This window comes from Panicum hallii, chromosome 2, assembly GCF_002211085.1.
Source record: "Panicum hallii strain FIL2 chromosome 2, PHallii_v3.1, whole genome shotgun sequence".
NCBI classification, from domain to species: Eukaryota; Viridiplantae; Streptophyta; class Magnoliopsida; order Poales; family Poaceae; genus Panicum; species Panicum hallii.
The window spans coordinates 1,626,294-1,694,218 of NC_038043.1; the positions used below are offsets into that span (position 1 = coordinate 1,626,294).

At 46.0% G+C, this 67,925-nt stretch overlaps 9 protein-coding genes, 3 non-coding genes and 1 pseudogene across 15 annotated transcripts; 8 read left to right on the top strand and 5 right to left on the bottom strand.

The window, feature by feature from the left end:
- The first annotated feature begins 1,741 nt into the window (after positions 1–1,741).
- On the top strand, positions 1,742–2,604 carry LOC112881786 (vegetative cell wall protein gp1-like). The gene has a single exon (XM_025946650.1). It carries the CDS (start codon positions 1,804–1,806, stop codon positions 2,329–2,331), a length of 528 nt encoding a protein of 175 aa, XP_025802435.1. The 5' UTR covers positions 1,742–1,803; the 3' UTR covers positions 2,332–2,604.
- A 1,878-nt stretch (positions 2,605–4,482) lies between these two features.
- LOC112881787 (protein PELPK1-like) lies at positions 4,483–5,335 on the top strand. Its single transcript, XM_025946652.1, has one exon. The coding sequence runs from the start codon at positions 4,566–4,568 to the stop codon at positions 5,058–5,060; it is 495 nt and encodes a 164-aa protein (XP_025802437.1). The 5' UTR covers positions 4,483–4,565; the 3' UTR covers positions 5,061–5,335.
- A 1,654-nt stretch (positions 5,336–6,989) lies between these two features.
- LOC112882634 (protein PELPK1-like) lies at positions 6,990–7,697 on the top strand. 2 transcript variants are annotated; one of them, XM_025947728.1, is made up of 2 exons: positions 6,990–7,495; positions 7,529–7,697. In XM_025947728.1, the coding sequence occupies exon 1, from the start codon at positions 7,055–7,057 to the stop codon at positions 7,472–7,474; it is 420 nt and encodes a 139-aa protein (XP_025803513.1). In that variant the 5' UTR covers positions 6,990–7,054; the 3' UTR covers positions 7,475–7,495; positions 7,529–7,697. The 2 variants fall into 2 exon arrangements, with proteins under 2 accessions (XP_025803513.1, XP_025803512.1); XM_025947727.1 differs by having other exon boundaries at positions 6,990–7,490; positions 7,524–7,697.
- A 1,408-nt stretch (positions 7,698–9,105) lies between these two features.
- Positions 9,106–12,606, top strand: LOC112883243 (uncharacterized oxidoreductase At1g06690, chloroplastic-like). Its single transcript, XM_025948514.1, has 10 exons — positions 9,106–9,432; positions 10,350–10,441; positions 10,532–10,569; positions 10,660–10,821; positions 10,911–10,933; positions 11,011–11,082; positions 11,186–11,353; positions 11,523–11,605; positions 11,700–11,762; positions 12,191–12,606. The coding sequence occupies exons 1-10, from the start codon at positions 9,198–9,200 to the stop codon at positions 12,374–12,376; spliced, it is 1,122 nt and encodes a 373-aa protein (XP_025804299.1). The 5' UTR covers positions 9,106–9,197; the 3' UTR covers positions 12,377–12,606.
- Positions 12,607–14,417: 1,811 nt separating this feature from the next.
- LOC112883054 (transcription factor PHYTOCHROME INTERACTING FACTOR-LIKE 13-like) lies at positions 14,418–18,624 on the top strand. Of its 2 annotated transcripts, none has more exons than XM_025948272.1 (9): positions 14,418–14,851; positions 14,956–15,042; positions 15,142–15,625; positions 15,708–15,815; positions 16,275–16,340; positions 16,437–16,502; positions 16,615–16,908; positions 16,986–17,145; positions 17,989–18,624. In XM_025948272.1, the coding sequence occupies exons 2-8, from the start codon at positions 14,996–14,998 to the stop codon at positions 17,112–17,114; spliced, it is 1,194 nt and encodes a 397-aa protein (XP_025804057.1). In that variant the 5' UTR covers positions 14,418–14,851; positions 14,956–14,995; the 3' UTR covers positions 17,115–17,145; positions 17,989–18,624. The 2 variants fall into 2 exon arrangements, with proteins under 2 accessions (XP_025804057.1, XP_025804058.1); XM_025948273.1 differs by having other exon boundaries at positions 14,421–14,851; positions 15,717–15,815.
- Positions 18,625–19,201: 577 nt separating this feature from the next.
- On the bottom strand, positions 19,202–19,275 carry TRNAV-AAC. Its single transcript has one exon. It is a non-coding gene; the product is annotated as a tRNA-Val (tRNA).
- Positions 19,276–19,441: 166 nt separating this feature from the next.
- On the top strand, positions 19,442–19,528 carry TRNAM-CAU. The gene is given in 2 exon segments: positions 19,442–19,479; positions 19,493–19,528. It is a non-coding gene; the product is annotated as a tRNA-Met (tRNA).
- An 800-nt stretch (positions 19,529–20,328) lies between these two features.
- On the top strand, positions 20,329–20,415 carry TRNAM-CAU. The gene is given in 2 exon segments: positions 20,329–20,366; positions 20,380–20,415. It is a non-coding gene; the product is annotated as a tRNA-Met (tRNA).
- A 2,811-nt stretch (positions 20,416–23,226) lies between these two features.
- LOC112880413 (sec1 family domain-containing protein MIP3) lies at positions 23,227–31,961 on the top strand. Of its 2 annotated transcripts, XM_025945024.1 has the most exons (11): positions 23,227–23,413; positions 23,837–23,956; positions 24,095–24,172; positions 25,796–25,857; positions 25,966–26,110; positions 26,575–26,718; positions 27,446–27,598; positions 28,130–28,639; positions 28,746–30,284; positions 30,376–30,444; positions 31,269–31,961. In XM_025945024.1, exons 5-11 carry the CDS (start codon positions 26,063–26,065, stop codon positions 31,383–31,385), a joined length of 2,580 nt encoding a protein of 859 aa, XP_025800809.1. In that variant the 5' UTR covers positions 23,227–23,413; positions 23,837–23,956; positions 24,095–24,172; positions 25,796–25,857; positions 25,966–26,062; the 3' UTR covers positions 31,386–31,961. The 2 variants fall into 2 exon arrangements, with proteins under 2 accessions (XP_025800809.1, XP_025800810.1); XM_025945025.1 differs by lacking the exons at positions 23,227–23,413; positions 23,837–23,956; positions 24,095–24,172 and having other exon boundaries at positions 24,446–25,857.
- Positions 31,962–32,630: 669 nt separating this feature from the next.
- LOC112882144 lies at positions 32,631–40,089 on the bottom strand (annotated as a pseudogene).
- A 5,703-nt stretch (positions 40,090–45,792) lies between these two features.
- LOC112880609 lies at positions 45,793–47,952 on the bottom strand. The gene is made up of 4 exons (XM_025945325.1): positions 47,487–47,952; positions 47,118–47,379; positions 46,433–46,686; positions 45,793–46,095 (listed from the first exon to the last, which is right to left on the bottom strand). Exons 1-3 carry the CDS (start codon positions 47,601–47,603, stop codon positions 46,454–46,456), a joined length of 612 nt encoding a protein of 203 aa, XP_025801110.1. The 5' UTR covers positions 47,604–47,952; the 3' UTR covers positions 45,793–46,095; positions 46,433–46,453.
- A 175-nt stretch (positions 47,953–48,127) lies between these two features.
- On the bottom strand, positions 48,128–52,104 carry LOC112880608 (DEAD-box ATP-dependent RNA helicase 53-like). Its single transcript, XM_025945324.1, is given in 8 exon segments — positions 48,128–48,815; positions 48,923–49,084; positions 49,226–49,450; positions 49,535–49,633; positions 49,914–50,322; positions 50,414–50,541; positions 51,770–52,072; positions 52,075–52,104. Coding segments are annotated over 8 exon segments (1,803 nt in total). The 3' UTR covers positions 48,128–48,368.
- Positions 52,105–56,852: 4,748 nt separating this feature from the next.
- Positions 56,853–58,595, bottom strand: LOC112880044 (patatin-like protein 3). The gene is made up of 3 exons (XM_025944508.1): positions 57,720–58,595; positions 57,471–57,539; positions 56,853–57,353 (listed from the first exon to the last, which is right to left on the bottom strand). Exons 1-3 carry the CDS (start codon positions 58,593–58,595, stop codon positions 56,898–56,900), a joined length of 1,401 nt encoding a protein of 466 aa, XP_025800293.1. The 3' UTR covers positions 56,853–56,897.
- Between the last annotated feature and the right edge of the window lie 9,330 nt (positions 58,596–67,925).

A 67,925-nucleotide genomic window follows, 5' to 3' on the forward strand; every position in this document is an offset into this window, starting at 1 on the left:
ATTATGATACGACCACCGAGGACATTGACGGTGAAGTTGTCATGAGGGTCGGAGGAGGTAAGAAGCATGGGCGGTACTGGATTGCCGACGGCGCAATCGACTCGTCCTCTACTCCTACTCTATCTCAGATTAGAGCAAGGAGCACCAGCGCGAGCCCAGCCATACGACCTCGGTAGGACACTTCACAGTATCGGATACAGGCACTTCAGGTTATTATTTCTTTATATGTCGTTTATTGATTATTATAAATCTTTTCTTTGCATTATTGTAACATTGGGGTGAAAATTTTGCAGGACCAGCTAGAAGAAGAGAGGAGGCTACATGTGGACTTGGAGGCGAGGATGAGGGCCGAGCGTGAGGCCGAGCGGCAGAGGATGAGGGAGATTCTTGCTTACATGGAGAGCCTTGGCGCCGCAACAGGTGTTGCTCCGCCAGCTTCGTTGTTTTCTCCACCTCGACCTCGACCTCCACCTCCTGATCCGTTTTCTACTCCTGTGAGTTTGGATAAGTTTTAGTCATGCATGATCGTCATTTTTCTTGTCTCACACATGTAATCTCTTCTACTTTGTGCAGAATCAATCGGCGGCCTCAAATGATCCTCATGTTTCTCCAAATTAGTCTAATTGGCCAACTTGATGATGGTTCTCGAAATCAGTCAAATGATCTTTTGTCGTGAACTTGTTGTAATCAGTGGTTTTGAGAACTGTTTGTGAACTTTATGAATTTGTCCGTTGAACTCTTGTAAAACTATTTTGCATTGCTTGTTAACTTCGTCGTTAAACTCTTGTAAAACTTGTGGTTGATCAGCTTGTTTGATGCATCTGTGTAGCTATTGTAAATTTGTAAAACTATTGTGTAAGGCTTCCCAACCGGGGAGGGAGAGAAAACAGGCGTTTCCAAAAAAAAATTATACCTTTGCCGAGTGCCTCTCACGCGGCACTCGGCAAATAAATCTCTTTGCCGAGTGTCACTCCACCAGCACTCGGCAAAGAGCATATGCTTTGCCGAGTGTCACTACACCAGCACTCGGCAAAGAGCATACACTTTGCCGAGTGCTGACCTAGGACACTCGACAAAGAGCATACACTTTGCTGAGTGCTTCTCTCAGGCACTCGGCAAACGTCCGTCTCCGTTTCTTCCACCATCACATCCATTTTTTTGGCCGAGAGCAGGATTAGGCATTCGGCAAAGTATTTGCCGAGTGCCCGACAAAAAATACTCGGCAAAGAGGCCTTTGCCGACCCTTTCTTTGCCGTTTTCTCTTTGCCGAGTGATGAGTTTGCCGAGTGCTTATATTGTTTTGCCGAGTGTGTCATACACTCGGCAAATGAGGCTTCTCCCGTAGTGTATAGTCTGAAGTGGCTAAGGCGGTTGAGAAAGCAAGCGTACTTATACTAAACTAATCAAAGGTATAAAGAAAACAAAGCTCTTTTCGTACATCGTTGATGTACTTGTGCAGTTGCAAATGCAAACCTGCCTGCCTCAGCTTGTCCAACAGAGGGTCAGATCACCGGAACGTAGCAGTCCAATAGCTCGCGTCAGGCAAAGTGTGGTTTCAGCTACATCAAGAAGGTGAGCTGATCAACCAAACACAGCGAAGCTAGCAGCCATGGCCGCCCATGCTTTGGAAGGCCAACAACCAATGCCACGTAGTTAGTTGCCAACTAGTGCTCTGCTCAGCCTCTGGAGCTATAAATTTCCCGGCAAGGACTCATGTCTTTGCATCGCAAGTAAACAGCTTCAGTTAGCAGTAGCTATAGTACGTAGCCGGCGAGCATACCAGCGGGAGCCAGGAGAGCATCCATGGCGTCGGCCTCAGGTCTCTTCGCCACGGCGCTCGTCGTGGCGCTCATGCTCGCGGGTAGCAGCACCAGCCGTGCCGCGCGCCACCTCGCCGACGTGACTCCGGCAGCTGCTCCTGCCGCCGTCCCAGGCATTCCTGCCGTGCCGAAGCCGCCGGTGCCAACGGTGCCAGCCGTGCCCGCGGTCGCTCTGCCACCGATGCCCGCCGTACCGACGGCGCCAACGGTCACCGTGCCGCCAGTTCCCCAAGTGCCGGCGGCGACCTTGCCACCCATGCCAGCAATTCCGGCGGTCCCCGCGGCAACCTTGCCACCCATGCCAGCCGTGCCGGCGGTCCCCGCGGCGACCCTCCCGCCGATGCCCGCGGCGCCCACTACCGTGCCGAACGCGGCGTTGCCCCCCATGCCGGCCGTGCCGAAGGTGACGCTGCCTCCCATGCCCGCCGTCCCCAAGGTTACCTTGCCGCCAATGCCCTCGATCCCCAGCGGCGTGCCGATGCCGTTCTTGGCGCCGCCTCCCTCGGCGTAATCAAGCATGCGCACTGTACGTTCATGTGTGGACACGCTGGTTGTCTGTCATCTGCCGATATCTGATTGTTGCGTCGTCGCTCGATCGAGTATTTGCTGGGAACGATGCTGTACTTTCACGAACAGATTGGCTGGAGTTTCTTTCTTGGCTTCCATTTGATTTGTGTGGATTATGTTTATGTATTAGTTGGAGAGGTCTTGGGTCTTGTCATTGATTACTCTGTACATGTACAACTTGTGCTCAGCAATCTCGTGTTTCTGTATTTTGGGTTCAGTTTGGTCGCACTGTGTTTCATTGTATAATGGAAGTACTCATATCTTCTTGGCAATTCGTAGACTGAATTCCCCCCCTGCAAAAGCAAAAATAAAAAATAAAAATCGTTCTCATCCAACATATTTCTCTCGAGAGAAGCCACATTGCTCCCTCTTAACGAAAAGCATGCTCACTCATGATCACGGAAAAAAAACTATTTTAGCGGTCTTAGCTTTCAACGTCGATAGCAGAGCTCGTAAACAAAATTAAGGAGATCGATGGGGCACCATACATCTGGAATGTGTTTTACGCTATTTTCCTTGTCTTTTTTCTTTTTGGTTCGCTATTCCCGCGGAGCGCTATTGCAGGAAATGGGTGCAATCACATGCCGATTTGTTAAAAAAAAATACCAAAATAATATGCTCCTATGATTTACAATTAAAACTGGGCGCTAGATCTGAAGAGCTGCCAATTTAATATAGTTGGTACATATAATCTGAGAGAACTTAATTAATTTGACTATATTATCCAATATCCAGGAACCAAAAAAAATGTCTTGTGCACCCTGATTTATAAGAAATGATACTTTTTTGATGCTGAAAATGTCTTGTAGTGTTCAAATGTTTTCCTGCAAATATAGTGGGCATCATGCCATTGACATCACAGGTGATGGCATTGGCCGCTCTAACAGTTTCCTCGCAAGAGAACACCATTATTTCCAACAGTGCAACCAGTCAGCTTCAAAAAAGAAAAAGAAAAAGAATCTCAAGCAGTTAGAAAATCATCGCAAAATGGTCACATTGCCTATGCTGAAAAATGTGCGAAAATGTGAAATAAAGGGAGCATGGAAGCCCCACTCAAGGTTTAAAATTTCAGAGAAATTTCATGAACTTCATGATTCTCGCCAGTGAGCGAAATAAATAATTGAGTAAAATAATTTTGTTAACTTGAAATTTATTTGTGTTATATACCTTAGGTACTGCAGATTGTAGCACAATATGGGTTGGAATCTCCTTCCTCGTGTGAGAGAGGTGCCAGAGACCTCTTTCTTGAGAATAAACAGCAAACAATTGAGCTGTAGGCCATGTTGTTAATACTAATTCTATAGCTTTCCTAATAAGCTATTAAATCATCAAAAACATTATGTTTTGTGACTGAAATAGAAATGAATTCTGCCGATTTCCCTGATGACGGAAAAAAAGTTGGAAATCGAAAATGAAAACCTTGTTGCCACCGTGCTACAGAATTCACACATATATGAGTTCGTAGGAACTTTGCGATAAGAAACCTTTGTAAGACTCCTTTACAGCCATACTGAAATACATAAAATTCAGTTATATAACTCCTCTGCAGCCAGAAGATTAAATGGCTTAGATCAGTGATCCTTGCTTACTAGTTACCAACAAAAGAGATCAATCAAATCACCTGGCTATGATGGTCTAATGGAGTTTTGTAAACCAATTGTATGTAGAGCATTTCCCCTTTTAACTAGTCAATTCAAACACATAAAGTTGTGGTGGGCAGGGGAGAGCACAACGAACTGTCTAGCCTCAACCTGATCGATGCCTCTTTTTTCCATAACTAACCTGAAGCCTCCTGAGAAAATGTTGCTGACTGTTGTTGTACCTAACGGTTGAGGAGAGGACTCTGTTACCGTATCAAGTTCTGCTGCTGACGTGATCATAGTTCAGAAACCAACCGGATGTGCAGAAGGTGAGCTAACCAGGGAAGAAGGAGGTAACCGGCCGGTACACCACCTGGATCGCCACACCTCCCCCTCACCAAACTCTCGTCTTGGAAGGTAACCAAAAGCTCATTGGTGTCAACCAATTTGGAAAAGATGTGGCCTATAAATTGGCATGCATCACCATGTCTCTGCATCACCAGTAAGCAAAAAGCTTCAGTTCGTAACTAGTTATTGATCTTGCAGCAGCCTTTCTAGGAGCTAGTAACCTGCTGCAGCGAGCACATTAAGATCAGCCATGGCTTCCGGCTCACCTCTCTTCGCCACGGCGCTCGTCATGGCGCTCGTGCTCGCGGGCAGCAGCACGAGCCACGCCGCGCGCCGCCTCGCGGACACGGCACCGGCAGCTTCTCCCGCGGCCGTCCCGGGCATCCCTGCCGTGCCGAAGCCACCAGTGCCAACGGTGCCAACCGTGCCCGCGGTCGCTCTGCCACCGATGCCCGCCATGCCGACGGTGCCAGCGGTTCCCCAAGTTCCTGCCATCCCCGCTGCGACCCTGCCACCCATGCCAGCAGTGCCGGCGATCCCCGCGGTGCCCACCACCGTGCCGAACGCGGCGTTGCCCCCCATGCCGGCCGTTCCCGCCGTGCCGAAGGTGACGCTGCCTCCGATGCCCGCCGTTCCTAAGGTCACCCTGCCACCGATGCCCACCGTCCCCAAGGTGACGCTGCCGCCGATGCCCTCTGTCCCCGGCGTGCCCATGCCATTCTTGGCGCCTCCTCCTTCGGCATAGTCAGAGCATGCGCCCAGTGTGCATCTGTAAAGTGTCTGCCATTTGCTGATGTCTGATTGTTGAGTCGCTGGGTCGAGTATTCAATTTCCTTTCCGTTTGATGTGGTGTGGTTGTGTATTATCCATGTACTATTCGCTAGTTGGAGAGTTCCCAGGTTTTGTCATTCATTACAACTTTGTTTATGTACTCGGGCGGTTATGTATGTATATGGGTTCCATCTGGTCATTTGTGTTTCAGTGTGTTTAATAATATGATTGAAGCTTAGTTTCGTGTTCTTTTGTCATGTTGCTTTGGTTACCTGTTTGGACTTGTCACTTGTGTGGTTTCTTCGAAGTGCTACTTGGTTTGTTTCGTTTAGCTGCATGCACTGACCGAGATTGGAACGTTTTTCCTTTATCGAATTTTTTTTGTGTCACTGTATAATGGAAGTACTCAACTATCAACTGAATTTTCGCCGCAAAAGTAAATAAAAAATTCTCTCTCATTAAACATACTACTCCCCGTCCTGAAGTATAAGATTAAAATTTGTATCCAAATATAAGATTAAAATTTGTATCCAAATATAAGGCATCCTAGAGTATATATTTTGGAAACTAATTATTCTCAGCCGGCTATGAAATCAGCAAAATGATAGCCAAACAAAGCATTAAGTAGAGGTACATAGGCTATTTTCTTATCTTCTTAATCTGTAATGAAAATGGTAAGCTGCTCTGTATTATAGGATGGAGGGAGAAAGTTTTAGTCCACACTCCACACGCACAAAAGAACATACTTAGTTTTAGAAGGCATATGTAGCATGTTTTTTCTGGAAAAAACTATATTGGAAAAAAAGGGGGTGAGCAGCTGTGACTCGTGGCCATCATAATTCATAATAACGAAGAAAAGTATTTGATCCGCCGACCATGCAGTCCGAGAAAATTAAAAGCATACATACAAACGTAAAAAAAGAGATCGTATTTTTTAAACTAAACGTCCAAATCAATGTCCCATTTACACAATTATGCACATTTGAATATAGATGGTTTTCTAACCGGAACATTTGGATTGTGAAGATGGAATAATTTGATTGTAAAGCTTGAGTAACTATTTCAGCTCGCATAAAAAATATTCCAGCCCCACAAAGAAATATTCTAGCTTGTTTCATCAAAAACTCAAAACATAGTCAGATTTGGTCTGGCTATGAGGATTCTGTCATAAAAAACACAAAGGAGCAAGCAGAATTTAATTTAGACGCTTGGTTTGTGAATTCTAGGTTTTTTATATCCTTTTTTGTTTGCACGCAAACCCATGTCAGCAGCCTTTTTCCGTCTGCGACATCAGATTATGTTCTCGTAAGTCGTAACCGAGGGTGGTCTTTGACTCTTTGTAGTGTCCGAGCTAACAAGAGAAGAAGCATACAACCTCTTAGTATACACCCCCATCGTCACCCCACAGTAACCACCAATTTGCACTGGTTACTGCTTACGCATTTCCTTCTTTTTTTTATCTTGTCATAAGCAGGCATGCAGGGAGGGGAGAGGACAAGTGCCTAGCCTCAACCTGATGCCCTTTTTAACTGAACAACTTCTTGTTGACTGTTGTTCTACCTAACGTTAACAATAGGACCCATGTGGCCGTATAAAATTCTTCTGCTGATGTGATCAGAGCTCAGAATCCAACCAGCTATCTGTGCAGATCAGCAGATGCACAGCTTCAGCGTCCTGCGTGTTGAGCTTAGCGTCACGCAGGAGAGGTGAGCTAACCAGAGAAATGTGTAACCGGCCGGTATCCACCTCGGTCGCCGCATCTCCCATTTCACCAACACCAACCAACCGTCGTGACATGGATCGGAAGGTAACCAGAAGCTCATCGGTGACGACCGATTTGCACGAGCCGTGGCCTATAAATTGGCATGGATTAGCCCATGCCTTTGCATCCCCAGCAAACAGCTTCAGATTTTCTAGCTACTTCCTGCAGCTAGTGACCTGCCGTGAGCACATCAAGTTCGTTCACCCATGGCCTCCGCCTCGGGTCTCTTCGCCACGGCGCTCGTCATGGCGCTCATGCTCAGCAGCTCCAGCCACGCCGCGCGCCGCCTCGCGGACGACACGACTCCGGCGGCTGCGCCCGCCGCCGTGCCGAAGCCGCCTTTGCCCACCGTGCCCGCGGCCGCCTTGCCACCCATGCCAGCAGTAGTGCCAGCGGCGACCTTGCCACCCATGCCAGCCGTGCCGACGGTCCCGTCGACGACCCTCCCGCCGATGCCCGCGGTGCCTACCGTGCCGAACGCGGCGATGCCACCCATGCCGGCCGTTCCCGCCGTGCCGAAGGTGACGCTGCCACCGATGCCCTCCGTCCCCAAGGTGACCCTGCCGCCGATGCCCTCCATCCCCGGCGTGCCGATGCCATTCTTGGCGCCGCCTCCTTCGGCATAATCGAAATCAAGAATGCTTGAGCGCAGTGCATCTGTGGAGTGTCTGATTGTTGAGTCGCTCCATCGAGTATCTGTATTGTATTTCATTAGCTTCTTTTTTATGTGTCTAGCGGTTGGAGATGTATTGGGTTACGCCATTGATTGCTTTGTATATGTACAGAGTGCTCCGCGCTATATATGGGTATGTTAATAAAATCCCTTCTCATCCAACATGCTTAGTTTTAGTTCCCGCAAAAGAAAAAACCATTCTTTTAGAAGTAATGTGCAGCCTGTCTTCTCTGAAAATATATAAATGCCTAAATAATATACTCCTACGGCTTACAAGAGATGTTAATGTAATACAGTTGATAAGTATATAGTATATATGGACTCAGAGGGAACTCATTAGTTTAACTGCATTATCAAGAAATAGGGGGGGGGGGGGAAGGTCAGTGCCCGTCGATTTATTAATTTCTAAGAAATGATCATTTCTTGATGCTGAAATGGCCGTGAATCCTCCAAAGACTAGATCGACACGGTTGAGAATCGATTGTGCAGAATGTAAAGTAGGCACACAATGACAAGATGGAAAGATTGCTGTATTGATCTCATGTGGTTGTGTTACATGACACGCATGTCCAACAAGAGGTATTAGGCAATCGGACCTAGGAAAATACCAAGCACCACAGACTATCAGTGCATCTACATTCGAGTGCAGCAAAACAAGCATGACCGATTGATCTCGATAAGTATGATCACTGGTATGGCACCGTGCCCTGCTACGACGCCCTGGCTAAGCCTGCTCTGTCGACCAGTTGACTTCTCTGCCAATCCTTCTTCTGGTCTGATTCTGTTGGCGGCTAAGTGAGCAAAGCAACTCGCGGTGTTTGGCACAACCTTCAGTTCTGTGATGTGCATGTAACCCCCTTTTTTTTGACGGTTCACAATGCGTGTAGACATGTGATTGCAAATACTCAGTCTGGCCTTGCCATTCTAATTTCTTCGTTATTGTGGTGACTCGCCAACAAAAATTCCATCTCATGGCATTCGAATGGTCGTAACAAATTCATGGTGCATTAGTATGCGATATTAGATGCGTTTGGGGATTGGGGTCCAGGTTGGACTCTCCTTAAATTTTTACCACAATCGGTACACACTCGTTCTACTATTCTCGTAACGAGTAAACGCGCATGCACGTGTGCACTCAGTCACGTTCTCGTAACCCCTCTATAGTCTACATTAGCTTGCATGCACAGGGCGATACGATCTCGATTTCCCCAAATTACCGTCAATTTACTAAATAATTAATCAGTAATAGTTCGCCGGTTACTGAATTATACAAAATTATGCTCAGTTTAGCTATCGGTGTAGAATAGCACATGGATGTATACCTAATGAACGACGACTGAGTATTGACGAATTTATAGTCTTGGCATCTCCCGGATAAAAACGGGCGTTGTGGTCTCACGGCAATTTTCCTCATCTTGGACCCAAAAATTCCCATACTCGCGTGCGTGGGCATCCGACCGAGCCACACGGGCACGAACGACCCACGGGCAGCCGCGCACGCAAGCGGCCACCTGCGGCTCCACGAGTCCACGCCCGCCACCGACCCCCATCTCCTGGCCAAACAAATCCCGCGCCTCCCCGCCACCACTCGCCACCACCACAGCAGCACAGCACGGCCCCGCGCCAGGAAGCCCAGAGGGATCCACGGCGAGCCCGCGCAGCGAGCTGCTCCGACGATGATGGCCCTGCAGGTCGCCGGCTGCGCCCTGCCGCCCCTCCTCGCCCGGCGGCGGTGCCGGCGCCGGGCGTTCCGCTCGCCCCGCGCGGTGGCGTCGGACGCCGCGCCGGCGGCGGCGAGGGAGGAGGACGGGAAGGTCGCGCTGGGCGGGTCCGGCGTCGCGGTGACCAAGCTCGGCATCGGGGCATGGTCCTGGGGCGACACCACCTACTGGAACGAGTTCCAGTGGGACGGTACGTGCTCCTCCTCGCCAATTCTTGATTATTCAGGATTCTGCAGCCCCATTCACTTCAGATTGCAAGCCGTTTCTGCTTTGTTCCACTTTGTTATAAGATTCTAAGGCGAGGATAACACTTGGACCAAGCAGTAGATCAATGTTTTCAGTTGGTTTATGCCGTCGCCAGGTGCAAATGGCATCATCGCTATTCGTCAAAGCTTGGCATTGTAATTCTTACATCAGCACCACCAAGAACTTCATGAATCCTTGCCTCTGGCCCAACGAGTCTTGCAGGATGATGGGGAAAACAAACCTCATTTGTTGTGCCATGGTTCCTACTGCCGTGAAATTCGCTAAAGATTACTATGACAGCTTCAGAAGAAAAATAAACGAAGTGTGTTGATACGAATTGATGTTAGGATACTGACCAAGAGTTCATCACTCGGAGGACAAGAAGTGTGATCCAGGATCCTGTACTTGAATTCCTGATTTCTAGCATCTGGTCGCCGTTGGTTGCCCTGAAATTATGGCCATACTTTTTACATGCACATGAGGTGCCTGTTACTTTGACCATTAGAAACCGTATATAGGCGTGTATCGGATTTTAGCTCTGCAATGAGTCCTATCCAGTATATGCTCTGGGAGACTTTATCTCCACCATCATATATTTGGCCCGGTGCATTTGCTCTCTGGAACTAACTCTCATATATTTTGTCTCCAACTGTAACCAACCTATATAAAATAGCTGACTGAATCTGAAATGGTTAATGAAATTGACTAACCTTCAACTGTCAGCAAACCTATTACATTCTGATTTTTCTAATTCCATAGAATTGTTGCACCTCTCGTTGTAAAACATGGGAATTGTTGTCCTTGGACTTTTTTTTAACGACAAACTGCAACATGATGATCAAAGTCCCTGAAAAATGGCAGATAGGAAACTGAAGGCAGCGAAAGGAGCATTTGATGCGAGCATCGATTGTGGAATAACTTTCTTTGATACTGCTGAAGTATACGGAGCTGGGGTAAGAACCAAAATGGTCCATGTTTTGTCATCCATCCTCTATCACATTTCAAGCCACGTTTGACATTAATTTTAAATATGTGTTATTTAGATATCAGGAGCCATAAATTCAGAAAGTTTACTCGGAAGGTATGTCCTATACTGCTGTTTCCCAACCAGGATATACCCTAAATTTAAATTTTAAACTACATCTGTTCTGAAATCATCTCTTTCCATCAGATTCATTAAGGAAAGGCAACGAAAGGAACAAGTCGAAGTGGCCATCGCAACAAAGTTTGCAGCTCTTCCATGGAGGTTTGGCCGTGGAAGTGTCATCTGTGCACTGAAGGCCTCATTGGATCGCCTTGGCGTCTCTTCAGTTGAGCTCTACCAACTTCATTGGTTGGCTCATCATCCTTTCAATCGACTTTGTTTTTCTCCCCTGTTGACTCCATTGCTTAACTTAGCTGCTCTTCGCATTTCCTTTTCAGGCCAGGGATATGGGGCAATGAAGGTATCAACAATGAGACTTACCAGAGAAATATTTAATCCTCCTTAGGATATCAATTTCACTGTTCTTACATGGTTTAGGTTACCTGGATGGCCTTGGAGATGCTGTTGAGCAAGGTCTTGTGAAAGCTGTTGGAGTCTCAAACTACAGCGGTTGTTGTCTGACTTCGGTATTTTTATGATATGATTTGTTAGGATAGTTACTTCTTTTTCTGTAAAACTAACTCGGATCACGTTTTCCATGACTGTGTTCCAGAAAAACGCCTCCGAGATGCTTATGCGCGGCTTAAGAAGAGGGGAATTCCACTCGCTTCAAATCAAGTAAATTACAGTCTGATATACAGGAACCCGGAGGAAAATGGGGTGAAGGCAGCTTGCGATGAGCTCGGAATTACTTTGATTGCGTATTCCCCAATCGCCCAAGGTAGACCATCTTTTATTCTGTACACATTGTTTTTATTGCTCTACTACTACTCAAGCAGGCTCACTGTTTCAGAACTAATTGGCATACTTAGTGGATGCTAATTTCACCTTCAGCTGTAGTTCTATCTAGTATGAAATCATGCCCTGATGTATCTATTTCCTTGATTCAGGTGCTCTGACGGGGAAATACACTCCGGACAATCCGCCGAAAGGGCCACGAGGACGGATATACACTCCTGAGTTCCTGACAAAGGTTACATTTCCGACCACTATTTCGATTACTTTTGGGCCTCGTTCCTTGATAGGCTCTGCCCAGCACTGAAGGTCTCTTCCATGATGCCATGCAGCTCCAACCGCTTATTAACCGGATCAAGGAGATTGGAGGAAACTACGGGAGGACCCCAACCCAGGTGCTCTGTCTCTCTCTCTCTCTCTCTCTCTCTCTCTCTCTCTCTCCATCAGAGCTCGATTGCTTAATGTCTGTCCTTGCAAAGTACAAGCATCAACGGGAGGCAGGATTGAGCCCAAGGGGGGCTCTCCTGTTCTTCTTCCTCCTCCCGCTTCCCCTTCCCTCCTTCTTCCTCCTCAAATTTGTAGGGGGCTTAGGGGGGGCTCGGCGGTAGGAGGGGCTCGAGCCCCCTCCCCCCCTCCCCCGACCCACCGCTGGATCCGCCAGTCACATCTTCGGAGTTCAGACACGCGGTGCAAAAACGCCACGTTGCTTCTGAGAAGTTGAATCATCTTTCTGGCTGTGCATTCTGCTGGAGTAGTGGTAGAATGTTGCTCCTCAAGACTACTGATAGGGTTGCTGCTGCCTGTGCGTGTTTGCCCTGCTCAGGTGGTGCTCAACTGGCTGGTGTGCCAGGGCAACGTGGTGCCGATCCCGGGGGCGAAGAACGCGGAGCAGGCGCGGGAGTTCGCGGGCGCGCTGGGGTGGAGCCTGTCGGGCGACGAGGTGGAGGAGCTGCGATCCATGGCGCGCCAGGTCAAGCCCGTCATCGGCTTCCCGGTCGAGAAGCTGTGACGACCCGCTCGGCCGACCCCGCTGCCTGCAGCTGGGGTGGAGGAATTTTGCTGGGAACCACCGCGAAAGACAAAAACCTGATGACAACCAAGCAGTACAGTACAGTGTAGTATAGATAGATTGACAAGCATACCATCTCGAACTGAAACCAAATGAAATGAAAGAAAATACGCGTTGGAAAAACAGCAGATTACTGCAGTAGCTCTAGTGTTGACCTCTCTTCTCTTTCAGTCTTTTGTGCATGGCCAGGCCAGACGTACGGAGAACACTACTTCTACTTGTACTGTATTTATCCGTAGCTCTGTACTGTACCTGTACGCGTGATGTGATGGTGACCTCCTGCAAAACAGAAGGGAGACGAGCCCTGCTCTGCTCGCCGTGTCGATGCCTCTGCCTGAGCCTGCTGACGCATGCATTGCAGCGACAGCGAGACCAGCAGCAGGCACCAACAGAGCCGGCCATCGGCGAAGGAAAAGATCTCCTCCATGTGCGCTTCAGCTTCAACCGAGCGTCGTGTTGATCTGCTGCAGCAGAGAAGCCAGCGAGCAGGTCTTGGATTTGTCAGGGTCACACGACCGTATCGGTCGCTTGCTCATGTCATGTGTCCGGCACTCCGGCCACGTAGCTAGCGCCCGACGGAACCATGGACGGTCCAGATAAACCATGGCCAAACTGCTAGGTAAAGCCTTACTCAAAAAGTAAACCAAACATCTAACTAACATCCCATTTGGATTCGTTAGCTGATTAGCTTAGATTGAACCAGCTAATTGGATTGTTGCTATTTAGCTTATCATCGGTCCGCAGAAACTATGAAAAAGAGATGGTTGTGGGTGAAGTACTCTTGTGCACCTACGTCACTCGGCTCTCGCGCAACCCTGTTCTAGCTAAAATTAAAATTAGCTATCTGCCCAGTTTGCTGGTGGATCCAGGCTGACCTTTAGCATTTATGACGAGTCCAAAGTTCGGCGTGACAATTTTAAGCTACCAGCTAGACATGCATATACACTATATTCTTTCCTCCTCATTCAAAACTGCAAGGAACGGAAGCTGCATGAAATTAGGCGGATCCAATCCAATTTGTATGCTAATAAAAACAGAATTCCTACGGAGTACTTTGGAACAAGAGTAGATGCTCTCAGAATTTTAGTCTCCATCTTGGGCACCAATTAGTATTATTAAATATAGATTAATTATAAAACCAATTGCACAGATGGAGGGTAATTCAACAGACGAATCCATCAAGCCTCATTAATTCATGATTTGATCATATTCTGCTACAGAAAATATATGCTGATAATGAATTAACTAGGTTTGATAGATTGGTCCCGTGAATTAGTCTCCATTTATTTAATTAATTTTTATTTAATATTTTAATTGGTGCTCAAACGTCCATATAAGATTAAACTTTAGTCGGAAGGTTAAATGGCAGTGGCGGCAGCAAGGAGCCAAGGACTTTGTTGTTGGCCTCTCGATCGCTGCGGCAGCGGGGCCATCGGTGATGTGATCTCACGAGGGGCAGAAGGGCAGGTGGCATCAGCGCGCACGACCACCGTGTCTGGACTGGACCCACCGGGCCTTTGACCCTCCCCGTCCCCGGCGACTCATCGGCCGGCTCCAAGGACGAAGGCTTCGGTGCTGCTGCACATCCTGCAACCGGCAGCCGGGGTTGGTGAGGGTGACGCAGTTCAAAAGTTTAATTTCTCCAATTCAACCATTATTCAAATCCTAATTTTAAGTTGGGCCACGATCCGAACGATACCGTCGCAACCAGATGTTTCCATGGCCCATCACGCGCCGCACGGGCCATCCGGGTGTCCCCTGGGGCCCACACGTGTCCAGTTGCACCGGGTACTCGTAGTCGGTAGATGCAGATCACGAACGCCGCATTAAAATATCGAAGTCCCAAGTTGTGTTCAGGATTCAGACTTTCAGAGCACACGCTGCTGATTCAGAGTAGGGAGTTCCTGTTCTTCCAACTTGTTCAGAACTGACAGGGGCTCCATCAAGCCTCATCCAGAAATCCACAAGAAAAACACACTTGCTCCTGTACCATCAGCAGCCAGAGCAACTGGCGACTGGGCTGGTCTCTGCCGTGCTGTGCCTCGGTGCTCCTGCCGCGGCGCCGCAGTTGCGCAGGAGTAGGGTGAAATCCTTTTCCTTCCCCGTCCAAGTTGCCGATTCCGAGGGGAGCTGACAGTGACGCGTCCCGGCCCAAAGATCTCCGACAGCGATGTCAACTCCTCCTCCTCTCCATACAAATGCCGGACGCCTCCTGCTACGGTAACTCTCTCTCTCTCTCTCTCTCTCTCTCTCAAACCGATGCAGCCCACGGGTACTTGCGTTCTCTGAACCTGGTGGGAAGGAGAGAGCAAACCCGGATTCAGTTTGCGGCGGCGCGGCGCACGCGCCTCTGGTCGGAGCATCGCTGGTATTGCCGCGCTGCGACACACAAGTTGCGGAGCTCTACAAGAAGAGGTCAGAACTCAGGGCTCAGCTCGTCGATCATTTGTTCTCTCTTCTTTTGCTGTTTCTGCTCTAGTGCCTAGCATCTTGTGGTTGAAATCGGGTATGGGCGTTAGGTACCTCGGCGCGCCCGGGTCCAAGAAGTGGATACTCGCCATGGACGGCGGCGAGAGGCCGGCGGCGACCCAGAAGAGACCCTTCCCGTAACCAAAGCTTCTTCCCCGGCTCCATTGGTTTCTTGCTGTGTGTTTTGGTGTTCTTGACCCGTTCAAGCTTGCTCCTTTCCACTCGGCGTGGTGCAGCCCGGAGGGCGAGCTCGTGGAGCTGATGTGGCAGGACGGCGCCGTCGTGGCGCACTCGCAGGCGCAGCGGGCCTTCGCCGGCGCCGGCAACACGGGCGCGAGCGGCGTCACCGGGGAGGCGCCGGCGGCGTGGCTCCCGGGCGCCGGCGGCGCGCTGGGCGGGGACGTGTACTCGCAGCTCTGGCAGAGCATCGCGCAGGCCGACGGGCGCGTGGGCGCGGACGCCCGGGCCCGCCCGCCCGCCAGGAGCGGGAACAGCGCCGCCGGGTCGAGCCGGACGGCCGGAGAGGTCGGGTCCAGCTTCTGCGGCAGCAACCTCGTGGCGGCGGCGCTGCACCTGGACGACGACATCGACGACGTCGCGGCGCCGCCGCCGCCGCCGCCGGACGAGCCGTGCGCGTGCGGGGGCGCGTCCATGTCCAGCGGCTGGAACAGCAATGGGCTGCTCAAGAGAAGCAGGGACGAGTTCGATGGCCGCAGCGAGGTTGCCTTCTTGATTCTCTGTTGGTGGCAGTGCGTTCAGATTGCGTAAATTCAGTTCAAATTGGTGAGAGAGAAAAGAAAAGCATTTGCAGGACGCCGACTTCGACACCGTCGACGAGACACCGCCGTCGAGGCGGCCGGCGTCCAAGCGCAGGACGCGCGCCGCCGAGGTCCACAACATGTCGGAGAGGGTAAGTCTGGAGAGCTTTAGCTGTTGGTGCCATTTGCAGCTACCATGGTGTGTGCTTGATTTGGTTTGATGGAACAGAACCCCCGAGAAACTTTTTTACATTTCGGAGAATATAGAGAGGAGGGAGATAAATGTATATTTTGTATCGTTTCTTCGATACCTCGCTTACGTTTAACTTCCCTTCACCAACCTCAGAGGGTACTACGGGCTTAGACTCTCTAAGATATCCATCACTAAACTAAAGAAAGCAGAAGTTTTTACCGGTTCCCCAGGAAAGTATGTTGGTCTTGCAGAAACAATTAGGGGATTTCAACTAATCCTTTCCGGAGAATTAGACGGCCTACCCGAACAGGCTTTTTATTTGGTGGGGAACATCGATGAAGCTAGCACGAAAGCTATAAACTTAGAAGAGGAGAGCAAATTGACGAAATGAAATTAAATCTTTTGTCCCCTGCTGCAGAGGAGAAGGGACCGGATCAACGAAAAGATGCGAGCTTTGCAAGAACTGGTGCCCCACTGCAACAAGGTGCGCAAACAGTCTCTTGGAAACTACTACGTTCGACTTGTTGTCCAATTTGATATCCTTTCTGACAGTAGTGTTGATATTCCAACGATTGTTCAGACCGACAAAGCATCGATACTAGATGAGGCAATTGAGTACTTGAAGTCCCTCCAAATGCAAGTTCAGGTCTGAAATGGCTTCCCAATTGATCTGCATATGTGCAACATTGTATCCTTCGATCATAGCTTCAGTAGTTTCGCCGTCTCGGCGTGTAACTGATCTGTTTCCTGTTGCTCAGATCATGTGGATGAGTTCTGGGATGGCGCCGATGATGCTCCCAGGTGCTCACCAACTCATGCCTCCAATGAGCATGGGCTTGAATTCAGCCTGTATGCCACCGGCGGCGCAATTCCTCAGTCAGATTCAAAGAGTACCACCCTTCCTCAGCAACCCGTTGCCGAATCAGATTCCTCAGATCTCACCTGCAGCTACCAGTGCACCCAATGTAACAAACCAAGTTCAAAGCAACCGCATGGCCCAGCCGAGAAATCCATTTCTTCATCCTAATGATGCATTGACATCAACACCTCAGGTTACTGTCAGGATTTCACCCCTCGTTTATATTCAGAACTTCACACCAAGCTTACCTCAGGTCCCAATTCTTTGCAGTTGCCTAGTTTATTTGGCTATGGACCACAGATGGCACAAGAGAACGAGATTCAAGAGTTACTGGCTTGCACTGCTGCTCCAGCTTTGGGTGCCGACCCACAGTCTTCCTCTGATGGAACAGGAACGTAACACCACCACAGTCCAGTAATATGGGGTACAGGTCAGTGCTCAGTTTTCGTTATGGGTAAATTGAAATGCAAATGGATGTGTACAGAAGTGATAACTTAATTGCATCACACGGTATCATCCCTGTTAGCAGTTTAGCTTAACTTATTATCGCATCCTATGTTTGAGCATATCTAATTGTCGTCACTTGGTCTTTTAGAGGAAACATTGTTGTCAATGATCTGATACCAGCATCGGATGGATCAGTTTTGACATTTAGTTCTTCTTTGGCAATTTGCAGTCCTATTGTCTCAATAGATGCCTAGATGAACTAGGCTGTGGCAGTTGTACATCCATTTCACTCAGTCGCTGTTACATTCAATGGACTGTTCTGTCAAATTAGCGGAAACAAGTGGACTAGTTTACAAACAAATGGGTTCAGCATTTACTTTCTTGACACCGACAGGATAAGGAGAGCAACAAGGACTTGCATCAGGGCAGCACATACTAGCATCATGAGTTAGAACCTTTATTCCGCTTTGCATGTATCAACAACCAACATCCGCTTAGCGTTATCTCTGAAAGAATTCATAAAGTAGATTTGCGCATTTAGCTGATATCAAACAAGGCTTGATCATATGATATTTGAGATCTGATAACATTCCATGTTCTATATATTGTTTTTCCAGATTGACCATGCAAACATAATAATATCAGATGTTAGGGGAAAACTAACACGTCTGCCACATCCTAGCACGTCTGGAAATAGAATATCTCTCAGCATATAAAATGGCTCGCATTCCCTAGAACTATATGCAACGTATAGAATATTAGTGACAAAACAATGTTTTGCTGTTTCCTTTTCTGATCATCTTTGACACGTTTGCTATGCATGCAGTGATCAACAGGCAAGCAGCTAGGGGGTATGAACAGAAGAAGTCAGAACAAGTGGTCCTACAAGATTGGATACTAACATGCAGTGTGCTGTAAGGCCATGGGCAGATCATGCAACCTTGAGATTCTTTTGGGAACCTCTGAGCAGCCAACATGTTTGCGGCGGCACTGTGCCAACACGATACGATTCTTATCTGAAGAATAGTCTTGGAGACTTGAACATCACCTTTCTGTTTCTGGAACGATTTCGTCTACAGGAGACGAACTTGGCAAGGCCATCAGGAGATGTGCTCCTGCTGATGCTTTGGACATGGAGGTGACATGCTGGATTAGGAGCATCTCAGAAGCACAAGGATACAAGGAGTCGTGGTTTCCCTCCACTTTTTGCTGATGTTACACCACTGTTACATTATCCCAGATGAACTCTGCATCTGGTGAGTTGAGTTCTTGTGGGTCTCTTCCAGCTTTACTTCAGCTACCGATTCTTCAACTGGACGGCCTCAAGGAACATGATAATGTTTGCACGGTAAGAATTATCCTTTGCTGTTAAGGCACATGGCTGTAATTAGTAAGAAGCTACTAGATTTTTATGCTCAGCCGTATGAAATCAATATATGAATCTGAGCAGAATTTTCTGAAATTGGATAAATTTTATTCAAGTCAAAATCTGTTCCAGTTCTCTCTTGCTGGTGCGGCTTTCTCCTTGGGGAGGGGGAGGGGGGGGACACTTGTTGAGATTGAAACAAAAACAGCATCATGCTGGGTTCGTACATGAAGCACGTCATCAACATTATTGGCATTTGGACATGCGCAAATATCGCACGGATTCTGCGCATGAACCGATGTGCGCCACATCTATGTGGATCTCGCGGCACTACTCGCAGTTGCTTTCGCCCTACCTTACATGTAATGATACGCGTTTCTTTGTCCTAAGTTAATAGGACAGTGACGGATCAGTCCATCTGGTTTGCATATCGTCTGTGGTAATGTGCGTCCATCACAGTCACTGTCGGTTGAGATTGGAACTTGGCTTTTGGCACTTACAGGCTGGGATTTGGTTCTCATGCTCAATTCGGTTGCGTATTCTCTTCTTTATATTTGGGAAGACGTTTCTTACCAAATGTTTGAAAGCGCATCTCATCAAAAGAAAAGGAAAAGGTTGGAAGCAAGATGCCAAGAAAGAAAAGAAAAAACAGAAAAGGAGAAAAATAAAAAGATGGCTTCGCCCGGGTTTGAACCGGAGACCTTCAGTGTGTTAGACTGACGTGATAACCAACTACACCACGAAACCTCGCTGGTTCAAGTGTAAGCGTTAACTTGACAAGCTCGCCGGTTTTGAAATCTCCACGAGCGCTGACAGTGCTTGTTGGTACGCACGCGCTGTCGTCGTCTTTCTCCTATTAGTGTTTTGGTGTTCTTTCCAAGAATTAGGTAGACACTGAACAGGCTAGCACGAAGGGGTGGTGGCGCAGTTGGCTAGCGCGTAGGTCTCATAGCTAAAGCGAGTGATCCTGAGGTCGAGAGTTCGAGCCTCTCTCACCCCAATTTTTTTAGTTTCAATATATATGTTCTCTGTCTTTTTTTTTCTACTTTCACGTTTTACCAAAAAGGAGGGGCTTGTTTCATTGCCCTTTTCAGAGGAAAGAAACAATGAGCACGCAGTCTCGATTAGGATCCACATGTACCTACCTCTGCTCAGAGTGGAGATGCCAATGACTTGTTCACGTAACGGACGCCAACACCCATCCACGCATGGCAGATCTCTTTTAGGCTCCAGAAGCATCTGATTACGGTGGATCAAAGCAAGGATTTGTTGCATCTGGCTCACTACAAACATTGCATCCATCCCAGTACCTCCTGCCCCTCTCCGCATGCTACTGCAGCTAATCTGTCTGTCAGAGCCCCCACTCTTGCGTAGTAGCTCCTTCATCAGGCTAGCTACTCCCTGTTACTCTGGTACTTGAGGAGCCGCGCGGTAGAAGGGAAAGACGGGATACGAATCAACTACTAGCCACTGTTAGCAGATAGTGCAAATTTTGGCCTTCCTCTCCTGGGCCCAACGGAGCTAAAACTAAAAGGCACACGGTTTGGGCAGGACGGTCAGCATCAGATCAGATAAGGTCGATCAATGCCTCCAGTTGGTGGCATTGCGTTGGTGATCAAAGTAGACATTCAGCGCTCTTGCTGCGTGATTCGGGGACGGATGGACAGTCATTTGTGCTTTTGTAGTGGCATCGTAATACCTACTTGCTTGCTCAGTTTTAGTTCTATATTCAGCCTAGCCGTGTCAAACAGTTTTCGGAATCTTGATTTATGTGGAACCGTTTATTTTGTCAGCATCAACGGGGTGGTGGCGCAGTTGGCTAGCGCGTAGGTCTCATAGCTAAGTTGAGTGATCCTGAGGTCGAGAGTTCGAGCCTCTCTCACCCCATACTTGTTTTTTCCTTTTCCGTTTGTTTGATACTTTGGTTAGCTTGTGTTTTCACCAAACTCATACAAAATGGTTGTTTCGAAAAATGCACCGAATCAAATTTCCTTTATTTGGGAAAGGAAACATGAACGAAGAATATTTTTTTGAACAGAAGCAAATGTTTGTTTCCATCCTTAGTTTAGACCAAGAATACACGACAAATCTCCCACCCCAAATTTCAGGCCCTTCATCCATCAGTATTTTAGCTTCATGTTTTTGCAAAACAACAACGAGAAAGCTTCTTCGTAATGCAAGAACCCTAGGTTCGAGCAGCAGTGCAGAACCACGCTCAATACTAAAATACACCACTGCAGATGTCGATCATGCAAGGATTATTTATCGCAGCCTAAGATCCCAGTAACATGTATTCCCCCGTTTTCTTATAGCTGAATCCACTGGGATTCAGTGTCCTAAAATGGATATCACATCTGCAACAACAAAAGTATAGAAATACTCCTCAGATATTCCTTCATTACAAACAGACCTTTGGAATGCACATTAGCCATTTAGAGATTTGTAGATGGTTAATGGGAACCGCTTTCACATTAGTTTCACCATTTACGACTTACGAGTACTTTGAGCAGCACAGCAAAGTCCACCTCCAGAGTAACCCATCCACGCGATATACCCAACACACCACAAAAGGCAACCTGCTACGGCATTCCAAACTATAGAGTTCAGTTTACTGCTTTGCACCTGCATCTCTTCACTACATTCAGTTGCCATTGCCACAACTTGTCCGTGACAATCTTGTCTGTAATCGTCGGGTCATATAACTTGAACGTTGAGGTAGATGGAATCTCACGGGGCAAGTGTGTCAAAGCCACCACCCCTCGCGTAATCGCACCTCGTGGCATCTTCAGACTTCTCCCTCCTCCATTTGCAGCCTTTGTACTTGCGTGGATGTGTGTCAATAGCCAGTTTCTTCAGCACAGGTGACCTCTTTAGCAGGAAGGACAAGAGCCGCATCAATTCCGGTTGCCCGCTAAACCCTCCGATACAGATACTGTGGAGCCTTCTAGGGGTACATTTATTGGGCCATATAACTTTCAGCTTACTCGGTGGTTGCAAATTTCCATAAACCTGCAAATAAATAAACCGGCGTAAGATAGTAAAATGCTGACAAAAAACGACCACACAGGTAGCTTGAAAAAGCTTCAGTAACTATGATGTGCTGTTTACAAGCTATGGCATATTTGCGAGAAACTAGCAGGATACGAACATTTTCAGGGCCTGGCTCTGCTCTTTGCCCATAACTCTAGAGACCACCTAATTTTTTACGAAAGATATGCTGTTTAAAGGTAAAATTTGACCCAAAAAAAAACAAGAAATGAGTAACTTCCAGATAATATAAACCGTCATGGGACTCAGAATTTTATTTTTCCAAATCTGGCACTTTTGACCCTGTCAATTAGCAAGCGCAACTTATATACCTGAAGAACAAGTATTTCAACTAGGGGGGCAGCTTTAAGGAGAGAAGCCACCAAACAGATGCTCGTTTTCCAAGATGTCAAGCACAGCACGATCTTCTTCCAACCAGCAAATATTTTACTGTGTTGCAGTACACAAGATACCTGAAGGTAGCACCAAAAAAACGAGAAAAATAGAAAGGAAAGGACGAATTCAGCAACAATACAAATTCTAGAGATGTCACAGACAGAATTCTTACATACCTGTAAACATGTGGGAAACTGTAAGGTCAGTGATCTGAGCTTAGCGAGAGCACCCAAGAAGTCTAAAGGGCATTCATTATTCTTCACAAAAAAACATGAAGTCTGTGAAGAATTGGTGCACATTCATACTCGATATCTAGTTTATGACCCTTGTATGAGAAACACTCCAGCCTTTCAGCATGAATGCTAATACTAATTAAGCTCTTACAATTACGAACTTCCAGATACACCAATTCTGCATGAGAGGTTTTCATACTAATCAACTGATGGCATCATTGCAGGCTAGAGTGGCAGAGAGCATGGCAACTGGACAAAATATTTAGAACAACTGAATCAACCACTGATACACGGTGAAGGGAAAGGCAATCCAGATAAGAAAAGCCACTGAGTTTTGCAGACACTGATTCTAAACTGCACATGGATAGAAGCAATTGGCGCAACTGGCAGCCTCTCAAATCGACAAAATGCTTCAAAAGGAAGCTGTATTGCTCTGTATGCGGTGTGGCAATCATGCCATGATAGCCAGAAAGGATAAGGTTGAGTGTTCTTGAACCAGATGCAGCTGCGAATGCAACCAAGCGATCAAGGTCCGAAGCATGAGACGAGGATAATGGGAAGTTGACTTCCACTTCCTTGATTCCATTACCACTATGATGGCGCAAAACTTCATTTACTTTAGTCACAAACTTTGTAGCTTCTTGATTCCAGAAATCAGGATTTTCGTTATAATTTGAATTTTCTGGCATTTGCATCCCAAAAGTATGCATGTCAAGGATGAGACAGTCCAGTGGCGGAGGGCCCGGTATTACCCGGGCAATACCTCGGCTCGGCCCAGCCCAATAAAAAAAAACCAACCCTAGTCTGCTCGACCGCTCCCCACCGTGACTCTGCTCCCTGCCTCCCCACGAGTCCACGACGGCACGACCCCACCGTCCGCCGCCCGCCCGCCGCCGCCCGCCCGCCCGCCGCCCGCCGCCCGCCCGCCGCGGCGCCGCCCGCGGCCCGCGCGCCGCCCGGCTGCCGCCCGCAGCCCCGGCGCCCCGCACGCCGCCCGCAGCCCCGCCCGCCGCGGCGCCGCCCGCAGCCCCGCCCCCGCCCGCCCGCAGCCCCGCCCTACCGCCCGCAGCGGCGCAGCCCCGCCCGCCGCCCGCTCGCCCGCCGCCGCCCGCCTGACTGCCTTCTGCGCCTCTGCGGTCTGCGCTCGGAGGCTTCTGGTGCGGTGGTGCGGTGGTGCCTCTGCCTTCTGCGCCTCTGCGCTCTGAGGCAGTGAGGCTTCTGGAGTTCTGGTGAATGCTTTGTTGATTTGTTCGATTCCCTAAGGCCTAATCCAGTAATCCCTATGTGCTTTGTGAAATGTGAATTGTGAAGACGTATTTTGATTCCCTACATTTCAATTTATGCAGTGATTAGTGGATAGTACTCCAATCCCACGTCTTTGCTAACTGATCTAGCCTTTTAGTCAGTTTTATGAATTCATGCTGTCAGTATCTAACTTCGCATGTTATGTAATATGTATATTGAAATTCATTCACAGGTTATAGTTATTGCTAGATTAGCCATATGTTTGATGCATTAATAATATGCTGCACAATTGATCTAAAGGCGAGATACTTATAGTTCATTCTGTCTATTACTCAAACTTGTGTGTGTAGTAAAACTCATAGCTTCTTCCATCTACTTTTCATGTACTAATATCCGTGTATGTGCAGATTGGCGCCGCTCCGGCCGCCGTCCTTGCCATCTTGCTGAGTGCCAGCGCCCCGCCGCCATCCTAAGTTCATAACCATGGTTGGAAATAGCAAGGGGAAGAAAAAAAATTAACCAAAACGGTATATTTTTACTCATTGTCCAGTTCCTCTAGCAATGTCTAGTAATTTATAGGTATATCTTGAGGTATACTTATTCCTCTTTTTAAACATTCTTCACTTAAATATATCATTATTAACTCATTTTTATCTTTTTTGCAGATTTTTAATTGCTATATTGTAATTGATATTTGGCTATTATTTAACATGATCGCGTCATCACGATGACCTCTTGATAAGGTATTTCTTCGCTCTCATTTCAGTCTCATTTTACATTTGCTTGTTGTGAAAAACGTTTAAATTACGGCATGCATTTTTTTAGCTGTTGTCTCGGCAACACCTTGATTTTTTTGCGTCCTCCGCCACTGAGACAGTCAACGTTTTCCCAGAGGTGTCTCCATCTGGTGGACAGATAGCAGTCACTGCAGCCTCCATTACTGTCATTAGCGAAAGAATTTTGATCAAAATGTCATCCGGTAGTGTGCTGATCCTGTCATGATTCTGCAGAAGAAACAGCAATTAACATATGTAAAGCATTTCAGAAATTGCATATTCCATTTTTTTAAAAAAGGAGGCACTTAACTTTTAAAATAAGTATTGAGTGCAATGCCTAGATGGATAACAAAAGAAAATCTTCCTTGAACAAATACACATGGGGGATTGGTAAACTTTTCTTCAGTTTGCATAATACTTCAAGATTGATCTTAAAATGAATCAGCAAGTGAAAGCAAAACGTCAGGAAAATCTTTTCATCTCCTACTACCATTAGATTGCTGTTATTTAGATCAGGGTTTTTTGGTTCATGCCTCATTACAAACCCGGACACTGTATAACAAAATCTGGCATCCATGAGCTTCGAACCAAACAACCTCTAATGCAATTGGAAACCTTTACAAATTGAAATTACTATCACCTTTATGGTACTATGCTTCTATGCCAGCGAATCTGTTAAGATTAATATGAATGCACAATTCATGTGAGAAGGAAAATGATGCATTGACGCTACATTCTTGAAACAATTATCCGTGATCGATTCGAATCTAATAAGAAAAATGACTATGTGTATTCATATTTGTAGTTATCCTACCGTATTTGATTCGTGTACATCAAAAAGTAAAGTCCACACAAGTAGGAAAACACACACTTATAAAATTATAATAATATATATACACATGGCATTGTTTGTGTGAAGAGCAAGTTGCACGTACAAACACAGTTATATTGTAAAGCACCTCATAAGTTATTATCTATGGAGTTTTAGATTACGTTGTTTTCAAGAATGCTACATTATCTTTACATATTTAAATTGATAAATGAAGCAAACTTTTATAATAAAGAGTTTCATTTTACAAATTTATAGGCTAGGGAAGACATTTAACAGCAACATGATGTTGAGAAATTATATAATCACTCACCCCCTTTGTTCTATAAAGAGTAAAATTCTAATTTTAGATAGATTAGTGTTATTGGCAAATGACCATACTATCCTCAGTACTTGTCTCAATCCCATTGAATTTAGGTATGGAAAATGTTCAATTTCCATAGAATTAGTTACAACATGCAACTAATTAAATTCTAAAAAATATATTTAAAAGGATAGGACAGACAGTTGTGATAAGATTGTACTTTTTATGAAACTTTTAACCTTAAATTGCTCTTTATGGGACGAGGGAGTAGTAATGGGCTGGATTAAAGTTTTGGGCTATTTTTTTCTCCCATTAAAACGCACCGCCGATAGAAAAAAAAATTGAGCCCGGCGCTCCTTTCCGGCCCAGGACGGCCCCGAGCGCGCGTTCCTTTTTTTTTTTCCTTTTTCTCCGCTTCTTTCCTTTTTCCGCTCAGCTCTCGGCCTTTCTTCCCCAGCGGCGACGACAGGGCGAGCGGCCACCGGCGCTAGGTCTTCACCGGCGACGAGCATCCGACAGGTATGACCGCCTATTCCTTTCCCTTCCTGCTGTGCGAAATCGAACACCCAAAATCCTGATGTATGCTATCTGTATTTACCTGCTAAACCTCGTTTCTTTTTTTGCCAGTTCTATACTGGGTCCGCCCCTGCCTCCTCGCCCTCCCATCCTCGTTCCGATCCTTCTTAGGGTGCCGCTTACTCATCCCCCCTCCTAGGAGGGCGCGATGGGGTCCGTGGATCTGATTGCCTCCTGCCGCGACTCCATATGCCAGGTCGGATCTCTTCCCACTTTGTCCTTATTCCGGGTCTATGCTTGTTTGCCCCAATTTCTTTCGTACGACACAGCACCAAGTTTCAGCTACTATCGCGTGGAATCCGTGTGGTTTCCATGACTTTGCTTTGGCACCTAGTCATGCGAATTCGCGCTGTGCAGCGATTATCTGATAAATGTGCCTGATTGGAGCAATTAACCTGTTAAAAGAACCACCTTTTTTTACTTCCTGGACTGAAACGTGGATTATTTTTGTTGTCAAGGTTTATGTTACCATACCCAGTACATTTCACCTGTCCAGCTTATTACCATCTTTTGAGCTTCTGGACCTAAAATTTGTCTTCTGTAATAACCAGCTCAATTTGTGGATAATTTGCCAATAATAGCTTGTGATGAGTTCTGAATGGAAAACTATCATCTTTTCGGCTTTGAAGAGTTAAATGCATTTACTTACTGTGGTCGCAGATTGGAGATGAGATTGCGGATGCAATAGTGTATGTTGATGCGGGCACTCTGGAGGCCTTTCAGTTCATAGGAGCGTTTCCTCTGCTTCTTGAGCTTGGTGCTCGTGCTGTGTGCAGCTTGGAGAATGCGTCACCTCTTGATGCTGTGAGATTCCTTTACTACCTTGCTACCAGTCATAACTTGCAGTCAGTGAGATATGCTTAAATGCGAGTGCAGAACTGAGTGAAACATGTTTGGTCCATCCAAGCTCAAACAAGTAAATGCATGTCTACAATACAAATGAATGATAAAGATCAGGACACATTCATAATTAGATTACAGATTCTTCTAATCATGGCAAACTTGATCCTGAGTAGGGATGCAGTATCACGTTAATTTCTATCATCAGGAGCTGTGACTTGCACACTTTAGGATTATAGAGAGAGGGGGGTGAGTATGACAGTGATGCAATACTCTCCGCTGGTAGCATGACAGGATTGGTTTTATGATGATTTTGTGTATTCTATTGCTCTGTGCCTATTTTCTCGATGTTATTTATGCAGAGCAGATTTTTTTTAGAAGAACATGTTTTTTAACGAAACTGTTGTTGAAATACTTTCTCAATATCGAGTTGGTAGACAATGATGCACAATAAGTAAATGGTGTTTTGTTCTAGCTTGATGGACTTCGAGTTTCTCCTTTCATAATGTATGTTCTTGTTAAATACTGCCTATTGCTATTGGTTTTACAGCACCTTGAGTTTTTGTATAATTAATATATCTGTTTTGTTCAGTACTTATGATGGATTGGAAGTGCCAGGCCTAATAACCTTCATGAATGTTCTGTTCTTCTACTCTTTACCTGATTGTGCGGTGTATCTTGTGCTTTGCAGGTTGCTGACTGGCACTCAACATTTTCTCATCCAGTAAGGAAGATTGTAGTGCTTACATCCCGTCTTCTTAGTGATGCACATCGATATATTCTGCGATGCCTGGGCAACCATGGGACTGTTTCACATTGTATGGTGCTGACAGCTATTTCCGAGGTGCTTCCCCACTGCAAGACTATGTTCCTTGTGATTTATTGATTGCCTTTAAGCGCTCAAGAATCCTGCTTGCTAATGTTTTTCCTTCCACTAAAACTCTCTTGATAGAAAATTACCTAAAATACCTTTGGTTGGCACTGAATTCCTACTTATTTATTTTTAAATACAACAAAATCCACAGTAAAACCATTTACAATGTTTGATTTCCCCCCTAATATACGTAATCTGTATCAATTTGCATGTACGCTACTGTAGTATATATCTTACTTATTATTTAATTATATTGTATTAGTTAGCCTGAGGTCCTCGTGTTTTTGTATAGCTGATGAGTACTGATAGAGCGTCTTTAGCTGATGGTGTTTCCTCTGAATTCCACAGTAACTTCTGCATTACTTAGAAAAAAATTGTGTAAATTTATATGTTGCTACTGTTATTCATCTTGCTTTCTTAGAGCACTTCGAAGCAATATCAATAGTACCCTAAATTTGTCCAAGCGGACCTTTTGAATCTTTTTGCGAAAACTTATTGCAGATTGGTCATTCAGCATATGTTGATTCTCCACTTGGGCCAGATGCTTTCCAGGAGTACGAGACATTACTCGTTCAGGACCATGAGGAGCTTTTCAAAAAGTGTGAGAAATCAAATAAACATAAAGATAGTATTAGTTACACAGGGAGTGATTTCACCTTAGATGTTGATAAGGATTCTGAATGGGGTTCTGGGGTCCATTATGGATCGAATTCTGAATCTAGCCCAACGAAAAGGAATTTATTTGATGGTGACTTAGGCCAGTTAGAAGCGAGCAGAAAGAGGTTGTCTGTAACTGTGTCTCACTTCCCAATGATTTTCTCTCCTATTTCCTCAAGGGCCTTTGTCTTGCCTTCTGAGGGCATAATTGCTGACTCATGCTTGTCGAATGAGCATGGAGATTCCCTTGGTCCTGGTCTACCCTCCATATCTACTGGTAAACCTTTCGACAGTGATGAGGTGCCTCCAGGAGTGACATTGACTGCTCAGTTCCTGTATCATTTGGCCAATAAGGTAACCATTTATCTCATAGGACATGCCGCTTGCTGGTGACATTTTTCTATTTTTTAAGGATTTGAGCCTTTGTTGATTGCCACTCTTCATTACAAAATGTCTGCAGATGGATCTAAAGCTCGATATATTTTCACTCGGTGATACATCAAAGATCATTGGGAAGCTGATGATGGATATGTCAAGTTTATATGATGTTGGTCGTAATAAGAGATCTGCCGGTCTATTAATCGTAGATCGCACACTTGATCTCCTAACTCCTTGCTTCCATGGTGACTCATTTCTTGATAGGATGCTGTCCTCGTTGCCACACAAGGAAAGGATGTCATCACCATATTCTGTAGCGAAAAATCCACAGACTCCAAGCAAGCATTCTCACGCTGCTGTTAGACGTGTCCCACTGGATATAAAGGTTCCTTTTGAGACAGTTTTTAAGAAGGAAGAACCTAAGAGTAGGACCAGTATGGTGTCTGAAGGTATCATGTCATTTATGTCTGGATGGAACTCTGCTGAAGTTGACACTGAAGTTACCTGGCTACCTGATTATTCTGACAAAGCACACGATGACAGACTTGGCAGTGAACTTGGCACTCTAAGTGGTTCACTCCTATCGAATTATGCTGGAGTACGCTACTTAGAAGCATTATTAGACAGAGGAGCAAAAGATGGGTTAATGCTGATTAAGAAATGGCTTATCGAAGCTCTTCAGCATGAGAAACTATCCTCTGCATCTAAAGGTCGACAAGGAGCCTCATCTGTTTCAGAGATTCATTCTATGGTGCAAATACTCTCACGAGACCAGATGTCACTGTTAAGAAACCGAGGAGTTATCCAGTTAGCTCTGGCTGCTGAAATGACTCTCCTGGAGCCTCAAAGTTCTCACTGGGATGCTTTTACTAGTGCTGAGAGAATATTAAGTGTAACATCTGCAGAGACGACTCAAAGTCTTGCCAGTGAGCTTCGTGATTTCATCAACACTAGCACTTCAGTGGACTCTCACAAACAAGCTACTACAATGGAGTCTTCACAGGGATTACTTAGTTTTCAGGATGTATTACTTCTAACAATTATTGGGTATATCTTGGCTGGTGAGAATTTTCCTACATCAATAGCTGGTGGTCCCTTTTCTTGGGAAGATGAGCGGTCTCTTAAAGATGTCGTGGTAGACTCTATCCTTGAGCGACCATCATCGGTGAAGCTACGATTCCTTCATGGCCTGGATAATGAACTTGAAGCTAAAGCAAGATCCAAAGATGTTGAGAGAAATAATAAGGATTCTACTGAGCCAGCATCCAATACTGATGATTTTGATGATGAGTGGGGTAACTGGGATGACAATGATAATGCCGATGACCAAAAGGAGGAAGCTTATGGGGACATGCAACTTAAGTTGGAAGTCCGAGATAGGGTTGATCAACTTTTCAAATTCTTTCACAAATTGTCCAGTATGAGGTTAAGAAACCATGCTCTTGGAGAAGGCCTAGCAGCATTAAGTAGATTTGAAACTGATAGCTACTCAAAGAAAGGCTTGCTTTATAAATTGCTATTAGCTCTGTTGTCAAGGTACGATATACCTGGCCTCGAATACCATTCATCAGCTGTTGGTCGTTTATTCAAGAGTGGATTAGGGAGATTTGGGCTTGGACAGGTGAGTTTCTTAGTTACTTTTTATTTTGCTTGTGGCTGTCTCTTTGTTTATCTCTTTATTTTCCTTTTTCTAACTAGTGTTCCATTTGCAGTCCAAACCAAGTTTTGGTGATCAAAGTGTGCTTATCATTTTTGTTGTGGGGGGTATTAATACTCTGGAGGTATGGATCCATTTTCTTTGGTTTCCATTATTTGATCCTGTCATGATCATGATTTAAGTCCTATGTTTTCTCCCAGGCTGTTTGGTGTTTACATGAATATTTAGTCTCTATTGCAAACTGTATGAACCCATCACTAGTTTTTAAATAGAAGTATGGAATCGGATATCTTTATCATTGTCATTTGTGATTCTATGAAAAATCATACTTTAGTTAATTCATCAGATGTGATAGCATAATGTACTTTTTCTTGGTATAGTGAGTTTATCTTAGTATGAAGGAAGCACACCTTACTTACCCTCTGATTCAAAATACATATTTTGTTTCAGGAATCTTTTCATTCAAACTTTTTAACTTTGATTTGAGTGTTTGGCCATCAATATATAACAAACTGCATAGATTGACAACGTAAGATGCTACTATATCCTCCATGAAAAGTGCTTTCAAAACTTTAACTTCCTTTCTTTGAAATGACATTTTTATAGAAATTTCTGTTCAAAGTTTCACCTTGTAGATCGTGTCAATATCCTAAATGACATATATTTTGAATCTGAGCAAGTATTATTTATTGCCATTCTTTTTACCTTGATATTTTTTTTTCTTTTTCACTGTACAAAATCTGGTTCTTTAATAGTAAGTTTTAATTACTGCAGTTTGAAAAGCACATGCTAGGTTAGTTTTTCATTTTTCAACATACAATCTCCAAAACCCCAACACTTGTACAATCTTCTGAAATGTAGAATGTGGTGTGTCATACAGTAATAACATTATATCAAACAAGATGGTAATCAGTGCCTTACCAAATCAAATGACCTCTTTTATGCAAGGTGCGGGAAGTTATGAAGGCAATCTCAGAGAGCAGCAGACCAGATGTGGAGCTTGTTCTTGGCGGTACCACCCTTCTCACTCCAGATGACATGTTTGAGTTGATGTTGGGCTCATAAGTTCAACCTTCATGCTTGAGGCTTAATGCTATTGGGTTCTGACATCACGGGGTGGTGTACAAGGCATCTGAAGAAGGGTCCCAAATAACCCAGATTATTGACCCAGTCCATTTTTCAGAAATTCTAATGTCTGGTGGTGCAGAATGTTCAGACTATGAAGAGCGTGTTGTTAATACTACCAGAAGCAATGCAAGCAGTTGGCAATGTCTGGTGGACCCTTTGTCATAAGCTGCAAGACATACTGTTCTTCATAGGTTTGCAGCACCGGCAATAGTGGCCTTTGCAGTAATCTTCTGAAAATGCACACATTGCTGGAAGCTATACAAAAGTATATACATCCTATGGAGTCAATGGCCAGCATGCTTCTATCTTAGAACGTCAACAGATGGCAAACATTAGATAAGTCTGAATTAACCTGCTAACTATACACTCAAAATTAGCATGGACATCAGGACGTGTTAATTCTTATGAGAAGTTGTTTTGCTTCCAAAGATATGCTTACTAGTACAGTAAGCAGCATGTAAAATCAGTGTACATTGTATGGTTGTGATAAGGAAGTTTTGGAGATTTACTGCAGTGGAGAAGTCTAAAACATTCCTATATTGAAAATTTATCTAAAATATCTTTTCTATACGCCTCTCATCTGGGTATAGCTACAGTTTGTATTCATATACAAACATACACAAACTCTGCACACGCATCCAATTCACACCTCATGCACTCAATCAGATCTTAAGTTCACCGGAACCATCCATGACTCCGTAGGCCGCGGGCGCATTGCATTCCTAATTATTTGAGGGTTTGGCCTGTCATCCGAGGTAGCGCTTAGTGGCCAACCACCCAAGCCGCTGGCTCGTTCTCAATATCCTTTTTGATTCACTGGATTTTATTCTGAATCTTTTGATCCTTCAAGTCATCTCAGGCCTTGGAAAGAAGTCTGTGATTTGTATGACATATTAATGGACACTTCTGAAAATTAGACAAGAATTTAGGACTAGAAGATGACAGATTGCGGAGTACGTGAAATATGTATCCTACCACAGACCATACACAAAAGCATGTGTGCTTTGTATTTCACTAGCTCAGTGCCTTGATACACTATCGCCACAAAAGAGCACTGTGTGAGTGCCCATTAGCGTATGAACAGTACAAACCAGTACGCAGAAGAAAGAGCCACACTTTATCGCGTATGCGTAGTAGCTGCACACAGGGGAACATTTCCCACATTAGTCTCACCAAGAAACACTTCAGCGCAACAGTAATCCATCCACGAAGAGAGATCCACATCACAAATTAAAGGAAACTAACGGCTACAGGATCCGAAACTACAGAGTTCAGTTTACTACTATGATATTTCTTCACTAATTGCAGCTAGTACCAAAGTCATTGCAATCTGGTTTCTCACATGTCATAACATGCTCAAAATGCCCTACTTCATTGATAATTGGTAACGACCGTGACATTCTTATCGATAGCACGACAGCCACATAATAGTGAGCTTCACGGTAGATGGAACATTAGGGGCCAAGTGAGTTGACACCACCTCCCTTGCATAATTACACCTTTTATCATCTTCAGACTCCTCCCTCGTCCGTTTGCTGTAGCCGACGCAGTTGCGTGGATGTGTGTCAACTGTTAGGGTCTTCAACAAAGGTGACCAACTTAACAGAAAGAACACAAGTTGCACCATTTCAGATTCCCCACTAAACCCTCCAATCCTAATAGTGTGGAGCCTTGTAGGTGTAAAATTCTTGGGCCATCTAATCTTCAGCTTTTTTGGTGGACGCAGCCTACCATGGACCTGTAAATAAGTAAAGCAATATGAGATAGTACAAGGCTAACAAATAACGACTACACTGCGTGCTTGAAAACACATCCACTGTAGAATATGATATATTGTTTATTAGTTGTGATAAAAGGTAAATAAGGGCAATGTATCTCTGTGTAGCACCTAGCAGGGTTCTTTCCCCTTACTGCACCTTTTATATTGGTTGTTTCGGTATGATTCGAGGAAGACCAGATATTTTTTAAAGCTCAAATTTGTAGATAATAATCCAAAGTAAACTTGGGTAAAAAAAAATCAAATATAAACAGTAACCATTCAGTTAGTGGGAGGAACTGTCAGGGACCAGGAAAATCCCTAAATCTGGTACTTTTAACCCTGAAGACTAGCATGCACAAATTATATACCTCAAGCTCCAGTCTTTCTACTAAACGGGCAGCTTTAAGGAGATAAGTGACAAAACGGATGCTCTTTTTCCAAGATGTCAAGATATACAACATAATTTCCTTCAAACCGGTGAATCTTCCACTGAGCTGTAGTATACGAGATACCTAAATATAGCCCGAAAAGGAAACACATAGAAAATGGGGATAAGTTCAGCAACAACTTCTAAAAACGTTACATCACTAAGTGATGGTTTGTTACATACCTGCAAACGAGAGGGGAACTGCAACCTCAGCGTTTTGAGTTTAGGGAATACACCTATGCAGTCTAAAGGGGACTCAGTCAACTCACCACCACGCCGAAAAAGAACATTAAGTTCACAAAGAACTGGTGCGCATTCATACTCAATATTGATGACCTTATTACCCATGTATGAGAAACGCTTGAGCTTTTCAGCATGAATACTGATACTTAATAATCTCCAGCAGTTATGAACTCCTAAGGCCAACAATTCCGCATGAGAAGTTCTCAGATTGATCAACTTATCACATCCTCCGAGATGTAACCGACGGACAGCACGACAGCTGGATATAATACTCTGAAGAACTTCATCAACCACTTGCACATAGCCGAGTCGCAGGGAAACCAGATGAGAGAATCCAATGAGGTTTGCTGGTACTGTTTCTAAACTGCATGTGGATAGAAACATATAGCGCAATTGGCAGCCTCTCAAATCAACATAATGCTCCAAAGGGAACAAGTATCGCTCTGCATGCTGTGTGTCCACCCGCACCATGCCACTATAGTCAGAAAGGATAAAGTTAACAATTTCTGAACCGGATGTAGCTGCAAATGTAACCCAGCGATCTAGCTCTGAAGCATGGACTGAGGATAGTGGGAACCTAACTTCGAATTTCTTGATTCTATTACATTTATGGTGTCTCAGAACCCCATTTACTTTATTCACAAACTTTGTAGCCTCTGAATTCAAGAAATCAGGATTTCCATGATAATCTGAATTTGCTGGCACTTGCATCCCAAAAGTATCCATGTGAAGGATGAGATGGTCGACGTTTTCCCAGAGGTGTCCATCTTGGGGAAAGAACATCAGTCCTTGCAGCCTCCCTTACTGTCATTAGCGAAAGTATTTTGATCAAAATATCATCTGGGAGTGCGCTGATCCTATCAGAATTCTGTAGAAAAAATAGAATCAGAGGTATTAAGTCATTTTAGCAAATGAATGTTTCTCCTTTTATTTTCTTTGCAGAAGAAAGCACATGTTTCTTAACATGTGCATTAACTAGAATGTCTATTTGGACACGAAATAAATTTTTTCTTCCTTGGAAAATTTCTAGGTCTGGCCTGTAAGCTTATATGGAGAAGAAGAAAGTTCCTGAAGATATAGACTAAGTATACTTTCCTAAAACTTGCATAATTCTTCAAGACTACCCTTCAATCAATTCAGCAAGCGAAAGCAATAGTTCAGGCAAGAAAGACATTCCAAACAGTTGATTGCATCTCCTACTAGAAACTACCATTATGTTGCTGTTATCTACATCATGGTTGTTTGGTTCAACTGCTTGAACAGCTCAAGCCACATTCAAACCTGGCCACAGTAAACAGAATTTGGCATCCGTGGGTGTCAAACCAAACAGCCTAATGCCACTGGTAACCTTTGTATGTTGAAACTACCATCACCTTTGTTGTACTATGCTTCTATTGCATCAAATTTGTTGCGATTAATATCAATGCACAGTTTTATTGATGAAAATTACACTCATATTCAAGTATTAAATTTTCCGATAGAGCAATAATTTTTTTTACCTATTGTAACATCCTTTGAAGAATCTGATCAGCCTAACAGTTGAATTTTCCAACCTCACCACATCCTACTAACATCATCGACTCTAGGATTATTTCTACATAAAGCCTGAGATGAAACTGAACTACAAATATGATTTAAAGCATCACTTTCAACCAAAAATTAGCACGGCGGTTGAATTTTCTAATCCTCAACATATCCTACTAAGATCCTCAACTCGAGGATTGCTTGTACATAAAGCCTGAGTTGAAACTGAACTACAAATATGATTTAAAGCATCACTTTCAACCGCAAATTAGCACAATTGTTCTTTCCATGGTAGCAAAAGGACCATAAAGGAATTCCTTCTTCAAGATATAAATACTGCAGTATAGAAAAAGGTTATCCAAAAGATATAATTGTTTCTATTCAATAATAGTAAAAAGAAATGTGCTTTTCGTTGGAATGATCAAAATGCACTTGTTTTAGCTATGCCGAAAAATGAAAAGAAAAAAAAGAGAGAATTACCTGTGCATGTTTCTTGACATTACGCCATGTCCTCTTCTCTAGTGGAATGCAGTCATCTGGAGAAAAGTAAAAAAATACAAATGCTGAGCTGCACAGTTAGGTGACTCAGTTGTGTTCTAGCTGTTCATGTTAAGGTTCGTGATAGGAGGAAAAAAACTGCAATTAAGGTGTTTCCCCTCTAGTTTTCTACCCGCAAAATATAAACAAGAGTTCATTGTTTTTATGTTGAACCACTGACGCAAAGTACTAGGAATGCACGCTGCTTCTTCTGAGAAGGAGCTGCCGAACTTCACTAAATTTGGGAATGGAAATGGAAATCGATCCTTCACAGATTCTTATACGCGCCTACCTTAGTTCCTTCTGTTAAGTTCAACCCCCACAAAAATGGCATTGTGATTTTTTTTTGAATGAAATGGCATTATGATTTATGAGACATTCTATCAGCAGCTTATTGAATAAGTTCCATCCCCATATAAATGTTATCTCAAAGCTCAACTGGAACCCTCTACAGTTCCTGAACAAGAAAATTTTAATGCATATGAACTAGATTGCGATTCGAAATATGGCTTCTGGCTACTGAAAACGGACTTTTTTTTATAAAAAAAAGAACTTGTCTACTGCGCGTCCTATCTCTACCCCCAATATGTTGCTTCAATAGAAGTAAAATCAACACCACCACCCCCCCACCCCCCCCCCCGGCCCCCGGCATCCCTCTTCAATTACCGAGCATTGCCCTGTTTAGATTAGACCAATCTTCTGGCTCGCTTAAACTATCGGCAGAGACCCTAAGTCCTAGGGCACCTCTCCTTCCATTTAGTGAAACCGTACTCCTATGATGCACATCTGCAAACAATGGAGGATGCGGGAAAGATCACGTGCGGATTCCGGCTGCGACGGGTGCCCGGGCGGCGAACTGGAGCCCATCTCGGGCGGCCTGTTCGCCGGCGCGGCCGAGAGAGAGCGCGACAGCGAGCGAGAGAGAGAGAGCAGTCAGGCTTTTGTTCTTATCGGCTTGGGGCTCTATGGTCATTTCAGAGAAGCGGGTCTGGCACTCTAGCTGGCTTCGTTTCCGTCTGAACTTCATTTTGTCGAAGCAGGAGCTCTGCCTTTCCATTACACTGGAAAGCAAGTACATCTTGCTAATTATTCAAAAATATTACAGTAATCCGCACTGTTGCCATCCCATCGAGAAAATTGCGTATTTAGAACTCTAAACGTTGCGCTTTGCAGTTTTGTCGTTCCTAACGTTGACTTTGCAAAAATGACCGGCACTTGATTTTGTTGCCATTTTTATGTATTTTTTTCTCGTTTCTAGTATTTGTCCAACATGTGTTTGGCACATGTTTGGACCATTTTACCCTTCTATTTTTTTAAGGCCCGTGGTGGAAAAAAAAGGTAAAATGGTAAAAAAATATGCCAAATAATACATGGACAAATACTAGAAAAGAGAGAAAATAAGGGGAGGTGTGCACTGGGTATGTATTTTGGTAACTGTTTGAGACACGCGCGGGATTACTATTGGTACCAAAACGACATGATCTTTTTTTTCAGCATTGGGTACACTCGCTAGTCCTACAAATTGCAATGCCTTGCGGCGCAACGAACGCCGGCACGCACATCTGCCTCTCGACGACCCAGGCAAGCCGCGGGCGCGCGGATTATCGCAGCCAGCAGTTAGCAGGTGAGAGATTGACGATCCATTATTTCTACAGACGTGCACAGCCGTAAGAAACAACTGGGCTGGCTTATTGAACATCAAAGCTAAAACAAAGAAACGAGCTCAGGATTACAGGTAACAAATTCCTCCTGCCTGCCTCCTCCTCGAGTAGCGAACGAAGCAAGTTGAGCCCAATGCAACCAAAGTTCTTGGTTCGCTTTGTCATGGTGGCATGTGCATTATCAGCCGAAGAACAGGTTTTATTTCCGCCGTACGGCCAAGACGGCGGGAATGTAAGCAGCCCAGCAGATGGCCAACGTGCGTCTTTGTTCTGTGCCACACTGCAAACCTGCACCACATTTGGGTTGGATTGCCATCGTGCGACCTCTCTAGCTCTGTGGCTGTAAGCTCTCTCTCTCTCTCTCATGCGAAGGAAGTTCGTCAAAAGATCGATCCACCGTATGAACAATCGGGAGATGATGCATTGCATTTGCATCTAGGAGCGAGGTTTGTCCAAAATACACAGCTTGCTTATTGCTCAGCAAATGAAATATCAGCCCTATCTATAAGCACACCACACGTACGCCTCAATGGTACCCACACTACACTGGCACACTCTCACCGCTCAAGACAAAGCATATGCACGTACAGGTGTTGTTCTCAGCTACAAAGAAGCAGGTACGTTTGAAGAAAACTAGCAGCATTGTGATACGAGTCCAAAAACTCGTGATTAATAATATTTTTACTTATTAAGGGAAAAGAGAGCTAAATTTATTTATCACTTGAACACAACTACGTACATCGTCACATTATTTCTTAGACACTGCATAAATACATTATTTTTTATTGTGGAAGACTCAAACTCAGGGATACATATATATATATATATATGTATATATATATGTAGCTGCATACTCATGTACGTACATCATCAGTAGATATTTAGACATCGCTAGCTATGACAGCTTTACAATATATACAATACTACATGTGTATGTGACTTTTATATATAGCAAACTTCTTATACGCCTCTTCGAGCAAATATACGCTTACAAAAGGGGAAAAGCACGCAGGTCTATGATTACAGCTGGGACACGAGAATCATGAACTAGGGATTATATAGGAAAAAAAACACCGCATGTAGGTTAATACTAAATAGGTACTCCCTCTAGAGTTTTGGCTTTTCCAAATATATAGTTTTGTTATACATCTATATATATAGGGTATATCTAGGTGCATAGCAAGAACCATGTATCTAGAAAAGCCAAAACGAGCTATAATTTAGAACGGAGGAAGTACAATATTTTTTGTTCTAGAATGCATATATATACAAGACAACAACTATTGTGAACTTCAGGGCTCAAATAAAGCACTTGAATGATAGCTGACAGGAGTACGTAAGAAATTGGATAAATGAAAGTAAGTTGTTCAGTAATAGTATATGTCGTAGGTCAAAATTGTATATGATCAATATCAAATTCAAATAATTTTGTATATACCATGAATACCTCATACGATGATAAAAGATAGTCATATCAACATAATACCCACAAAAAAGATTGGTGCGCTATGTTAGAGAAAACTATGAAACCCCAATGGCTTTGAGCCCACCATGAACGGAATACAATTCTATGACCTAAAATACAAAAAGAAGTGCTTAAATTGAGCTTGAATGCATTGCTAAAAAAAAAACATGTGCAAGTCTAGCTAGCATGTGCGAATGCACGGGTCAACGACTACCTGAATAGGGTGAGCGAAGATAAATGTTTTTTTCGAAAGACGAAGAGAAATGTTAGAGAGAGAGAGAGAGATGAGGGCCATGCTTGGCACCTCGCACGCCAGCCGCAGCGGCCACCGATCGATCAATCTCCGACGATCCAGGTGGTAGCCGTGCGAGTGGCATACAGGGAGCCAGGCATATTCCCTAGTTTTCACCTCCTCCTCTCCTGCCGCGCGCCATTACTGGCTCAGCTAGCTCCATCGGCGCATGCCCTGCCAAGACAAGCTCTCATCTCCATTCACGCCTGCGTGCAAGATAGAAGATCCTCTCCATTACCCTATAGCTAGCTGCTTCTCGATCAACAGCTCACATTATTCTTCCTCTCTCTCTCGCGCGCACACACACACATCTGAACAATGATAGGGAACGGGAGGAAGAAGATGGGGTGAGGTTGAAGGTGCTTGGCAAGAACAAATATATAGGCCTCCGGACCCCATGGTGATAGATGAGGTCAGGTCCTTGACGAATGTGCCCTAATCCCTCACACACTCGCTTTGCGGCTGATGCACAAAGCATGGCCACACACACTAGCGGCCACCTCCTCACCACTCAGCTCGCACCAAACCCTAGCTGGATCGAGCTGCTACCTTCTCCATCCATCCGCATTATTACAAGAGATATGCCGCGAGCAGAGACAAGCACAAAGCTGCACGCAGATGCGGAAACCCTAGAGGCTGCCGGGGCGCTAGTCGCCGGCCGGCGACATGACACTCTGTCAGGAGGCCTTTCCCTTCGTCCTTGCTGCTCATATAGCTAGCTGCAGCTCCGATCCATGCGGCGTGGGGGTGCGAAATCTTGTGCTTGTTCGCATCTGCGCGATGGCCTGCGCGCATCCACGACGCATCGCGGGAATTAAATTAAATGCAAGTGTACACTTAATGGGCACCTACCAAGAACAAGCCCTCGAGCTTTTTGTGTGGACGCTTGCGTGCAACCTCTCTCCCCCGGTCCCTTTGCAACGCAGTGCTGTCCTCCCTGGACTGGGCTTTGTCTCCCAGTGCTTGGCTTTGGCAGCAAGTAGGATTCCCCTGTGGATGGGGTGTGGACCAAACTGTGGTGGGTCAAGGCACCGGTATGATGATTCACCTGTCTTTTTTACTGACATGCATGCGTGGTTAGGGAATCATGCCCAGCATGCGCAGTCCTAAACCATGATCCATAAAGGAAACCTAAACCCTAGACACGTACCAACGGAAAGGTCACTAGTTATGACAACGATAAGCACTGTGTAACAAGCCTTTTCTCTTGGAGTGTACTAATGGTAAAACTAACCAATGTTACTGTAATGGTGAGAGATCGTGCATGCCACACAGGGCATGGCCTTTTTCTAGCTAGCTACAGTTTCCTCGTTTGTTTAAAAATGATAGCTAAAGCGATTGATGAGAATCTTGTCTTGTTCCTTACCATTTTGTACTTGGCACGTAGGAAACTCGGTTTTGACTTGCACGATTTTCCACAGCAATAATGTAAGAGTGAAGTACAAAGATAGGTGACAGTTGGTATATGTACAGTCATTTTTCAATGTTTAACACCTGGTATATGTACAGTATACACACTAGAGCAACTTAAGTGGCTCCACTAGTGAGATCTGCCCCCCTCAATGTCCTTCTTTGAGCTTACATCATACTCTACCAACATGCAATCATCATATGCTCCTCCAGTTCTCTCTTGATAGTCCTATTTCATCTTGTTACAATGATAAGAAGAAGTACCTTACTTATCATCTCATCAGTTATGACTTCTCAGTTTCAATGTTATCATATACAACACCAATCTTTTTTCTAGAGAAGTTAGTTTGCACGAGAATCAAAGGGCCCTCCATACTATGGTCCCAAGATGTCAACCCAAATAGCACTATATATCAAAAGAGAATAATTTAATTTTAAAAATAGAACTATCAAAAGAGAATAGTTTAATTTTAGAAATAGGACTATCAAAAGAGAATGGAGGAAGTATACATCACTAGGTCCTATATATTAACGTTTTCGCAAAGTTTTAGTGAATCTTCAAATAGTTGACCGCCACAAAATACTCATCGACACGTAAGAGCAAAATGTCGAATATATGGATCCTGCGAAAACAACCATGCGATGTAGCCACCAAAACTAATTCATTCATTGGCTCCCTCGTTCCTATTAAAGCTGGGACAAGCCGACAAGTGCTGAATCCTTAATACTTATTAACTGACACAAAAGACCTCATCGACATTAATTATTGATTACATATGTTACCTCTATAAGAGCAAATGTCAAATACGGAATGTCTGGTTTAGAGATTTTAGGGTTTTCTCTAGTAAGTTCAAACCTAGACCCTCCTGCACCATATAGAACAGAATCTTTGAGTAGTTAGCTCCGCCACAACAACCCATGTCTGCACGTGCAGACGTACATCGATCACGTCCTGTATGTGTGCATCATGAGGGGCTGTTGTGCTGTGCACGGTGGAGATCGATCGATCGATAGACCCGGCGCCCGGCCGTTGATGCGCAGCTAGCCGCGAGAAGATTCGCCATGGCCGCCGCTACCGAACAAGGCGGGCACCAAAGCAAGTGCTGCGGCCGCTGGCGCTGCCGCTGGAAGCCAATTGACTGCGGCCACGCGGAGTGGGTGATCGATCGGCGCGGGTGGAGCACGTACGCCGCGGCGGCTTGCGCTTGTCCTGCTCCGCTCGCCGTCTTCCGCTGCGCTGCGCGCCCTGCCGCCGCCTGCAGGCTGCAGCGCTGCCGGTGGGTGGGGGCCGGCCGGCCGGATCCACGTTCCTGGCCGGCGCCGCCCGGCTGCATGCATGGCCGCTGCATCGCCTCTGCGGCAAGCTGCTGCTCGAGCATCATGCTCTTAAATAGTTGACGCTGCCACGGCCGCGACCCGGCAGGCGGCGAGCAGGATGATTATTCAGGTCCCGCCTCCGGCCTCCCCCTGGCACTGTTCATTTGCATTGCATGCATGCACGTTCAGGTCTCTGCCGGGCCGTACATTTAATTTATTGATGAATTTCTCGCTCACACAGAAATGGTGCAAAGATCTCTAGAGCTAGAGATGTAGTGCATCGGCGGCCATCGATCTGAATATATCTATCGTTCTTCAGTGCATTGCTAATGGAAAAAAAATCACAAGCTAGAATAATTCTTTTGTGCTATATATGTTGACTCTGCCTCCACGCTGGCTCCATTCGATACAAAACGTGTGGTCGTTGATATGGCCTCTGAAACACAATTTGGATCACTGTAATATACTGGTAAAACAGTGCAAAACTTTATTGCAGTACGTGTGATACGAGCATTCACGTCTCAAGTGTCCAATTTCAACCAATCTGTGCATACGGAGGCTACTCCTTTAGTTTGTTGAGTGTATACCTAAGCGGTGTATTCTTTCAAATGAAGTTTGGACCTCAGTACACTAGAACAGAAATGGTTTCTGCTGGCCCAAATCATCTTTGTGATGGTGGGCAGAGTGTCCGCCAGGAACTCTCTGTCAGCACAAATATCATCAATTTGTGCTGGCTATGGTGGCGCCTGCTGAAACGCCAACATAAATGCATCAATACCCGCCAGCACAAATACATCACTGACCATCATCATCCATTGTTACCTAATCATCAGTGTAGCTTTCGAATCCTCTATTGGGATCCAAATTTACTCCATCATCACTTGGTTTAAACACCATATCAGTTTTGCTTATTATGGAAGTACCAGCCCTCCCTCGCCATGATGGGTCCAAATCTCATAATCCTTCATAAAATCTCAATGGACCAAGTGTCTCTTCAGCACATCCAAAGACTTCCATACTTTCTTAGTCTGGCAGTCACGACATGGACAACGGATTTGATTTGTCATCTTACTAGCAGCATACTTCACTGCCGTGACAACAGACCCCTAACTCGCTCGATGAAAGATGCTCCCCGTTTCTGGTACATCCATGACATATCCATCTCTAACTTCTTTCCTATATATATATATATATATATATATATATATATATATATATATATATATATATTATATATTATATATATATATATATATTGAAACAATGAGTTATATTGAATAACTATAACTAAGCTACTTGTAAAGTAATAAAACAGAATATTCATATATATGAATGATTTACCTATTTATATATTCAACCATTTATATAAATTAATGATTTACCAATATATGTAATCAACATTTTTATAGATAAATGATACACCAATTTATATAATTAAAATTTCCTATAAAAAATTAGTAGATATGTATATGCATATATAATGAATAAAAATATTTATATCTTGCAATGCTTTATCAATTTAATTGACTACAAAAACTAGAACATTGTTGCACACTCTCTCTCTCTCTCTCTCCATCCCTCTCTCTGCTAGTATGGAAATATATCCATGAACCATTCCCTAGAAAATTGAGTCAAAAGACTAGAAATTGATGCTAGATAATAAGGTGGACGCTAGCCACTACTCCATTAAAGAGATAATCAGCGCTAAATTGAACTACATTTATATAAAATGGGGAAAACCACCATGGGAGCTCTCTCGTGAACCACACCCTAATTTTGCTTATGTTCAAAGTGAGAAGCTTACAAAATAGTGTACAAATGGTATAAACTCACCTAATAGAGTCACCTTCTCCAAGAAAATCAAGAAGAAAATCTTCCCTCTTGTATTTCTCTTTTTTCCACCTAGCCACGAGCTCCTCTCAGGCAAGAAGGGAAGACGGGCTGGAGGAGGAAAAAGGCACGATCGGCTTTGTACTGAGCCTATTTATGCTGGCGAGCCACTTAAGCAACCGCCAGCGCAAATGGACCAGCACTGGCTGTCCGTAAGCGGCCGGCCACCTGCCCATTTGCGCTGGCGGTGAGTAAAACCAACCGCCAACGCTGTAAATGGAAGGCGCCAGCCCAAACCGTTTCCGTAGGGGTGGTAAGAAAATAGCATCAATGGCAAAGTCTAGACAAAACTAGACTACACTAACCATGCGATTGATGCAACGGTAATGGCATCACTTTTATTTGTTGCCAGGGGAGATAATTTGTTTTCCTTTCATCCAAGACAGGAGGGCATAACCATTAATTACCGAAAGCTGAGATACATAATGGTATTGTTGCCTATCTGAAAAACATCTCTGTAAGAGGAAATTATTAGGGCAGTGGCTGCATGTATATCCTTGCATTCGCTGCTAAGCATTGCAGGCAGAGGCGAGCCTGGAGGATGCTGAGCGCCATGAATGAATGCATGGGCACTGGGGCCCTGCTGCATGCAAGCCGGCTGATATGGGCCAGAGCACAGGCACCTGCTGATTTGCTGGGCCTGGGCTGCACGCCCCCACATGTCTCCAACGACTATCACGAAACTGTTCGCAGTCGCATGTGCACTCGTACATGCTGACATGCATGCCGGTACACCGTGCATTGCATGACAATCATGTGAACAGCCATAACCACAGGCCGCGATTTATTTTTGAGGCCTCTTCTCTGGGTGCAGCTATAGGCTGTCTGCTCATGCACGCACGTACTCTCTCTGTTTCAAACCATAGGTTACGCAATAAAAACTATGTATTTAAAAAAACTAAAACGAACACGAGTGAGTAGGATACTACACAACCAATGACAACACACCTACACAGCCATCTATTATACTCAGAGTGTCTTTTTTGAAAAATCATTATTCTTCCGAGACTCCGTAGACGACGGATGTTTCGCAGTCCCTCTCTGGCTCAACGCGTCGAGAGGCAGCACCGAATTTTTTTTTAGGGTAAGTCTATAGTGTGAGTAGGGAGCCGAACTCTTAACTGGTAGGAGTAGCTCGCTCACATGAGCGGCCTACCTACCGTTGGACTACAACTGTGTTCGCATCCATGGACAATTTAATATTGCCCTCCATCGCAAATATGAGTATTTTTTTAGACTTATCCTAAAATAAACTCTTTTAGCTTTGATCATCTGGAACTAGAAATATATATAGCTTTGTAACAAAATGTTGATGCTATTAGCTTCATCATCAAAATGAAATTAATTCCATAATATCTAATTCTTTATTTAAAATTTTATAGCTTAATAGAAATTAATGCTCGAAGTCCACGTCGATGTCCTAAGCTGCTTATATTTGTGATCCATAGAGATCAACGGCGTTTTTGCGTGATGATGGTTGATCGAATCGAAGACCACCGTCGTGCAGGATCAGGGCACGTATAACCGACCGATGATGGACGTACTCTGGAGAGGTTCACTTCAGACGCTTGTAGTTGAAGTAAAACTATTCATGCAGAACACTTGCAGCGTGATGGATCGGAGGGGCTCACAGCTGCATCCTAGTACATGTTTGATGAGGAGATGCTACCAAACACGGAATAATGGCCAGCCAGCTGGCAGGACGGACAGAAGCATTTCCGAGGAACAAGGTGTTTTCAGCAAGCGGACATATGAGCATTCCTGAGCAACAGGACTTGTCCAAGAATCTAAAAGGCTCAGAGCAAAAAACAAGCAGAGCTAAGTACAAACCATGGTTATTGTGGTTTTCAAGTATCTCACAGTGTCAGTCAGTCTGGTGCAGCATTATATTTGAATCACTACTACCTACTAGCTATAGCCCCCCATTCACATGCTCCAGCTCCAGGTCTTCAGAATATTTCAGACAGCTACAGCTTATGTATCTAGTGCAAAAGCGTACAGGTTCCTTCAGATAACGCCTACCTCATTGCTGGCCTCAGGTTCAAGCTGTTGAAAGGCCCCAGATGTACACTAAATTCATGCTTCAACAATGCACTTTCAGATTTACACGGTATCCATAAACCTACATTGTGTTCAGAAGGAATTACTCAATTTGACATTGCACTATCACAAATGTAGGTTACAATTGTGGGTATACAATATAAGTGGAAACTTAATTCGCATTACATCACTGATGCGCAATGCACAGCACTTGAACAAAAAGCAAACGAGTGTCATCATATTTACACATGCGCGCATCTACATAATCAATAGCTAGATCGAATACTACATTTTCATTAACCTGGACTAGTTTCCCCTTCCATAAGTCAGGGAAGAAACTCATACCAAAACAAATAGAAATTGGTATATTGCCATTTTTGAAGTTTGCCATGGTGGTAACCAATAACTTATAACCACACCTTTGATTTTGTATGAGTCTTTTAAGAAGGCCAATGCTCATCTTTGAAGGACTTGATGCTGCTTGACACGCCTTTCCCCAGCTTGGGCAGATTAACTACTCCTGAAACAGGAGGGTTGTCCTGGAACCTCAGAAGCTTCTGCCGAGATTCTTTCCTCATTGCCGCTGCATAGTTGATGGCATCCCAGACCAAACCTTTGATGATAGTTACAGCATAATACCTTGCTGAATCAAGTGGCACATTGCTTGCAAAACCTACAGATCAAATTCAGAAGGCAAATCTGTCATTTATGCGTTGTATATTTGTATATTAATGCTGGTAATAGCACCCGAAAATTGGGTATACAAAGCCACAAATCAATCATGTATTAGTATAAAGCATACTGTCAGCTTGCTAAGTCCTGTGCACCACCAACCACGTTTACTGCCAGATTGCAGGGTATCCTATATATAATAAGGACAAACGAAGCATTGTTGACTGAAGGTCCACTACAGTGCAAGGCAAGCATGATACTGTGAAAATGCAAAAACATTTTACGCCAATTACTTGCTAATTGACCATATTTTTCATTGTGTTTTCCAAGGAAGAAATAATCGTGGTACGCTAACTGAAGCTTCAAGTTAAAAGACAGTTTGTTGAAGTGAACACAAGAAAAGAGCATCGCAATCGCTGCACAGCAGCTTACCACTGTCCTCGTGGTTCCTGATGAGGCCGTGCTGCGGCAGGCCGATGCCGACGCCGGCGAGCGTGAAGCCGACGCTGAATCCCACGCCGCACCCGGCGCCGACGTACCCAATCACCTCGGGCCCGAATCCCGGCCCCCAGCCGACGCCGCAGCCGAGGCCGAGCCCGACGCCCCAGAAGGTGCCGGCCGTCGGGTGCACGGGGTTCCAGCGCTCGTACCGCCCGAGCACGCCCTTGATGATCATCCTCGGCTTCACCGGAATCTCAACAAGAGAACGGAACAGCAAAGTCAGTAACCTCACAAAGATTAGATTTTTCCGTACAAAAGGAGACGGAAAGAAGGGGAAAATGGTGGGCGGCATTGAAGTACCAGGTTGGGCTGGGCATTTGCTGCCGCTGACTCGGCTGGAGTTGTTCTGGCCGACGGCGGTGGTGGCGGAGCGGGTGGGGGAGGCGGCGGGTGCTGGAGCTGGGGGGAGTCGGGCATCAGCTGCCGCTGCTGTGAAGAAGCCTCTGGGTTGGTCGTGACGCCGCCTGTTGAAGCCGTGGCGCCGCCTTGCTGGAGCCTCTTCCTCTTGGCTCTTGCCGCCGTCCGTGCGGTGCGGTGTCCCAGCTACAGAGCTTTTGGCAAAATCTTATCGCCGTCTCGTCGTCGTCGTCGTCGCTCGTTCAGTCGTTCCGGTGACCTGTCCCAACCCAATCCAAAGCGTCGCCGTGGATTGGGCCGGAAAACGGAAGTCCGTGCACTTTTGCTTTTGGGGCCGTGGACGAATTTTCTTTTCGAAGAACCGGGCCGTGGACGATTGTGCCCACCTTCTGCGTGTTTGCAGTAGAATTTCGGGCCGTCAGGTTAATCGGGCCTCTGGTAAGATTCAACCTGAAACAGAGGAATTCCATGTTAGCTTGAGAACAAAATAATTCTTAGAGAGATCATTTAATCCCTGAAGTCATAGTTCTGTAATAAAGTTTAGATCAAGCAACACCATACATAGATTAACAGAGAAAAATGGATTAACAGAGAAAAATGTTATCTTTCATAATATTAGTAAAGAAACGGAATCAAAACATACAGCAGGCAATAGGCACATACACAAATTACAGATACATCATTTGTTCTGGAACAAACCCTACACAACCAAACTACTCGTGATTAGGCGACAAGCGCAACAAAGCGGTGTCTTGTTCTCTCAGGCATGGAAGGAACAACAGGAGTTAGAAAAGGTTCAGAACTGTACAAGAAAAACACTACCACTCATCGCTTGGAATCCTTGAAGCTGCCGAAATCTGAAGTGCCAAAGCCACCGGATTGTCTCCCATAACGTGAGGAGCCTGAATCATCAGAGCTCCGGGAACGGCCAAAGTCAGGGCTGCCACGCCTGCTGAAATCCCCTTGTCCAAAGTCGCCAAATCTATCAGAATGACTGAAACTAGACCTGCCAAACTCATTGGAAGGTCGTCTGAAACCTCCAGAACCACCACGGTTTCTCGAACCAGAGTCACGGAACCCACCACCGCGATCAAAGGAACCACCAATACTGTCAAAATCACCAGACCCACTGGAGCGGCGATCTCCAAAGCCACCAAAACTTTCACGGCCAAAAGACCCACCCGTTCTTCTGCTTCCAACTGATCTAGAGCGAGTATCTCTCATGACATTAAACATGTCTGCAGCCTCATCTGCAACTGGCATCTTTGGAAGCTGCACGCGGTAAATGCAAATAAAGTGAATTGAGTTTCCATATCTCATCTCAGATACCAAAATAGCTTCATCAGGATTCAAGATGTATGGTTCCTAAAGTACTTTACCTCTGTGAACCTGCATCCTATATCTTGCTCAATGACCCTTACAGCTCTAGTTTGTTCATATGTGTATATCAAAATTGCACTGCCTTTCTTCCCCGCCCGTGCAGTTCTCCCAGATCTGTGAACAAACAACTCTGAGGTATTTGGAATCTCATAATGTACCACCTGAATAGATAGGGGGGGACAACAGTTCTTAGTCAAAAACTCAAAACTATGTAAATAAAACGAGTCAGCAGACATACTTTCTGGGAATTGAAAAGGTATGTGTGGTAAACATCTGCATATAATATGCCCCAGGTTACTTACCAGATCAACATTGGGAATGTCTAATCCACGAGCTGCAACATCAGTTGCCACAAGGATATTGAAGCGGCCATCACGAAATCCTGAGAGTGTCCTCTCTCTTTGATTCTGTGAAATATCCCCATGTAGCGCCTGACATGGATAACTCCTGCCCATAACATATGCCAATCTATCCGCTTCTCGTTTAGTTTGAGTAAACACAATGCATTTTCCACCATTAGCATGCTCCTGATGATGTGAGAGGGGAACATGATTATTTTTTTTTTCAACAGGCAAACCATGAAACACATATGCACACAGGAGAATACTCACTTTAATCAATGGACCAAGAATTGATGGCTTCCCAAAGTTGTCAGAGGCAATGGAATAGAGAGAGATTCCTTCTGGCAATTTCTGGTCTGAGTCACCAACCTGAGGAAGAAGAGAAGTAAATGTCTGGGAAAGAATGTATCATATGCTGTACCGAGAAGAAATCCAGATAATAAAGTTCAAGTGCTGATTTGGTGTTCTTTTTCTATGAAGGAAAATTTTGATGCTCATCTGATGCATCAAATAATGTCTCTAGTCTCAGGAAGATCTATCCAAGGCAGGACTTCATATATACTTGTATACAACAGGACGCATGATTTTCATGAGAAGCTAGGAAAAGTAAGATATAAGTAACAAGCAAATAAGATAAGAAGTCACTCACAAGGTCAATTATAACTGGATCCTTTAAGTACTTGTTTGAAATTTTTCTTATCCAACTAGGAATTGTTGCAGAGAACAGCATACTCTGACGGTTCTGTGGCAACTGCTCCATGATCACCTCAACATCTTCATCAAAACCCACAGCCAGCATCTGATCAGCTTCATCTAGAACCACAAACTGGATCTCTGAAAGGTTTAAAACACCTCTTCTCAAAAGATCAATAATTCGACCTGGAGTTCCAACCACTATGTCAACACCATAGTTAAGAACTCTCATTTGCTGATTGATAGGAACACCTCCATAGACACAGAGAGTGTCCAATGGAGCAGATTCTCTAAATTCCTTCTCAACCTGTCGAGCAAGTTCTCTTGTTGGCGCCAAGACTATGGCTAAAGGATTCCTACTGCTTCTGCACACATCACACTATGCAATTATTACAATAAATTCTATCTCTCTGGTATATAAATTGAAAGAATTCCAAATGTGAAAGAGAAACTAACCCATTCTTCTCATTGTAGCTAATAATCCTGTCCATAATAGGAATACCAAAAGCCAAGGTCTTTCCAGTTCCTGTTCGAGCACGGCCAATCATGTCTTTTCCTTGCATTGCTGGCTCAAGAACAGCCCTCTGGAAAACAAGTAGCATGAACCGGATCAGATTGTAAAACCAACATATTTACATGTATAGCATCCTTTCAAATGGCAGCATAAAATAGGTTCAGGCACTTGGTGCCCGTTGTTCTGAACTTCTGATCACCTAAGATGCTTAATAACTACATGAGTGGTCTCTCACAAATATATTGCACATAGAAATTAGTTACAAAATATATAGGTCACAGCATATGGAGCCAGCATATAGACTTAAGCAAAAAAGGCATCTTATACCTAGTTTAGGCTCAAAGGAAGCATACAGCAGGACGGCACAGAGTCTGCATTATAATCTACTGATTCCAGTTTAACAGTTCCAAGCAATACTACAGCTTACAGGTCTAAACCAAAATCGCTGCAAAACCATCAATAGGGTGCAGAATACAAATTCAGGAGCTCGCATTACATCATACAGATTACTATACATCCCTGATGCTAAAAAGTATGAAATGCCTTTTGTCCCTTCCATAAAACAACTATATCGAATTCGATGAAAGCTACCATTTCAGTAATCCTCTGCTCATATGCATCAACGAGTCATATTGTAAACCTAACTATTTACATATATAGCGTCTTTTCAATGAAGATGGCAGCTGGAAACAGGTGCAGATGCACGGCACTTGTTCTGATCTTGCGAGTTTCTTAGTAACTATGAGGGTGGTTTTTAGTGCACAAAGAAATTAGTTGCGAAACAAGGATAGGACACACATACAGAGCAATCATACTGACTTAGCATTTTAGCAAAAAGGCAGGTTATGCCTAGTCTAGGTTCACAGGATGGATACAGCAGGATGACAAAGGGCTCTGTTATAATATACTGATTCTAACTATTGGTTGCAACACATCTTACAGGTTTGAACCAAAATCATGCTGACGTCAAACTTTCAAATTTGCAAACGCACCAGCACTCAGCACGTTGCAGTTGCAGATTAAAGGTATTAGGAGCTCAGTTATTTAAATTATATCATTGCCGTGTACAGTCCTGATGTTACAAAATTAAGAAATACATTTTCCTCCGTTCAACGAAACAATTCCATGGGACTCAGTTAAAGCTAGCATTTCGGTAGCGCTTAATTTGTTTCACATCCCACAATTCGAACAATCCAGAAGCTCAAAAGGACGCGAGTACCATTTTCCATTCAAAATCAGACCAAATTGAGAAAAGCCTGACAGACTGCAACCTCCGATCAGAACGCGACAGGAGGCACCTGGATGGGGAAGAGCCTGGTGATGCCCCGCGCGGCGAGCTTCTCCACGATCCGCCCGGAGATCCCCAGCTTCGCGATTTCCAGCCCGCCGTCCTCCCCCGCCGCCACGCCCGCGTCCAGTCCAGACCCAGCCCACGAGGCAGGCGTAGCCCTGAACCCCAGGGGGCTCGGCGTGCCGTGGAACGCCCGCCTCGGCGGCTCGAGCGCCGGCGCGCGGCGTACGGGGCCGGGAGGGGCCGCCGGCGGGGAGAGGAGCGCCGCGAGGAGGGTCCTCTGCCACCGCGCGGCGGCCGGCGGCGGGGTGGGGCGAGGGCGCGGCGGAGCAGGGAGATCATCGGCGCGGCGGTGGAGGGGAGTGGCAGCTCGTGGCGGAACTAAAACCTCGGGCTCGTGCTGGGGAGGAAGGAATCGAGGGATATGACGAGATTTTTTTTTCCCCTCCTCCTCCATTTTCTCGCGGGCTCGTTGGGTGGGCTGGGCTGTGCAGAGTACAGAGGCGCCGGGAGAAATCGGCCCAGCATGTGTTTCATTTCTTTTCCTTTTTTGTCTTTGTTTTATTCAGTGTTCATGGTTAATCGAAAAATATTCAGCCTTTGAATAAAAAGACATATTCTCTCATTCTTTTTCCAACACTACCATTTGTTAAAAAGATCAGTATAATATTATTCGGGCCATGCACTCGATGAGTTGCAGATCTGCATACGACAAAGATCGAGCTGCCGGGTACTGACATGCATGGATGCATTGATGTCTCTCCCTGAGACGGCATCACGCCAACAAGCATCTTGCTATGCTGTGTTCATGTCAACTCGGATCAACTGGGCAGCTAGCACATGATCCAAGAAGAGACAAGCAAGGGGCAAAAAATAATTTTAAAAAAAAAGAAGGAATAAAACGCCAAAATGCAAGCAGCCAATCTGTCTGTCGTATGCATGCATGCATGCATGCAACTGGGGCTAAGAGCAAGTTCCGATGCATGCCCCTGTTTGCTGGTGCCTTTTTGTACCCAGCTGGCTTGACAAGGTTGATATGATCTGACTAGCATCCTCATCATCCCCTCCTTGACAAAGTAAGCTCTTTCGATCGACGGTATCATTAAAATTAGGAAAAATAATATATTTTTAATCCCTCAAGTATTGCAAAAAATGTGATATTCATCCCTCATATTTCTTTTGGTACAAATCAACCCTTTAACTAATTAAATTGGTGCATTTATCATCGCATCTTAGCTCAACAATAGTTTAGTGTCATATAATATTGGTTTGGATCACGTAATCATCTAACTAATCATTGCTTTGCCATGTCTAATGTTAAGTCAATCGCTATAATCGTTCCGTGTGAATCGGATCTGTTATTTTTTATAACATTTTTATGGGTAGCTAATTTAGAGAATTTATGAAGTTTTTATAGACTTTATATCTTCAAGTTAGCACATTACATTGCCAAGCAGGGATTAGTTAGATGATTGCATGGTATAAATCACCATTAGAACACTAAATCATTGTTAAACTAAGATGGAGATGATTAATACGCCAATTTAGTTAGTTGATATGTACCAAATAAAATGTGAGGGTGAATGTCACGCTTTTGTAATACTTAAAGGATGAAAAATATACTTTTTCCTTAATATTATTATAACTAGAGGTAGAAAATATGTTGTTTCCCGTGTATACCAAACCTCAATACCTCCTTATTAACCATTTACTTTTAGGCTCCGGCATATTTCCTGTGTTAGTTCCCAAAGACCGTCAAAATAGCATTTCCTTTTTTTTCTAGCGGAGTAGGAAACTGGATTTAGGGCTTAATTCCTTGTAATCCGAAAGGGTGTATGCAGCCAGCTGAAATTGACAATATGATATCGCCTTAGCAATTGGCACCAACAAAGGGGAGTTTCGGCACTTAATCTCGCGAGCCACAAATTATTGATCAAAGAAGAAATATTTGGATGGGCTAAAATTGAGTGTTAAATTTTAGCACATATTAGCACTTATGCGCACATTCTAATATTTTTAAATCTTGACTAAGATTTAGCTCACTCCATTAGTACTTTTATTTGGATGAGCTAGTGGTAAAGTTTAACACTTTTATCCACCCATTAGCATTTGGATTAAACATGACCTTAGGGTGGGTCAAAATTCTGATTAGAGCATCAATCGTACGGTTGAAGTTCAAGAAAGAACTACAACGACGGCGCGTAGATTAAATAGACGCAGCATATACAGATAAATTATCTACGAAAAGATCTATAATCGCGTCGTGGTTAGTACGATGTCAGCACGCGCGCAACCGTGCGAGCATTTTGCTCGATCAGCTGGTTGGTTCCATCCCGTCAGCAAATTAAAGCCAGCCACATCGCTGCCATCCTAGTTATTTGTTGCGGTTGTGCCTTAGGCCATATTTGGTTGCAGGAATAAATCTCCATCACATCAGATATTTGGTACTAATTAGAAGTATTAAATATAGACTAATTATAAAATTAATTGTATAAATGGAGGCTAATTCTCGCAGGCTAATTCGCGAGACGAATCTATTAAGCCTAATTAGTCCATGATTTGACAATGCTGTGTTACAGTAAACATGTGCTAATGATAGATTGAATTAATGTTCATTCATTTATGTAATTAGTTTTATAGTTAGATTATATCAGCATTTAAACGTACGGATTAAAAATAAGTACACCCCCTTAGCCTTACCATTGGATCGGATTCCGTGCCATGTACGTACCTAGTACTAGACCCTCATTATTTGTTGTGCGCTTGCCGTACCACCATTGGGATGAGGATCTCGGATCCCGTGCCATGCATGCAGGTGGGCATGCAAATAAACAATGGCGCACAGCAAGGAGCAGATGATCCATCAGGCATGCAAATGACACAAAGCAAGAAAGAATCACGGCCAAGACGCAACCATCCAAACTACTGCACTGAAGGTAGCAAAGGGTTTCACTGCCGAAACACAGCGAGAGATGTTCGTCGTCGTCCATGCATGCTGGTAGACTGGACACGCGACGCTGGTAGCATTTTGTTTGCTGCCTCGCTGTTGCGCTTTAAGCATATTCGGCTGCTTGACAAGACCGACTCATCATCACCGTCGATCAGGGGAATCGAAATAAACGCACAGCTAGCAATGCTAGCTCGCTCGCTGCACGCGGATACTCCTTGGTAGATCCCTGCCACAGTCCTTCCTTGTTACTGACCCGGTGTGTTGGCTCTATATGCAGCGTGGATCCATATATCATAGGCGCAAACGTGTAAGATTATTCCGTTTCATGTGAGTGTAACTACATGCAGCAGGTACGTTGTCGCAGATCATAGTTAGTATGTATGCATGTATGTATGTAACCTGTATGTGTGTATCTCTCTCTCTCTCTCTCTCTCTCTCTCTCTCTCTTCATGAGCACGCATCCATCACCATTCACCAGATCACCTGGCCGGTTGGCTGGTTGTACCACGTACCAATTAGGGTTTTTAACTCAGCTACCGAGCTGTGCTGCCCGGCCTTTTTGTCTGGTGAACCTTGGACGTCTAGCCCATTCGCCACGTCACGCTAATAAATCCCCAGACACATTTTCCGCTCCATCTAGATGAGTTTCATTAATGGTGTCCGCTTTCGCCCAAATTTCCACCCTCTCGCGCGGAAGGACGGTTCTACCCTTGGGTTTCCGGTCTTGTTTGTCGGCGTACTCGTCCCGATGGATCCCTGCCCTACTCCCAGCTGGATCCTGGGCCTGATCGCAGCAGAAGAATCAGCTCGGCCGACACGCATCTGCTTTGCGTGCAGCGCAGGACTATTGTTTGTCGCTCCGAGTTGTATGTGGATGATGACGTGTGCACGGGACAAAGGCCGGCGGCGTGCGTACGGGCAGGGGAAACGGAGGGGAGCACGCAGCACGCGACCGCCGGCCAAGACGTGTGCACCTACAACTAGATTGATGGGGGTCGGTCGTTGCTTTAGGTTCCTCGGCACTTGCTTTTCAATTTGCCACTGAATAACATCTAACAAAACCATGCATTTCATCTCAGAAACATCTAATTAACAGATCACAACCTTTTTTCCTACTACATTATAATCTTCTTTCTACTCATCACCCGGACAAACCTCAACTAACCATAACATATTTTCCCGACATTATAGCCTTTCTTCTTCCTGCTCGCCGCAACATCAACTAATCATAATATCTTTTTTTTCTACATTATAATACTTCTTCTTCCTGCCTGGTGCAAGCTCAACGAGTCGTGGAAACCCTCGCCCCCGCCCTCGTCCTCTCGAGCCCATTGGCTATATGACGCTCTCTCGCACACACCTTCCCCACAACAACTTACCACCCAACCCAACAACCCAACCCGTGACACAGATCTTTTCGTAGATAGCTGCTCCTCCGAAACCCAACCGGGTACTTATTATGTTTATAAGTTCGTTTGGTTTATTTACGTAATCGTCTACTGTAACTCCATATTTAACTTAAATGATATGGCAGTGCTCCTACTTTCTTTCGTAAAAAAAAATAAATTCTAGACACGTTGGAGTCTCAGATGGGTTAAAAAGAGAAAAGGAAAAATCCACTCAGCCAGACCAAGCTGCGGTGAAAATCGAGCGACGGAAGGAGGTGAATAATCACACTCTGGACATCAGCAACAACTTTTTTCGTAAAGAAAAGTTACCCTCGCTCGCTAACCCAATTGTTACTTGCATTGCTAGCAACAAGTGAGCGAAAGCATTAACGCGCTGTAGTTTCTCATCAACCATGGCCCGGGCGCCGACCCAACCGTGACAGAGCCAGTAAATTCCGGCCCGTGCATCACGTACGCGCAGTACCAGCGAACCGTACGTGCAGGCCGGCCAGCAGGCGCGGCGCACCCAACCCGACGCGACAACCGGGGGCCGGCATTTCGACCGGGATGAGACACGCGTACGCACACGCCTGCAGCTCGCACCGTACGCGTACGGGGCTCGCACAGATTCGCGTGCAGTGCCGACCACCGAATCCACCCCACAGCTTGGCAGCTTGCGCGCAACTTGCCAGTGGACACTGCGACGACGAGATGAGCACACTCGCGCCCGTACGAACAAGCACGTCGGGAAAATTCATTTGGAACTCTGCAAGAGCAGCAGCAAGATCGATCGTCGATCAATCGAGTACAGACTTAGCGATGCGTGGCCGGCGCCGCCGCGGCGGGGGCGGAGCTTCGGATGGCGCGGCTGCCTCCGTCGAACCGGCGGCGCTGGCGGACGACGACGACGACGACGCGGTTATTGCTTTGTGCGGCGGCGTCGGCGTCTGTTTGGGCGCGGCTGGAGTGACGACGACGGCCGGCGGGGGGACGTCGTCGTCGGTGCTCGCCTGTTCGATGGCCTGCTGCTGGTGCTTCCGCCGGGCGTGTTCCTTGGCCAGCTCGCGCGCGAAGCGCTCCAGCTTCTCGGCGTTGGTCTCGCCGGCCACCTTCCTGCCCTGGAAGAGCACCGACTCCACGCTCCTCTGCAGCAGCATCGCCTCCGCCTTCCACACCGCCTGCTCCCCCGTCTCGCCGCCGCACGCCCGGGGCGCCCGCCCGCCGCCGCCGCCGCCGCGACGGCTCCCCGTGCCCTGCACACAGTACTCAAGCCGCAGTTAGTTAGCTGCCAATCGTCTTCTACCACTCAAAATAACTTGACAATCATGCCAATTACTCCTAGCTAGTAGAAAACGATTGATTACTGCTACTGTTACCTGGATGCGGATGTAATTGGTCGTCCTGCTGTGTCCGAACGCCATGGCGACAGCTTGATCCACCTAAACCACCAACAACAAGGCCAGATCGGATCACGCGCCGTACGGCATGGCATTCATAACTCGCTCTCGCGCGTACGTACGTACAATGAAACCGCAGCGCGCGCGCGCGAGAATTTATTGCGTTCGAGGTGGGGGGCGAATTGAAAGGACGCGGGATCGATCGAGCAGCAATGGCCGTACCATGTCGGACACGCCCTCGGCGGCGATCCGGGCGACCTCCCCGCGCCCGGCGGCCTCCCCCGTGCCGATGGACATGACGAGGAGGTTGTCGACGGTGGCCGCGGCGGGGAACTCGCGCCGGTTGTTGAGCACGTGCGTGATCGCGGCCGCCGTGGGGTTGCCCAGCGCGGCGCCGCCGCCCACGGCGCGGATCCGGGTGCCGCCATCCACGGACAAGACCTCTACCGCCGCGGCACCCGCGCACGTCGCGGCGCAGACGTCCCGGAGCCGGAAGTCGTGCGCGGGGGACTCCGCGGCGTCGGCGCGGGAGAAGAGGAACGGCGCCCGCGTGCCGAGGTCGTAGCACGGGACCAGCACGGGGCGCACCGTGTCCCGGAGCGTGAGCTCCCCGAGCGCCCGCCCGAAGGCGGACCCCGCGCCGCCGCGGCGGACGAGACCGGCGGGCCAGCTCCTCCCGCGCCGGACGCGGCGGAGCAGGAACGCGAGCGCGTCCTCGGCGGCGTACAGGGGCCGCCCGCGCGGGCCGCGCGCGAACAGCAGGGCCGCGAGGACGCCCCCCGCGCCGGACCCCGCCGCGACGTCGAAGAAATCGGGCAGCCGCGCGGCAGGGCTCCCCGCGCGCCGCCGCAGCGCGGCCTCGAGCCGCACGAGCGCGGCGCCGGCGAGGAGCCCGTCGGACGCGCGCGCGCCGCCGTCGATGGAGAGGACGCACACCTTGCCCGGCGCGCGCGGGGGGCCGGCGGCGGCGACGTCGGCGCGGCCGAAGAGGAACTTGGCCTCGAGGAGGGAGAAGATCTCGTAGGTGAGCCTGCCCGCCGCGTCGTCTCCCTTGGCGCCCTCCTCCGCCCCCGCCGCGAGATCCGCGGCGGCCTCCATGGCTAGGCTCGGCTCCGCGTCCGTCCGGTGGTCGCCGTGGCGCGCGCGGTCCCTGGCCGGCAGAGCCCGGGTTTTATAGTGGGGGAGAAGGCGGGAGAGACGGCGCAGCGTGGCAGCGTACGTGCGTGTACTGTGCACGTACAGCGGTTGCCTCTACGTATACTCTTTCACCGTATAAGAATTGATGCCGTGTGTACGTATACGTTATGGGCGCCGTACTGGAACGAGCACTAATGATTTTTAGTATTTTGCCGTCTAGTGAACGTACGTAAGTTACGATGTCTGAGCTGATATTAGCACCTAACCGCAATGGATCGATGCAGTTTTTCCATCAGAAATTTAATTCTAATTACTATCGCCGTCTTTAGTAATCTAGCATAAAGGACTTTTCGGGCTTAATTTTCCAAATCGATTCGCTGTATCGACCTGTCCATGGAGGGATTTTTTGGGTCCTTTTTAAATATCGATGAATGATAAATTTTGTCGAGGTTTTCAATTGTTGATCTAATGACAAACTTTTAAAATTTTATCTAGGTTTTCAGTTGTCGGATCTGTATCAGGTTTACTTTTCTTTTTCTCTTATGCACACCATCTTACACCTCTTGATATAATTCTCGTTCACATATCATAGCCACTTTTCTTCCCACATTCCTCTCATCTCTCAGCCTTACCATCGTTTGCAACGTACATCGATGACATTGGGTCCAGTATTGATGCTCATTCCTTCTTTGCTCTTTATCTGCGCACTTATGCTAGCAATGCACTATAAGCTCTCTCACTGCTGCCACCAACCTTAACCACCGTACCTAAGGTGCACGATCTCGCTAGCAACCATCATTTGCGCCCCCCTCCCCCCCACATTATTACTCCATTCTAAATTACTAGTCGTTTTGATTTGATTTTTTAGGTGTATAATTTTTACTATACATCTAGATATATATTATATCTACATGTATAGAAAAATCTACCAAAATGACTAATAATTTAGAACGAAAGAAGCAATTAATAGCGCTAATATCACTTCGTCATCCTACCCACCACTCACCACCACCATCAGGTGGGCTATCCTTGTGCACGTACGACTCCCTACGTCCAAAAAATCTCTCGGACCCCTAATATAACAACAAACCCTAACTTAGACTATATCAAAGATAAAGAAAAGTTGGCACGTTTAATTGGCCTCGTTAAATTAAATGGCAGATATTCAACATGAGTCATCACTCAATCTTGTCAAAGACAGAGACGCAAGGTGCACGTTAGTCGTCAACCGGCGTGAACCTCTAGCGACGCACAGACGCACAGTGCACCGACCACGCGATTGGTACGGAGCCAGCCGACGGAGCCACCGATATCAGCTCTATGGGATACCGTGTCACGTGTCAGCTCCTTAGGCCGTGTCCAACAGTTGAGCCGGCTCGCTAGCTCTTAGCATGATGTGGCGATTCTATACCCATCAGTCTAACGCTTGCACATGTCTTGAGGTTTCATGGAACTCATATGTAAGCATTTTTTTACTCGTTCAATCACTACTCCTCAGTACCGGATCATTTTTACGGCGGTAGTTTTGATATGGATGGAAATGTAGTATCAGATCGTGTTACCGTCCGGTACTAAAACATTCTCCATAGATTATTTTAAAAGAAAAATATGTTCCATTCAATCACAATTGCTGTATAGGTAAGATAGTAAAGGAGGTACACGCGAGGTAAGAGGTTGCGGATTTGAATCTGGCACTGTATACCTGCGATGTGCGTGACCTCTGCCTGATTTAATATAATTTTTTAATAAAAATACTTTAGTGAAGACTGTAATTTTTAATTTCGATCTCACAGTACCGCTTCTGTAACCAATGCCTAATACCCTTATCACCTAGTACTCGGTACTCGCCCGCAGCGCGAGCCCATTTGCCCGCCGCCGAGCATCGCGGGGCTTCAACTCGGGAGACGTGATTAAGCTAGTCTCTTGTCCCCACGCTAACGCGAAGCTTTTCTTCCTTTCTCTCTCTTCGACGGCAGCAGCAATCCAACGTGGTCAGCTATGAGCTAGCTGACCTTAGCTGAATAGTATAGAACAGTAGTTTTTTTTATTGATTTTGCAGCGACTCATTGTTGCCGCGCGAGCGCCGTCAGCTCCGGCCGGATCGAAGCCGGCAAGCCGCGGGGGCCAGCGATCGTGCTGGCTGTGCCTAACAGCAGGTAGCAGCTGCTTCCCCTGCATGTGTACATTGCGCGGCGTGGTCCCCGGCCGGCCGGCCAGTCGCCATGGATCCGGGGGTGGTCGAGCTGCTTGTATGCGGCAGGTGAGGCGGAGGCCCGCGATCGGCGCGGGAGCAATAAGCGCGGCCGCGGCGCGTACCGACGGCGTATACGTACGGTTGGATCGGAGAAGATAATTGGGATCGGCAGCCAGCGTACGCATCGGAATCGCCGGATCTGCCGGCCGGTCGCAAGGTTAATGCGCGACGGCCCCACGCGTCGTCGTCGTCGTCCTCGCGCGATCTCTCTCCCCCTGCCTGGGCTGGGCCACGGGTATCCTAGGCCATGATCCTCTTCAACATCGGATTCCGTTCCGTCCATGCCCCGCTGCTATTTCCCATACTACATCATTGCCACTGTTAAGCTCCGAGGCGTCACGGAAATTAGCCAACCACCGTGCATTAAGCATTGTTACTCTCGTCTCGCATCGCCTGCCGCTGAAAGAACATTAGCAAGGTCGGTTCTTGATTGAACGACTTTTCTACTGCTTGCTATCCTGCTTTGTATAGCAGGTGATGATGCAATGAAGTAAACAGATATGCTTGTATCGTACGATCTTGAATTCTTGATCAAGGATGCCACGCCACCTATGAGAAACTTTCTTGATGGCCTTGCTCCTAGCAAATTTTGATGACACGATTCACACGTGTTCAGTTGGTAATAATTTTCCAACTTGTCATAAAACACTGAGATGGATGCTTTATTTCGCTGCTCCAAACTCCAAAGAGGCTCGTTCATGAATCACGCTCCGCTTTGTTCGTGCATGTGTGTTGCTATACGTGTACGGACTCGTCACGTACGCGCTTAGCCAGTAGTGTGCCGGTGACTATTTATACCGGGAGTGGTGGAGTAGAGTGGCGGCGCTTGGTTTATTTTGGTGTGGCCGGACGTGTTGTTGTCCTAGTCCAAAAATTATTTGTTCGAGTTTGTTAACGGGCCTGTGAGAACTCAGATGTAACGGGCCAACATCGGTCCAACTCATACGTAGTGCTCAATGGGCTATATCAGGCTCATTTATGGGCTTGTAACGCACGCATGATGTATGCGTGATGGGCCGTTCCAAAACCATCAACCCAAGTAGTAGTATTTGTACTTGGATCAAGCGGCGATCTTAGTGCATGTCTTCTGTCAACATGTAAAACCTTTTTACCAGCTTGGGGAGGCATGCCTCATGTCGAGAATGGGGCTGCCTCTGGTTCAGTAGAAATGTTCTCCTAACGCAAGTTTGCACTGGTCGAGGTGAAGATTGCAGCTAGTTCCTGTGTTTGAGATCAACAGCTATTTTGGCTTCTATTGTTTTTGCATCAATGTATCGTTCACTTAATCTTGTATTTGGGCTATTCCGATCCATGCAAACATCTGTCACTTTATCCCTAGATTTAGGGTCTCGCATTTTGTGCGCAAATCTCCAACATTGCAAGTGCCTGAAATCTAGTGTTGTTCATGAACATGTTGAAAATAACAAATTTTCATTTGCACGCACATGATGAAACCTTGTATGCTTATCGTAACTGCTGGTAGATTCGATTGGTGTTCTCTCTCGTATTTACCTATCATGTTACCAGAACCTACTGCAGGAATTAGAGATGCAAGTTATATATATTTTGAATCATTGGATGGATCAAAAAATTGATAAAATAAATTAGAATGGTATTTTGCGTAAATAGCTTGAGATAAAAAATGAACTAGAGCAGCGTACCATCGTAATTAATTAGCTGATCCAAAAAATACTATTGGGTACCAACTTGCATCCTTAGCAGGAACGTCTAATCACTACTGCAGATTGGGTCATTGCAAACACCTCCATCACTGCTGATTTGAACGAAACCGACAATAACAGTCTATCACAATCGAATCATGATAGATTCAACGAGCATCCCCGCTATCTTTCCCCTCTCTCCCCCTGCCCCCTCCCTCGCTGCCACCTCCCTTTCCCTCTTTCACCTTCCCTCTCTCACCTGGCGGACAGGCCCGGGCACATGGGAATGCGGCCCGTGCAGCCGTACAGGGCCCCCAATTTTCTGGGGCCCCAAAATATTTCCGTAGCCTCTGGATGAAGCCCATTAAAAGTCAGCTCCTGTCCTGTTTTGTTCCTAGCTAGCTGGCCCAGATGCAACTGAGAACTGACGAACGGCCGCACGCCCTTGGCCAAAACAAAAGGCCCACCGATTGCCCAGTTGCCGATTCATCTTCACGAAGCCGTCACGACTCGTGCTCGAAGCGGCAGCAGCGGCAAGCGGCGCTGCGACGACGATCGCGACACCGGGGCAGGCGGTGCGGCAGCCGGCCGGCAACACCGGGGCAGGCAGCCAACGCATTCAGCAACTACTGCAAAGCAATTGACAGCGGCTCAAGGAGAAGGTAAATAAGTATTATTTTCTCCAACTGTACTGATTTGCTTGTATCCTTTGAATCTTCAATAGATTTTTGTTCTTTCATCTTTTGTGTTACAAAGATTGATTGGAGTTATGCCTTCTGCAAATCAATCTAGAAAATATGATTCTGGCAGCCAAAAGCATAAAAAAGCAAAAAAATAGATGACTTAACTCAATTTTAGAAAGAGGCTATGGATAGATTTATTGTAAAAGAATCACAGTGTCCTCCAATAATCAGATACTTGATTAGGACCCTATACTATACTATATTTAATATTTGATTGTTCTATTTCGCTAGTCCAGTAGGCCTCACTTTAAAGTTTTGAACGGACCCCAGTTTATGCTGGCACGACCCTGCTGGCGGAGTCGCGCCGGCGCGGATTGAGCAGCCCCTCCCTCACCGGCACCTCCTCCCCCCTCTCACGCCACGTAGAGCTGCGGCGGCGCGCATCAAGGCGCCCCTCCCCTTCGCTCTCCCGCCACGCGGAGCCGCGGCTGCGAGAGAGGGGCCCCGGAGGCGCGGATCGAGCCACCCCTCCCCACCCAATGGAGGGGCTGCGCAGGTCCGTATATTATGCAGTGCAAATGGCGCGACCGCTCAGGGCCCCCTAATTAATCAGTAGCTGTTAATTAGAGCCGCCCGCGATACCCATTATTCAGCAGTAGCTCTTCACACAGGTGAATAAGACAAGAGTCTATAGATGAGAATTAAATTTGAAGGACATACATTACATTTCCCCGTGGCCTCGCTGCCTCTAGAATTATTATGGGGTATTTTGATCCAAGTGCTAATATTTAAAAGTGCTAAAGTTTAGCACTAACTCATCCCAAGAAGAATGTTAATAGGGTGGGCCTAACTTTAGCCAACAGTCAAAAACTTTAGAAGCAGTATGAATGCGAATAGGTGCTAAAATTTAGCACTCAATTTTAACCCATCCAAATAGGCCCTTAGACAGTTTGACTTCGACAGTTCGTCTATTCGCCATGCACGCAGGAGCGCAGGACGCACCGCGCTCGACGCAATCGCCACGAAGCGCCAACGCTGTGACCTTCCGCCCGTAGTCGTGACTCGTGAGTTGCTAACTTGCCGATTGTCGCTGACTATTAGTCTATTAATATCTTGCTGGGTTGTCGACTTTCTAATTGTCACCGAGACACTAATTATATTTAATAGAGGTTAAGAAAATATTGATAAGCAAGATTCGTCATTTTCTACTTTAGCATGATTTATTATGGTATTTCTTAGCATTCCAAACAAATGAAGTTAAATAATAAATTTCAATATATTTTGATTATTTATATTATGGAATGTAGAGCCCCATTTTATATCTTGCACCAGGGCCTAAAAAATTTTGATACGGCCTTGTGGCTGTGGTGACGGCGGCGCGAGGGCCGGCAGTAGCAGCACGGAGCCGCAGCGGCGAGGGGCCGTGTACAGGGTGGAGCCGCGGCGCGAGGGTTGGCGGCAGCGACGCGAGCCGCGGTGGTGAGTAGGGTGGAGCCCCTATTTTTTTTTCAAGAAATGGCATCGCCACTGGTTCTAGACCCAGCGGTGATGGATCCTCCCAACCTGCAGTGATGATCTTGTCTGTAGTAGTAAATTTATATGGGCGCATCATATCTTATCACTTCGCTGCACATGTCGGATTGAAAACTTACAAGCCATTCTTTACAGGCAACAGCCAACAGAAACCGGCTACCAAGTCAAAGGCACAGCCTGTTCGTAGCATACAATGGCAGCAACCAGCTCTCCAATTATAAAATCCGTATGGAAACAGCAAGAGAGAGGAGTTGCCATGCTTCATGGCAAGATAGAAATTATCTAGAATAAGATATTTTGCATGGCTGGATAAGGATGTGGGCTAATTATAGAGTTAGATATTTATTAAATAAAAGTGTGGAAATTGCTACATGGCAACACCACAGCACCTATAAGTATCTATAAAAAGAGATACTCTCCTCCCCTCTTGACATACCACAACACCCATGTCACGGATGTCATCTCACTACAGGTCTAAAAAAAAGTAACAGTCATATAGTAACATGATTATCTGTGGAACAATTAAGCAAAAGCCAGAAATAAAATTGCAAGGAACTAAAGTGAATTGATTGTAACATAGTCCGAAGGTCATTTGCGCCCCCACTTCCAGAACTTGAGACTCAATTATTGCAGCTTTTACTTGCGCCTGAAGAATGCGTTGACAGCGTTCATAACAACAGTAGTGAACTCAAAAACCATCCTCTTCATCTTCTCTTCATCTACCTCGTCCACGACACCCTTAATCTCATGGGCGACCTTCAAGAACTGATCATGCATTAGCACCATGACTTTATGTAGAATTACCTTGAAGACAAACATTTTGCTACTATGAGAGCACCAAGCATCATTGTGCGTAGAAATTTGATTGGGAGATACTTGAGTTGCCTTATAAGATGATGTGACCTCTGTTGTGATTCAACCCTGCAATCACGTACCCATAGCACAACCATTCGGATCAACATACAGTTTGGTATGAAGGATGGTCGCTTAACTACTAAAGCCACATAGAAATAGTAGATACCTATTCTTTAAAGTTCCGAATGAGTACCAATATATTCAAGCGGTCTAAGATGCAAGTCTCCACAACAGCAATATAGGAATAAAACCAGGTCAAGTAATTAAGAACAGCATAAAACAAGCAACGCAAACATGAGGGACTTGTTCAGGCGCAGATTCAGGATGATCAAGTGCATCTTCTGCTGCACAACCAAATCAGTTTATTGGAAAAAAAGCACAAGCTAAGCCGCAACACAAGAACAATACATCATAAATGTTATACGACGGTGACAAATCAAATTGATAAGTGGAAATATGCAAGTTTACCATCATTGTAGGATGAAAAATAGAGTCTCAACAACACTAAGAAGTAAGACCCAGCTTAACAGCTAGCAAACAAGTCCATTTTGTTCAGGGATCTGGCAATCTAGCTTAACATAGAAACAAAACAAAGTCTGCAATTTTCATGAAATAGCAACTCAGCGGCCCAAACCGTTCTTAGATTGTTCTAAAACCACTTCCAAAATTTGAAGATGTCATTGATGGTTCTGCGGAACTCCTCCTGTACCTTGTTGCCGAAGAAATTCCAGATGGTCTTCATGAATTTCTTTGCCAGTATCTTGCCAGCAGCTTGAGCTTTTAATCATCAAGTCCGGCCTTGCCCTTGAACTGCTTGATGACCTCATCAACGATATCCAAAAGCTGAGCTGATACCAGCATCATAACAACTGGGAGAACCTCTATGATGGCCATTTAGGCCATGGAGAAGAGGAAACCAAGTAGAAACACCACAACGGTATAGGGGAGCATCAAGACACGATGCAATAGCGTCTTTGAATTGGCATTTGCTTCCTGCTTGCAAATAGCACCGAAAATTAGCAACAAAACCAAATCTAATGGAGGCAACCTTTCACAAAGCCATTAGCTTGCAAACCAATCTAGTTGTAACACAGAAACACAAGATGATCAAGATTAATACCTTGAAGTTTCAGAGGACTTGACAAGATGGGTGTTTGTCTTTTCTAGTCGACGAACCATATGCTTGATGTTCTGGATCTCCGCATAACTCTTCTTGTCCCTCAGGTGCGTTATCCTCTTGGGGTAGCACCTTACCCTTGATCCCACAGGCTTGGACCCTCCGGTGGCGCGGTCACCTAGGCCGCCACCTCCAGCATCTTTTCGGGCTGTGGTCGCCGGGGGCGCCACCTCCCGTGCCCGTGCCCGCTCCCGCTCCTACGCCGGTGACGTTGTTGCTGTCGTTGTTCACTTAGTCTCTTGCGTTGTCCTCAGTGCCGGGTCTGGCCGTGTAGCCTCGCCAGGCCATGCCGAGCCTAGCAGCGGCGAAGGGAGGAAAACCCATAGCACCATACAGCTTCTTGCAGTTGACAGGTCCCCATGCGGTGCGGACCAGCGTGGCGCCAGCAAGCGCTGCCATGAGCCCGACGCCTTCTCCTCCTCCAAACTCGCCACTACCGCTTCCAGCTCCTTTGCTCGATCCAGCAGGCTCACAACATCTTCTCGCGCAGCCGAGCGCTGCAGCAGCGGAAGTGGCGCCGTCACGGTTTGGGGATCTTGAAGACCGTGGAATGCTTGGCATTGTCGAAGCAGATGTGGTCGAGGTTGAGATCGGTGGTGTCCTCGCCGCGGACCTTTGTGCTTTTATCTTCGTCGGAGATGCCTTTGGTAGCCTTGAAGTCGGTCAAGGCGGGAGCTTTTCCCCAAGTGGAGAAATGGGTGAGGTGCCGCACCGGGAGTGGAGCAAGTTGGCGCTCCGCGTGTAGCCCGGCTAGCGCATGCACGAGGTGGCCAAGGCACTCCATCCCCGGCGCAAAGGGTGCCACATGTGGCCCCAACACGGCGGTGGCAGCCTTACCGAGGGTTTTATTGCCATCGGCACTGTTGAGGATCTTGACGAGGGCGTAGTTGACATCCGCCAATGTTGACGCAGGTGGTGTCCTCGCTGCCGGCCACATCGCCGGGCTTGGTCGACCTGACGGCGGTGAAGGTGGGACCTATCCATGTAGTGGAGTAGAGGTTGAGGTGCCACACCGGGAGCAGGGCAAGCTAGTTCTCCGTGCGTGGTCCGATCAGCGCAGGCGTGAGGGGGCCGCAGAGCTCCGGCGCGATTGGCGGCCCACATGGCCACTCCAGCACGGCGATAGCG

Coding starts and splice junctions, on each gene's coding strand:
- LOC112883243 (XM_025948514.1), top strand. CDS start 9,198: ATGATGGCCCTGCAGGTCGCCGGCTGCGCCCTGCCGCCCCTCCTCGCC. Junction 9,433..10,349: donor GAACGAGTTCCAGTGGGACG/GTACGTGCTCCT, acceptor GAAAAATGGCAG/ATAGGAAACTGAAGGCAGCG. Junction 10,822..10,910: donor GAGCTCTACCAACTTCATTG/GTTGGCTCATCA, acceptor TTTCCTTTTCAG/GCCAGGGATATGGGGCAATG.
- LOC112881786 (XM_025946650.1), top strand. CDS start 1,804: ATGGCGTCGGCCTCAGGTCTCTTCGCCACGGCGCTCGTCGTGGCGCTC.
- LOC112880609 (XM_025945325.1), bottom strand. CDS start 47,603: ATGCCCGACTCCCCCCAGCTCCAGCACCCGCCGCCTCCCCCACCCGCT. Junction 47,380..47,486: donor CAAATGCCCAGCCCAACCTG/GTACTTCAATGC, acceptor TCTCTTGTTGAG/ATTCCGGTGAAGCCGAGGAT. Junction 46,687..47,117: donor CAGGAACCACGAGGACAGTG/GTAAGCTGCTGT, acceptor TTTGATCTGTAG/GTTTTGCAAGCAATGTGCCA.
- LOC112882634 (XM_025947728.1), top strand. CDS start 7,055: ATGGCCTCCGCCTCGGGTCTCTTCGCCACGGCGCTCGTCATGGCGCTC.
- LOC112883054 (XM_025948272.1), top strand. CDS start 14,996: ATGGACGGCGGCGAGAGGCCGGCGGCGACCCAGAAGAGACCCTTCCC. Junction 15,043..15,141: donor ACCCAGAAGAGACCCTTCCC/GTAACCAAAGCT, acceptor GGCGTGGTGCAG/CCCGGAGGGCGAGCTCGTGG. Junction 16,909..16,985: donor CATTGACATCAACACCTCAG/GTTACTGTCAGG, acceptor AATTCTTTGCAG/TTGCCTAGTTTATTTGGCTA.
- LOC112880413 (XM_025945024.1), top strand. CDS start 26,063: ATGGGGTCCGTGGATCTGATTGCCTCCTGCCGCGACTCCATATGCCAG. Junction 26,719..27,445: donor ATGCGTCACCTCTTGATGCT/GTGAGATTCCTT, acceptor TGTGCTTTGCAG/GTTGCTGACTGGCACTCAAC. Junction 28,640..28,745: donor TGTATCATTTGGCCAATAAG/GTAACCATTTAT, acceptor AAATGTCTGCAG/ATGGATCTAAAGCTCGATAT.
- LOC112880044 (XM_025944508.1), bottom strand. CDS start 58,595: ATGGAGGCCGCCGCGGATCTCGCGGCGGGGGCGGAGGAGGGCGCCAAG. Junction 57,540..57,719: donor CCGAGGGCGTGTCCGACATG/GTACGGCCATTG, acceptor TTGGTGGTTTAG/GTGGATCAAGCTGTCGCCAT. Junction 57,354..57,470: donor ACATCCGCATCCAGGTAACA/GTAGCAGTAATC, acceptor TACTGTGTGCAG/GGCACGGGGAGCCGTCGCGG.
- LOC112881787 (XM_025946652.1), top strand. CDS start 4,566: ATGGCTTCCGGCTCACCTCTCTTCGCCACGGCGCTCGTCATGGCGCTC.